A 72,089-nucleotide genomic window follows, 5' to 3' on the forward strand; every position below is an offset into this window, starting at 1 on the left:
GTAGTTCCCCGGGTTTTCCTTCTTCCCTTTTTCCTCCTTTCTTACATCAGAAACTTGCAAAGCAAGGCAGGGGGAAATATAATATGGAGGTCTGAGAAGCTTTTGTGAAATACACAAAGGATACTATGAAGGAGAAAAGAATCTTTCTTTTTTTTAAATGGCCTTATGTATGTTGCTAATTATAACAACTTAGAAATCTTTTAAGAATTTCAAAGTCTAACTGACTTTTTGCCATTCCTGCTGTTTTTACTGACTTTAATTTGCAGTTCACACATACTGAATGGGAAGGCTTGACCTGCCAGCTTCATTCTGTCTCCTGTAACTTGGGCAATGCTATTGCATTTGGGCTTCCAACAGAACAAGGGAACATTCACATTTAAAAAACCAAACCCCCTAATTATTTTCACTTCATGCAAATGGTTTGGTTCAAATTAGATTTTGAGAGTTAGTGAAACTTCTTAAAATTACAAGCCCTACATTTTGAACCTAAATATCTTTACAGTATATCTAAGTAGCAAGTATAAGATCTCAGTCAATCATCAGGTATGTGTAGAATTTAAAATGAAAGATACTTGTAATTTTAAAAATAATTGTAAAATAATAAACTCAGTCCCTTACTTGTCTAACTGTGGACTCAGCATTTGGTATTAGGAGAAATGCCTGATAACCAGAACTTACATGGAAGTTGATGGAACTTTGGCCATTAACGGCAATAGGAATAAGGGTGGGCCCCAATAGCTGGGCTGGGAGTGTGTAAATACTCTGCTTTAGAGGCCCAAACCAGCCATAAACTGAGCTCCTCATAGGAGTTGGTGAGTGCCCTGAACTTCTGTTCACTTCAGTGCTCAGCTGAATGAAGCTGAAGAATGAAGCTGACATTCTTGCAATGACATCAGGTCTCTGGGCAGGCTCAGAACCTTACACAGGAAAGACTCCCGTTAATTTTAATTGGCTTTGGATCAGGCCCTAAAAAAGGATTCTAATCTAGTAAGGATGACTTTTTTTCAAATGCAATTTTAAGACATCTCGTTATTATTTAACCAATTTGAATCTTAAAAAGGGTTCTATATAAAAAAAACATGTTCCCATGATCCGTTTTTCTGAACTACCTTTTGCTGTAATTTAAAGTGTAATTTTTATGGTGGCTCCGTAACAATGATATTTTGTGTTTCATGGTCTGTGTTGCTGATTCAGTTTCCAGTCAAAAAGTTCTTCTAACTGGCAACTCTACAAACTACACATGGGTTTTGAAAATCCAGCTGTGTTTTTTCTATGTCTTTCCTATTCATCATTCATAAAGCTTCCACAATCATAATTCTGCTAAGTGCTCTGTTGGTGATGAGTGAAGCAGTCTCACTCTTCCACAGCTTTATTGACTCTGCAGAAGCAGAAACTTGTTTGGGTCAGGAAAGCCAGCAGAAATGATTCAGATCAAGGGCCAAATACATTGGGTAAGTTTATACTAAAACTTTTTATATCAAAACTGCACATTTGTACTGTATTCTCTTCTACCTCTGTAAACATGGATTAACACTTACACTGATGTAATTCGGCCCCAAGACTCTGAAATGTGGTACTGATTAGAACAGATGATCATTATTGCTATAATACTCAGTTTGTTTTCCTCCAATGTTGTTGTCATTTCAGAACAGACCTTCCTCTTTCCCCCACTCTGCCAACTGTTGACCTCAAACAATCTTTAATTGCTACTGAAGCAACTTCAGGGTTTTAAGATCTTGTCTTGTATCTGGAAAATTGGTAGGTCAGAAAATGTCTCTGAGATAAGATGGATGAACTAATTTGATCTGATTTTGTTGATTAAGTAAATTTTGTTCAAAATAAAAATGTAGAGATTAAGCATGCATTGGCTTTGTGTGTGTTTTTGTTTGTTTGTTTGAATAAGAGTAATAATTTATCACAGTTCTTGTGGTTGTCCCCTCATCAGCCACTGTGAGTACTAGACTTTACTTGAGTCTTTTGTGTGTCTCCAGTTATTTTTATGATCCTATCCCACCCTCTTCCCCCATCAAAAAACTGATTACAATGCATTTTAGAAAATCCTTGCTTCAAACTGTAACTGTAAAGGATTCAAATAATCATCACCAGAAGATAACATCAAGGTCCCTTATTTGCTTGATTTTGGAATAACTGAATGGGACTGGACCATATTTTCCTCTCTGTTTGTGTGTGTATATGTATGTGCAGCATGTGGCGTGATGGGACATAAGAACATAAGAACGGCCACACTGGGTCAGACCAAGGGTCCATCTAGCCCGGTGTCCTGTCTTCCGACCGTGGCCAGTGCCAGGTGCCCCAGAGGGAATGAACAGAACAGGGAATCACCAAGTGATCCATCCTGTTTCCCCATTCCCAGCTCCTGGCAAGCCATCACTAGGAACACCGTTATCCTGATTTGAGTTTGGGGGCACTCTCACAAATTTAGGTATTGAGCTTTGTAGAAAGAGTCATTCATCTGCAAAACTGGATACAGACAACAGTGTTTTTCTTTCCCAATATTGGACTTTATTTTTTTAAAAAAAGATGAACCTATGGATTTGATTGTCAATTTTTCGTTTTCACAGTACCTTCCCTCCTGTTCAGCTGTTACTTAGAAGAGTAAGCATATTGATCCTGGGGGAACACTTGCAAGGTCAGGTCCTAATCATGCAAACCTTTGTGGAGCTCAGCCCCCGTTCCTGTTGAAGTGCATTCAGTAGGCCTCAGCCCTAAGTGAGCCAGATCCAGCTCTCATTATGAGTAAAATTCCTATTGATTTAAATGGAAGCAGAATTGGGTCCTTGTACTGATACTTGCTTGTTCGTTTGTTTCCACTATTTATTTAGGTTTATGTACAACAATAACAAAGTGCCAGCATGATACTGTAGGCACTTTGAGAAAATCCTCCAGAATACAATCAATACAGCTAAGAAGTGCAACAGCACTTCACCCATATTCCATGAAGCAATAAAAAGATGTATTTCTAACTTCTGATTTTTGAAACCTTTTTTTCCAAACATTAATTGAGTTTAAGAAACCCCAAACACTCCAATAATGCCCCCGAACACTCCACCTTCAATAATGTTAGTGCAGTGTTTGGGGCCATTGCTGCCTTTTTGTTTTGTTTTTGAAGGGTGGCATTTTATAATTGAGCACCCATATTGCCACAAGGTACTTTTCGATACCAAAGACAAATTCCCTGTCAAAAAGAGCTTACAATCCCAGTTCAGACAAGACACAAGCAAGAACTGTAGACAAAAGGCACATTAAGAGAGAGTAGGACAATCACTAGTTATCTGACCTTGCTTCTGCTTTATGACTTGTTGATCAATGCAAGGAGGGTGTGTTCCACGGTTAGTTGTTTCAGTGACTGTGCATCATTCTGTCTCCCTGGCTGAAGAACTAATTTAAATTTGCCTGCAGGGTCACCTCCTTCTTTGTGTATTGAAGCCTGTTGTTGGCTGGTATTTTCTCTGCTGTGAAGGAGATGAATGTCTGCAAGGAGTGCAAAGCAGGGTGAGGTGATAGTGCAATGTTCTTCATGCCTGCAACTCCAGGGCTAATGATTTTATAAACTCTGCAGAGCTGTCCTCAGTTGAGCTGAGGATTTTCGATTTAAAATAGTAAGAAATGAAATATTTACACAGTCTAAGCCTTGTTCTTAGGGAAACCAACACCCCAGCACAAAAACCAGCTGGCTATCTTCCTCAGCGCAGAGGCCAAGGACCAAATGGCTGCTGGAGGATGAAAGTTCCTCTCATCTCTAGAGAAGGGGTCTCCATAACTGCTTACGCTCCCAACTTTTGCAAACCTGACCTGGTTAATTTCAATTTAGATTGCCAAGAAACACCCGCCATTTCCGTCCATCCACCCTACACAAACACAGTTATAGCTCAGTTAAAAATACTTATTGATGTAAAATTTGACAGGGATTATTTCTAATGATGCATTTTTTCACTATGCTCTCGGGCAGCTGGCTCCACTACCTGAGGCCTAGTTCCTGAGAATTGGTCTGTAAACTTTGGCTTAGAAGCATCTTCCATCCTTATGCATACCAAGGACAGAGGGAGTTTGTAAGCGGCTTCAGTGGCTCATTCAACTCCCAGATCATAACTGCTCTGGTCTCCAGGCTGGAATCCCAGCTTGCCAGCCTCCATGTCTGGCTGTCCCGCTTCTTGGCTGTAAGAGGGGCTCCAAACCCATCTCCCTGACCCCTGAATGCCTGGTTCCAAAGAACAGTGCAGAGAACGTGCACTCAAACCCAATTAATGTCCCCTCGTAGGGAAAACTGGAGAACAAGAGGCAGCTGTAGGCAGAGACAGAAAACGAAGGGTCAGGGCCTGGCTGAAGAAAAATGGAAGGGAAGCTGAATTTCTATGATATTGTAAAAAAGGTGGCAAATTCCCTGACTGTTTAATTGCAAAGTCCATGGAGCGCTGACTGAGATGAATCGGGCAGTTTACATTTCTTGGTGCTATTGTTTCAGGCCCCCTGCAAACTCAGGAGACCATCGCTGTATCAGTTACGCTCTCCTCACATTTCCAAGGTTCACGCTGCAACCATAAAGGCGAATACACAATTTTTTATATAAAATTAAGATTCTGTAATATGGTTCTGCAGCAAGTGGTGAACTTCATGACAAATCCCATGGACACAGAATAAACTGGGCCCTGCCTCTAAGGAAATAACAGCAAAGGGGATGCTATTCTCCATGTCTGTTGTATTCTAAAAAGAAAAGGAGTACTTGTGGCACCTTAGAGACTAACCAATTTATTTGAGCATGAGCTTTCGTGAGCTACAGCTCACTTCATCGGATGCATGCCATGGAAACTGCAGCAGACTTTATTTATACAAAGAGAATATGAAAAAATACCTCCTCCCACCCCACTGTCCTGCTGGTAATAGCTTATCTAAAGTGATCATCAGGTGGGCCATTTCCAGCACAAATCCAGGTTTTCTCACCCTCCACCCCCCCACACACAAATTCACTCTCCTGCTGGTGATAGCCCATCCAAAGTGACAACTCTTTACACAATGTGCATGATAATAAAGTTGGGCCATTTCCTGCACAAATCCAGGTTCTCTCACCCCCTCACCCCCCTCCCAAAAACCACACACACAAACTCACTATCCTGCTGGTAATAGCTCATCCAAAGTGACCATTCTCCCTACAATGTGCATAATTAAGGTGGGCCATTTCCAGCACAAATCCAGGTTTTCTCACATCCCCCCCACCCCCATACACACACAAACTCACTCTCCTGCTGGTAATAGCTCATCCAAACTGACCACTCTCCAAGTTTAAATCCAAGTTAAACCAGAACATCTGGGGGGTGGGGGGGGGGTAGGAAAAAACAAGAGGAAATAGGCTACCTTGCATAATGACTTAGCCACTCCCAGTCTCTATTTAAGCCTAAATTAATAGTATCCAATTTGCAAATGAATTCCAATTCAGCAGTTTCTCGCTGGAGTCTGGATTTGAAGTTTTTTTGTTTTAAGATAGCGACCTTCATGTCTGTGATTGCGTGACCAGAGAGATTGAAGTGTTCTCCGACTGGTTTATGAATGTTATAATTCTTGACATCTGATTTGTGTCCATTTATTCTTTTACGTAGAGACTGTCCAGTTTGACCAATGTACATGGTGAATTGTAAGCAATTTTCTCTATCTTTTCAACTCACCCATCTAAGAAAATAAGCTAAAACTCACCAGCATATGCAACCCCCGAGCAGGGAGCTGGTATCAGCCTTCCCCTCTCTGCCCCACAGAGCTTTGTGCTTCTTTCTACTTTACATCCCTCAGCAACCCTCTGTGCTCCCTCTCTGTTTCCCTCTGCCCGGTTTCCTCCCCCAACCCTGCCACTTCAGAGCTTAAGAACACTTAGTTCATACTTCTGCCTTTACATGTTCAAAGACAGTAACTAATTAACCCTCCCAGCCCCCTCGTGCTGAGTAGGTGTTATCCTGCTTTTCAGCTGGGGGAACAAGGCACAGAGCAATCAAATGACTTGTCCAAGGCACACAGCAAAATAGTGCAGTGCCAGGATCTGAAGTCAGTAGCGTCTGATTCCCAACCCCCATGATTGCCTTGGACTCCCCTGACTTGTGGTGTAGGAGACCTCTGAAATAGTTTGACTGTCTGGCTCAGATAATGTGATTATAGAGCACTTAGACCCAACAGGTTCTCTAGTTCAAGTTCAGTTCATGTTGGCGGTAACTGAAAAATGTTATCACCTGAGGGATGACTGCTGGACTGTGTGAAGTCATTTTGGGTCTCTGTCATGTTCCGAGTGGGCATCACAAAAGACATCACTAAGCAGCCTGTTGTTGGCAGGCTCAGTGGAAGGTCCAAAGACTGCATGGGCCTTGGAGACTGAACCCAAGAGGGGAGTGAGAGGCTGCTGCTTGTGCTGCTCCTGTTCTGTGGATACAGAGATTTGTTCTCAGTTCACCTTTTTTTACAAGGCACTGGATTTGTTTGGAAGACGTGATAAATAAACAGCCCAGCCTGAACTGGTTTAAACTGTCATTAAAGGGATTGAGACTCCATTTCTTCCAAGGTTACTGAGTCTGAGCCCCACCTTGGTTTGGCACCTTGCTCCAAAAGGGCACTGAGTGTGAAGTATGTCTGACTCAGCCTTTCCCACTGCTTTGTGGTGCTGCCAGAACACATAAAGACTGGCAAATTGCTCTCATGCCCTCATCATACCATGTGGGGTGATGCGGGGTCAGCCTCCCCCAGCCATCCCATCTGCACTGCCTGGCCCATGCAGCCCAGGGCTCCGGCCACTGCTGGGAGACCCAGGCCCTTTTAAATTGCCAGCCCCAGGGCAGATGCCCCTTTTGCCCCCCACCTTCCCATTGGCAGCCTGGGGGGGGGGCAAAAGGGGCAAGGATGTTATAGCACTGCCATGGCAGTGCTTTACCCTCGACCGCGTACGGGCTGGTGCCGGCTTCTTTCTGGTACACCGTAGTGGCCCACTTTCACCCCTGATGCAGAGTCTACATTCCCACATGCTTCCTAGAGGATCCCCAGGAATCCACAGGATCCAGCTAGGAGGATGCTTCTTCTCATCCCCACACCTCTCCCAAGTGTGAAGCAGTGGCTATATTTCTTCACCAGCAACTTCCTTACTACAATATTCAGTGAAACAGGTAAGGGATCACTTTACTCATTGCTAGTGTTTCCAACCCCAGGCACATGAAAAGAATGAGATTTTTAAAAAATATTCAATTTGGGGTCCTTTACCTTCTGATTGCTCAACCATTTGGGTGCACTTACTTCACTCTTTCAAACTTTTCTCCACAACCATAAAGGATAGCAGCCTGCTCTTTTTACAGAATGAAAGCTGAGATTCTCAAGCATTCTCTTGAATTCAGATGTTTGGGCTACTCTGAAACTAAATATCATGAGAGCTGGCAACAGTTTTTGATATGCTGCCTTCTCTGCAGTGGAATACAGAAACTCTTTAAGTGTGTGCAGCCATGTCATAAATATAAAGGGAAGGGTAACCACCTTTCTGCATACAGTGCTATAAAATCCCTCCTGGCCAGAGGCAAAACCCCTTCACCTGTAATGGGTTAAGAAGCTAAGATAACCTCGCTGGCACCTGACCAAAATGACCAATGAGGAGACAAGATACTTTCAAAGCTGGAGGTGGGGGGGGGAAACAAAGGGTCTGTCTGTCGGTCGCTTTTGCTGGGAACAGAAAGGAATGGAGTTTTAGAGCTTAGTAAGTAATCTAGCTAAATATGCGTTAGATTCTGTTTTGTTTAAATGGCTGGTAAATAAGCTGTGCTAGAGGGCATGTATATTCCTGGTTTTGTGTCTTTTTGTAACTTAAGGTTTTGCCTAGAGGGAATCTCTATGTTTTGACTCTAATTACCCTGTAAGGTATTCACCATTCTGATTACAGAGGTGATTCTTTTACCTTTTCTTTAATTAAAATTCTTCTGTTAAGAACCTGATTGCTTTTTCATTGTTCTTAAGATCCAAGGGTTTGGGTCTGTGTTCACCTACACAAATTGGTGAGGATTTTTATCAAGCCTTCCCCAGGAAAGGGGGTGTAGGGCTTGGGGGGATATTTTGGGGGGAGAGACGTTTCCAAATGGGCTCTTTCCCTGTTCTTTGTGTAACACTTTAGTGGTGGTAGCATAAGCTCCAAGGACGAAAAGGTAAAAGTTTGTACCTTGGGGAAGTTTTAACCTAAGCTGGTAAAAATAAGCTTAGGGGGTCTTTCATGTAGGTCCCCACATCTGTACCCTGGCGTTCAGAGTGGGGAAGGAACCTTGACAAGCCACATTATAGAACATCTTAGGCCAGCATACAAAAATCAATAACAAGTGAAACTGCAGACTGGAATTTGACCACAACCTCAGAGTTACTTTGTGTTACAACACCCTTTTGCTTTTATGGGATCACATCAGCAGATATTTAATGGCCACATAGGGCCAAGAATTTTATATCCTGGTGGAGAGATAGTTTTATTAGAAATTGTACATCAATAAAGTTTTCACAATAGTAAATTAAAGACTTGCAGGTACAAGGGATTAAGTGCTGTTGAAACTCATATATTTGAAGGTGTCTGTCCATATGAACATCTCTCTCTTTATCAGCTAATCTATGAAGCAGCTACTGCTAGCAGCTAGTAGAATTACTCCTTTAGTTCAAGACAAAGAGGTCAGTGCTCTTGGTGCTGAAAGTTTCAGGTTCTAAACCAGCTGCGAGGGGAGTCCTTAGAAGTGCATGTGAATCTGCCTTTCTCTGTATGTTAAAGAAACCTGAGGCAGGAGCAGCTTAACAGGAGGGAATGTGTGGGTTTTTTTATATCTATTTTCTCTCCACATCACCCTTCACTTTGTGCCCTGCTCACACAGCTTTCTTTGAATTGTAGAAAAGGCCACACAGCCCTCCCTGCCTTTCAAGAGCAGCTACATTCACCCCTCCGGTGCTGCAGTGGGTCAGCAATTGGAAAATCCACACCTGTAGACCCCTCCCCTGTGTATAAAAACATAACTCAAGAAATGCGCTGGCTGTATGTAGTGGCTTTACAAACTTCTTTGTAAAGCCCTCAGAGCTGTGCAACTTATCAGAGTACAGCAGCTGCCAGTCATTTCCTAATCCTGCAGCTTTGCATGTAGAAGTGTGTGCAGGTAACTGTAACACAGAATGAGACAGTAAGAATGAATGTTCATCATTCCTCCCACTCCCATTGCAGTCCAGGGAAACTGCCAGAATGAGCTAAATCCCTTACTCTGATTTGGCAATGGACTATCCCTCCCTCCCTCAGTCCTACAACCCTAACCCAATATGTCTTGAGGATGGGAGGGAAGGGAATTCCATCTCCAACCCACTTCTGGGTGAGCAAAGATCCCTACTTGAGTCTATAGAATTCCCTTTCCACCTAAAGATGATTATTACATATAAGCTGTGTATAAAGCATTGGAAATGTGTGATACAATGCTTTACAGAATATGTAGTCTTGTTCCCTGCCCCCAGATAATCTAAAGAAGGGAAGACACAAGACAGGAACTCAAAGGTGGGGTGTCTGTGGGATATTAATAATGAGAAGAACAGAGGAATTTCATTTTGAGGTACCTTTGAAGAAACAGAGAATCATAGAATCATAGAATATCAGGGTTGGAAGGGACCCCAGAAGGTCATCTAGTCCAACCCCCTGCTCAAAGCAGGACCAATTCCCAGTTAAATCATCCCAGCCAGGGCTTTGTCAAGCCTGACCTTAAAAACCTCTAAGGAAGGAGATTCTACCACCTCCCTAGGTAACGCATTCCAGTGTTTCACCACCCTCTTAGTGAAAAAGTTTTTCCTAATATCCAATCTAAACCTTCCCCACTGCAACTTGAGACCATTACTCCTCGTTCTGTCATCTGCTACCATTGAGAACAGTCTGGAGCCATCCTCTTTGGAACCCCCTTTCAGGTAGTTGAAAGCAGCTATCAAATCCCCCCTCATTCTCCTCTTCTGCAGGCTAAACAATCCCAGCTCCCTCAGCCTCTCCTCATAACTCATGTGTTCCAGTCCCCTAATCATTTTTGTTGCCCTGTTGTTGCCCTGTTGTTGAGAAGTCATTTGGCAAATGAGGACACTGTTAAGTTTCCATACATAAAGAGCAAAACAAATATTTTCAGTATAAGTCCCGGTCACCAAGAGAAAATGGTACCGATTTCACTTAATTGGTTTAGAAACTGATTTAATTAAATTGGTATAATCCTCAATGTGGACAGTAATTTCACTTTGATAGTGCCTTATATCAATTGAGTTTAAAAATGAGTGTCCACTAAAGGAGATTGCACTGATTAAAGTAAATCAGTTTCACCCATTTAGTGAAATTGATACCATTTTCTCAAGTAGACAAGGCCTGGATGGATTTTATTTTCAGTTAAGGAAAATAATAAGAAAGAACAAAAGTAAAGTCTCCACACGATAGAGCACAGTAAGTGTGTTTCCTTTGCACAGGATGCTCCACCTCTGAGAACAATATGGCTGCTGAACTCTGCAGATAGTTAGAGGTTTTAGACACATAAATGTGCAGTACACAGAATACAAAGGCATCAACTTTTCACAAACATCACCTCTGATATCTCCTCTCTCTCTCTCTTTCTCCTCAGCCTCTTTGTCTTTTAGTTCCATGGCTCACTTGTGCGCTGCCTCTTCAGTCTCCCTGGCTTGCTTTTGGGCTTCAGCCTCCAGAGCAGCAGCTGCCTCTTTATCTTTTGGCTCCATTTCTTTTGTTTTCAGTCCCATTTTGGCTTTTCTATGGGCTACTGCTTCTGCTTTCAGTCTCATTTCTGCTTGCCATTTCTGATGCTGGCGTTCGTCTTTCTTTTCTGCTGCTTTCAATTTGGCCTGCTCTACCTTTGCTTCATCATCTCTCATTTTTACATTTTACTGTTTCTATTTCCTTCACCTGAAATAAGCAAACAGAAAACAACAAAACTGCAACTTTTCCTTGACTGTTTCCAGCCATCATACTAAAGCAAATAACAGAAATATGCAAAACACAAGACCTGGTAGCAAGTGGGGATTTTAACTATGCAGACATCTGTTGGAAAAGTAATGTGGCATAACAAAAGTCTCCAATAAATTCTTGGAATGTGCTGGGGACAATTTCTTGTTTCAGAAGCTAGAAGAACTAACTGGAGGAAAGCCATTTTAGATTTGATTCTAAGTAAGAGAGAGGAATTGGTTGCAAATCTTAAGGATGAAAGCAATTTGGGTGCAGGTGATCATTAAATTATAAATTATAAGGAAATGAAGAAATGAGAGGAGCAGAATAAGGAAAATGGACTTTAAAAAAGAAGACTACAACAGACTCAGGTAAGGTCCAATGGGAAGAAAATTTAAGGAAAAGGAATTCAGGAGAGTTAGCAATTTCTCAAAGAGACAATATTAAAGGTTTCAGAGTAACAGCCGTGTTAGTCTGTCTTTGCAAAAAGAAAAGGAGTACTTGTGGCACCTTAGAGACTAACCAATTTATTTGAGCATGAGCTTTCGTGAGCTACAGCTCACTTCATCGGATGCATACCGTGGAAACTGCAGAAGACATTATATACACACAGAGACCATGAAACAATACCCCCTCCCACCCCACTATCCTGCTGGTAATAGCTTATCTAAAGTGATCATCAAGTTGGGCCATTTCCAGCACAAATCCAGGTTTTCTCACCCTCCTCCCCCCCTCCCCTCCCCACACACAAACTCACTCTCCTGCTGGTAATAGCCCATTACCATTAGCAGCTATTACCAGCAGGACAGTGGGGTGGGAGGGGGTATTGTTTCATGGTCTCTGTGTGTATATAATGTCTTCTGCAGTTTCCAAGGTATGCATCCGATGAAGTGAGCTGTAGCTCACAAAAGCTCATGCTCAAATAAATTGGTTAGTCTCTAAGGTGCCACAAGTACTCCTTTTCTTTTTACAATATTAAAGGTACAACAGCAAAGTATTCTGATGAAAAGAAAAGATAGGAAGCATAGTAAGAACCCTAAGGTTGACTGGCTGAGGGTGTGAAGGAGACTCCCAAACCTGAGCCATTCTTTTTAGGTGATTAATCCGGGGAACTGGCCCAGATTGAGGTGTCATTAGAGGAGGCTTTGGACTAAATTGATAAAATAAACAGTAATAAGTCACCAGGACCAGATTATATTTACCCAAGAGTTCTGAAGGAACCCAAATATGAAATTGTAGAACTACCAACTGTGGTTTTGTAACCTATCATTTAAACCAGCTTCGGTACCAAATGACCAGAGGATAGATAATGTGATGCCAATTTTTAAAAAGGACACCAGAGATGCAATTATAGGCTGATAAGCCTGACTTCAGTACCAGGCAAACTGGTTGATACCATAGTAAAGAATGAAATTGTCAGACACACAGATGAACATAATTTGTTGGGGGAAGATTTCCAAAAAGCCTTTGCAAGGTCCCTCATCAAAGGCTCTTAAGGCAAAGTAAGCTGTCATGGGATAAGAGGGAAAGTCCTCTCATGGACTGGTAACTGGTTTAAAGATAGGAAACAAAGAGTAAAAAAAAAAAAAGGTCAGTTTTCAGAATGGAGAGAGGTAAATAGTGGTGTCCCCCAGGGGTCTGTTCTGGGACCAGTCCTATTCAACGTATTCATAAATGATCTGGAAAAAGGGGCAAACAGTGAGGTGGCAAAATTTGTGGATGATACAAAAATACTCAAGATAGTTAAGTCCCAGGCAGACTGTGAAGAGCTACAAAAGGATCTCACAAAACTGGGTGAACTGGTCAACAAAATAGCAGATGAAATTCAGTGTTGATAAATGCAAAGTAATGCACATTGGAAAACATAATCCCAACTATGCATATAAAATGATGGGCTCTAAATTAGCTGTTACCACTCACGAAAGAGATCTTGGAGTCATTGTGGATAGTTCTCTGAAAACATCCACTCAATGTGCAGCAGCAGTCAAAAAAGCAAACAGAATGTTGGGAATCATTAGGAAAGGGATAGATAATAAGACAGAAAATATTATATGGCCTCTATATAAATCCATAGTACCCCCACATCTTGAATACGGTATGCAGATGTGGTCGCCCCATCTCAAAAAGGATATATTGGAATTGGAAAAGGTTCAGAAAAGGGCAACAAAAATAATTAGGGGTATGGAATGGCTTCCGTATGAGGAGAGATTAATAAGACTGGAACTTTTCAGCTTGGAAAAGAGACAACTAAGGGGGATATGTTAGAGATCTATAAAATCATGACTGGTGTGAAGAAAGTAAATAAGAAAGTGTGATTTACTCCTCATAATACAAGAACTAGAACCAAATGAAATTAATAGGCAGCAGGTTTAAAACAAACAAAAGGAAGTATTTTTTCACACAATGCACAGTCAACCTGTGGAACTTCTTGCCAGATAATGTTGTGAGGATGTTGTGAAGGCCAAGACCATAACAGGGTTAAAAAAAAAAAAAAAACTAGATAAATTCATGGAGGATAGGTCTATCAATGGCTATTAGCCAGGATGGGCAGGGATGGTGTCCCTAGCCTCTGTTTGCCAGAAGCTGGGAATGAGCAATAGGGGATGGATCACTTGATGATTACCTGTTCTGCTCATTCCCTCTGGGGCACCTGGCACTGGCCACTGTCGGAAGACAGGATACTGGGCTAGATGGACCCTTGGTCTGACATAGTAGGGCTATTCTTATGTTCTTAAGCACTGGAGATCTTTATCTTATGTTTATGGCAGGCCGACCATGCAGGCTTTGAGCCTGCTTCAGACGAGGTCAAGGACCATGAAGGCCAGCAGCCGATGGTGAGGGCTGCCACTCCGTGGCAGACTGCCTGGACCAAGGAGCTACAAGCGACAGCTTCCTTTGACGACTTCGACCTCCTCGTAGACAGGCTCACCCTAGAACTGTCTGTGGAAACCTCTCCCAGGAGAAGTTCCAACCAGGAGAACGCCAGGCCCGCCCACAGAACGCCTGCTCCAAACCTCAACACCACCACCAGGGGAGCCAGAAGCAGAAACGCCAGCCGCCGCTACAATCCAGCAGCGGCTTCAAGGATCCAAAAGCTGTACCGGGCAAACCGCTCGAAAGCCATGAGGGAGATACTCGACAGGCCCTCGCCCTAGTGCACGATCCCATCTGAGCGTCTCTACAGCTACTTCAAGGATGTATTCGACCGCATAGCCCGGAATGACGCCCAGCGCCCAGAACACCTCCGCCCCCTGCCCCGTGTCGACGACGCAGGTGTCCTGGAAACTGACTTTACGTCCAAGGAAGTGTTGGCCAGACTCTCAAAAACAAAAAACACAGCTCCTGGGAAAGACGGCATCCCCTACAGCCTCCTGAAAAAGCGAGATCCCGGCTGCCTGGTCCTCGCCACGCTCTTCAATCAGTGCAAGCGACTCTGCCGGACTCCCAGCTCCTGGAAGAAGGCCATGACGGTACTGGTGTACAAGAAGGGTGAGCGGGATGACCCCAGCAACTGGAGGCCCATCTTCCTCTGCTCCACGATGTACAAGCTCTATGCCAGCTGCCTGGCGTCTAGGATATCGTAGTGGTCGGTGAGCGGGGGAGCCATCAGCTCCACCCAGAAAGGCTTCATGTCCTGCGAGGGCTGCTATGAACACAACTTTGTCCTCCAAACCATCATCGAAATGGCCAGAAGGGGGCGGAGGCAGTGCGTGGTAGAGTGGCTCGACCTGGCCAATGCCTTTGGGTCCATGCCCCACCACCACATCTTTGCCACGCTCCAGGAGTTTGGGGTGCCAGAGAACTTCCTCCGTGTGATCTGAGAGGTGTACAAGGGATGCAGCACCACCATTCGCTCAGTCGAAGGGAAGACTGCCAAGATCCCAATCTGGAGCAGAGTTAAGCAGGGCTGTCCCCTCAGCCCCATCATCTTTAACCTCATTGTGGAGCCGTTGCTGCGAGTGATCTCCAATGATGCAGATGGCTTCAACCTCCATGGTGAGAGGGTGAGCGTCCTCGCTTACGTGGATGACCTGGTCCTGACCGCGGATGACCCAGAGAACCTCCAACGTATGCTAGATGCCACCAGTCGAACTGCCGATTGGATGGGGCTCCGCTTCAATGCAAAGAAGTGTGCATCTCTCCACATCGACAGCAGCAAAAGGGACTCTGTGCACTCGACAGAGTTCCAGATCCAGGGCGAGCCTGTCATCCCCCTGGCAGAGGGGCAGGCCTACCAGCACCTCGGCACGCCAACGGGTTTCCGTGTCCGGCAGACACCTGAGGATACCATCCAAAAGATCTTGCAGGATGCCGCCAAGATCGACGCCTCCCTGCTAGCACCGTGGCAGAAGATAAATGCCCTGAACACCTTCCTGATCCCCCGCATGTCGTTTGTCCTAAGGGGATCCGCCGTGGCGAAGGTACCCCTCAACAAGGCAGACAAGATCATCCGGCAGCTGGTGAAGAAGTGGCTGTTCCTTCCCCAGAGAGCCAGCAATGACCTGGTCTATATCGCCCACAGGCATGGCGGTGCCAATGTCCCCGCATGGGTGACCTGTGTGACATGGCAGCGATCACCCACGCCTTCTGCCTGCTGACGTGTCCCGACGCCATGGAAAGGAACATCGCAGCAAACGCCCTCCATGACACAACAAAGAAGCGGATCGGCAGAGCCCCCTCCAACCAAGATACCGCCAGCTTCCTGAGCGGTTTCCTGGATGGCGAATTCAGACGGGACGGGCGCAACATCGCTTCACTGTGATCCCGCGCTCGCAAAGCCACGCGTCGCCTGGGGAAGCGCATCAGCTGCCGCTGGGAGTGGTGCGAGGAGCGCCAGGAGCTGGGAGTCCTGGTGCCACAGATCAGGTCTGAGGGCAACACCATCGACACCCCAAGTGCCAGGGGCATGCTGGAGAGGACCCTGAAGGCAGCCATCCACTCACTGTACATGGAAACCCTGAAGCGTAAACCGGACCAGGGTAAAGCCTTCGAACTGACCAGCAAGTGGGACACCAGCAACCACTTCCTCGCTGGGGGCGGCTTCACCCGTTTCGCCGACTGGCGGTTCATCCACCGTGCCCGGCTCAACTGCATCCTGCTCAACGGAGCCGTCCACCACGGGAACCGAGACAAGCGTTGCAGGAAGTGTGGCTACTCCAACGAGACCCTGCCCCACGTCCTGTGCAGCTGCAAGCCCCACTCCAGAGCCTGGCAGCTGCGCCACAATGCCATCCAGAACCGCCTAGTGAAAGCCATCGCACCGCGCCTGGGGGCGATCGCCGTGAATGGCGCCATCCCCGGTACTGACAGCCAGTTGTGACCCGACGTGGTAGTCACCGACGAGGCCCAGAAAAAGATCATTCTCCTCGACATCACGGTCTCCTTCGAGAACAGGACCCCGGCCTTCCGAGAAGCCTGGGCTCGTAAGCTGGAAAAATACGCCCCTCTGGCCGAAACCCTGAGAGCGAAGGGCTACGAGGTGCAGATGGATGCCCTGATCGTTGGAGCCTTGGGCGCTTGGGACCCCTGCAACGAGTGTGTGCTGCGGACCTGTGGGATCGGTCGACGCTACGCACGGCTCATGCGGCGCCTCATGGTCTCGGACACCATCCGATGGTCCAGGGACATCTACATCGAACACATCACCGGCCACCGACAGTACCAGACAGTGTGAGCTGGTACGACATCGTGCATCCACTATGGGAAAGGGACTGAGAGGCTTTTTCCACTGGACCATATGAACTGGAACCATAAACTCACTGAACATTAAATCCCACCAAATGAGGGTAGATCCATCTCTATCATCGTATCCGCTTATACTCCACACCTGAACAAAGCCATTATATGAACAACATACCCCCATATCTCAATGTCTGTATTTTGACCGGTTAAACTTTTACCCCCAATCGGGGAGATTGCAGATCATGTATTCCTTACGCCACCAGCTCCTAAACTGAATTTCGCACCCCTTGATAATCTGTACCTTATTCCCTGATAACCAGAAACTTCTATGCCTAAACTCTGTACCGTTTTCTTTTTATTTCAACATTATCTTAATAAAATTATTAAATCCTTGCCTCTCAGAGGCCAAGAAGCAGAAACATACAGTTTCTCCTTGTCAAGGATTTTTATTCCCATTCCGCCCCTTCTCTGGGCTGCCAGCTCAGCTGATGGGAGGAATTCACTTCTCTTCATGAGGCAGGGGAGAGAAAGCAATCAGCAAAGTCTTTTGTCCTCTTTGATGTTCCACAAGCTGGTGTTGATGGGCCTTATCTGTGGGGTAGAACATAACCCCTTTTACTGTAGGCTAGCATTCCACACTAATTACTGTCTTTTTTCCCTCTGGTGATTTATATAGTTAGAGCCTTACAATGCAAATGCTCAAATATTACCTTACAATATGGGTGTGATGTTCTGTACCTTGTAGGAACACACTACACCCCCATGTTAATGCTTATAATATGACTGTGTGGTATCTAAAAGAAAGTGTGTCATGTCAGATGTATTCAGAAGGCTCATGATGTACTTAGCATTATTGTTGTAGTAATCGTTCTTATAGTAATGTTATAGGTTGTAATTTCATGTATATAGTTATGAGGCTGAAAATGAGTCCTCGTGGCTTAAAGTAAGCCTGGTTGAAAACTCCCCAAGAGCAGAGGGGCAGTTCACACCTCGTCAGGGCTTGTATGGGACAAACCCAGCCCAGCCTCACAGGAACAAAGGACACTGGCCTAGGCATCAACAAAGGATATATTGGACTCTCCAGTGAGTCACCCCATTTCGTTTGATCAGTTCGGGAATGGGATGAGGTAATGCTTACCTGACTCTGAGCAGTGGCGGATTAATGATTTTGCCGCCCCTAGGCCCTGAAATAATTGCCGCCCCCCCAGCAGCTCCCTGCCCCCCCGCACCAGCTCACCTCTGCTCTGACTCGACCTCCACCGCTTCTCCTGAGTGCACTGCCAGGCTCTGCTTCTCCCTGCTCTCTGCCAGTGCTTGTGCACGAAACAGGTTCGCAAAGGAGGCGGGAAGTGGGGGGAATGCAGTGCGCTCAGGAGTGGAGGCCAGACCAGGGCGGGGATTTGGGGAAGGGGACCAATAGGGGCAAGGAAGGGCACGAGTTGGGGCGGGGCCAGGCCGGGAGCAGAGGGCGCGAACTGACGCCAGGGGAAGCAGCCTCTGGCTGCTATTATAAATTTGCCGCCCCTGCAATTTTGCCACCCTAGGCCTTGGCCTTGTCAGCCTAGGCGTTAATACCCCACTGACTCTGGGGGGGCAAAGCCAAGAAGGAAGAAAGAACATGATAAAAGGGGGAGACATTTGCCAGGCTCTTCCAATCTCTTCCACATCCATCTACAGACATCACCACCAAGTGACTGAAGAGTTGATCAAGGGGAGAGCCTGGCTGAAGGGCAACCAGCCAGCCTGTGGTGAGAAGCATCTAAGTTTGTAAGGGCACTGAAAGTGTTCAGATCAGCTTAGAATGAGTTTTGCTTTTATTTCATTTGACCAAATTTGGCTTGTTATGTTTTGACTTATAATCACTTAAAATCTATCTTTGTAGTTAATAAATCTGTTTGTTTATTCTACCTGAAGCAGTGCCTTTGGTTTGAAGCATGTCAGAGACTCCCCTGGGGATAACAAGCCTGGTTCATATCAATTTCTTTGTTAAATTGACAAACTCATATAAGCTTGCAGCATCCAGCGGGCATAACTGGACACTGCAAGACGGAGGTTCGTAGGGTTGTGTCTGGAACCAGAGCTATTGGCTAGTGTCTTTCAGTTGCACAATCCAAGGAGCAACTTACATGCTAGAGGCTGTGCGTGAACAGCCCAGGAGTGGGGGTTCTCACAGCAGAGCAGGGCAGGGTAAGGCTGGCTCCCAGAGTTAAGGATTGGAGTGACCTAGAAGATCACTGGTCCAGATAACACCAGAAGGGAATGTCACACCCAGCTCACAACACGGCCACACCCCTCCCCCCCACCAATGCAGCACTCATCATAGATCCTCCAGATTTTTGGGGTTTTTTGTTTGTCTGGAGCAAATTTCTAGACCTCATGGTTGCAAATAAAAACTTGAAAACATGAGCCCAAAACTAAAAAAAAGAATAACACACACACAAAATCACCATAACACCAGAGGGAATGTCACAATGGGATACAAATGTTATAAATGAGATTAATGCATGCAGCAATTTACAAGCATTCAATAAAGTCTAAACACTAAGCACATTTTTATAACTCTAAGAACCATTTTAATAATACTAACAGGTGAACCAGACAAGGTATGTGTTGGCACTGCTGGACCCTAGGCATAACTAGCAGTATGAACCAAATGCTGTGAACCAGAGGAGGCCTGGCCTTGGCAGAACAGTAACATGCTTGGTGTCAGCTAACCAAGTAAGCACATTGCTAACCAGAGAGGATGGTACAAAAACACACACATATCTCAGGTCACTACATAAACACATTCCTAAGAGATGGTACAAGAACACACTGACACCTTGTAAAGATAAGGATGGAATGACAGGATAGTGGATAATGAGGATGTTTTGTTTGAACTAGCAGGTGGCAACTAACAGCATCTGGAGTATAATATGTAACTTGGTTGTATCAACGTATAAAATGAAAAATCATAGGAGGGGCAACTTTGTACTAGTTTGGGGATGGCTGATTGAAGTGGTACCTTGTCGCAGGCATGCATGTGTTAGTGTACCTGTAGCTTCCAGGACTGTGCTTTGTCAACAAAAAACCTGGTCAAGTGCCTTCACCACTGAACTGTGGTATTTCTTATGAATAACATCAAGATCTGTCTGCTAGTGCAGCAGACATTAGCGTTCCAAGAACAGCAGCACTCTCCGCATTAACAACCCTGAAGCATCAATAAAATGGCACAGCACTAACCCTATGTAACTGTCAATATCCAAGTGTGACATGGGGACCTAGACATAAGCTGGCACCTGGTTTGCCAATGTCACACAGAGCACAGAGGGAATTATGGGAAGATATAGTTCTCCAAGGAGCCCTGCTCATAGGAGAGAATTGGGGCCTGAACTACAATTCCCATCAGGCAATGCAAAGATATGGAAATACAATTTCAAGTTTGGTTGAACTGATTGAAAATGCAATGTTTCAAGTCATTTCAAAAAATAAAATATTCTGATTGAGTCTAAATAAGTTGAAATGAAACGTTTCATTTGTCTACTTTCACAATGGGAAAATAACAGTTTTCAGCAAAAATGAAAATTTTCCTGAGAAAAATTTTCTTTTTCAGAAATTCATTTTCCATCAGAAAATCATTCCAATGGAAAATTCATGACCTTGCATGCACTCAAACAAAGTGTGCCCCTTCCTTCAACATGCCAAAAGTAAAATTAATTAAATGATTTATATTACATTATCACGCCCCCCCCCACCGCAATAAACTCCCAATAAATAAGCACAAAATGGAAGAACAGAATATCTTTGGCCTGTGATGCACATCTGCTGTGCTCAGTATTTAGAGTCTAAGGTCTGGCAGCAGAGGTCTTCCACTGCTGAAAGGTAGAAGCCAGTAGTTGTAGTAATCCCAAAAGTGAAGCATTCCAGTCCTCACCGAATACCTCACCTTTGCTTTTATAAATATTCCGAAGGTGCAGCAGATGCCTATGAGCTCTTCAACATTGTTCACCAGTCATTGTAAGTGAGTAACTTTCCTCTGCCTAGCACTGCCACATGCTTCTCTTTGGTCTTGCTGTTGTTTTGGTTGGTTTTGTGGGTTTTTCCCCCTCTAATTTCCGAATTTTAGTGCCTGTGGGCACATGCGTGTTTGTGGGAGTATGTAAGACAGTGTGGTCTCCTCTCATAATTTTATAATGAGGCTCAGAATATTTAATGATTATCTTGAAGCCCCAGCTCCTGGAGTCACGTGATTACATGAGAATCTCAGGTTTGATTTTTGGGGGTGTTTGTTTGTCTGGAGTAAATTTCTAGCCCTCATGATTGCAAATAAAAACTTGAAAACATGAGCCCAAAACTAAAAAAAAGTATTCTTTTTAAATCTGAAAACTTTTAACCCAATCTCATGCTATTGGGGATTTGACTCATGACTTTTCAATGCTTGAAGTTGGTTTAATGCATGAACACTCATTAACTTTTTTCAACCTCTAATTTTCTGCCTATAAACATTTAATTTAATTTTTTGTCATTCCTTTATGCCTCGGTGTATGTACAAGTCAAAATATTAGCCAACATTACAAAGTAGACAATTAAAAATCATAACCCATGGACTCTCCTCACCCATCAGCCTATCAAAATTATTAATACTATTACCAGTATTTCCAATCCAAAATGCTCAAAAACCAATGACATTTTAATAATAATCCATTTTAGTGTTCTTTTCTTTGCCTTCTGGCTTTAGAATATTTAGGTTTCTCAGTTTCAAGCTTATTTTTTGCAACTCTGAGAGCTAGAAACTTTTTATTTTAAATGAAAGCTGAACTTCTGGTAGATTCACAAGGCTTCAAGCACTGACGATTTAAGAAAAAGCTCAGATTTTGCTAAACCCACACTAAAGCCCTGAAAAATAGCAATCTGCATTTCCTTTACCCAACATACACACATTATAAATCCTACATCCCTCCTGGAAAGTATGGTGGACTTGATAGGCCTGGTAGAGAGTTGAAGTTTGTGTCACACTGTTGGACAAAAGGGAAAGAAAACTCAGGACACATGGATCCTTCACCACAAATGTACAACTAGTAACTCTGAGAAACTCCTGGGGAAGATGTTGTTCCAGAAGATGTGATGGTGCCTGGCTAGAAAAATGTCTCTTTGACTGTAGTGCCATTCTGCTTTGACTAGTCTGAGAAGAAATTAGATCCTGGGTACTTCTCTGCTAGAACACGGCCTTTGTCCTTTTTACAGAGAGAAAAAAATACTGAGGGATAGGTTGTTGTTGTTGTTTGTTGTTTGTTTGGGGTTTTTTTTTCTTTCCATTTGTTGATCCAGCAAGGCTCAGCTATGTTCTGAAGGATGCAAATCAGGGCTGGATTCTATTACTGACTTTCATTACCATGGACACACACTAAGAGCCATGCAACTGACTAAAAACAAATTAATGCTTCATCTAATAATTGCAATTGTAGAAGTAAACCTGACTAAACTGCTCACAGTGGATAATTTACTCAGCACATTTAGCCTCTCCTACTCTTTGCAAATAATCTATATATAGAGTTCCATCTTGCTGAATCTGTTCATTCACATTAAGACTATGTCTAATATTTTGAATGTAACCTAGTCACGATTTTGTGACCAAGGGATTGTTTGCAAATAATTCAGTGTAGCTACTGTTTTGACTATTAGTTGCTAATAATTTACTACTCAATCTGTTTCAGAGTAGCAGCCGTGTTAGTCTGTATCTGCAAAAAGAAAAGGAGTACTTGTGGCACCTTAGAGACTAACAAATGTATTTGAGCATAAGCTTTTGTGAGCTACAGCTCACTTCATCGGATGCATGCAGTGGAAAATACAGGGGGGAGATTTTATATAAACACAGAACATGAAATAATGGGTGTTACCATACACACTGTAACAAGAGTGATCAGGTAAGTTGAGCTATAACCAGCAGAAGAGGAAAAAAAACCCACCTTTTGTAGTGATAATCAAGGTGGGCTATTTCCAGCAGTTGACAAGAACATGTGAGGAACAGTGGTGGTGGGGGTCAATAAACATGGGGAAATAGTTTTACTTTGTGTAATGACACATCCACTCCCAGTCTTTATTCAAGCCTAATGTAATGGTGTCCTGTTTGCAAATTAATTCCAATTCAGCAGTCTCTTGTTGGAGTCTGTTTTTGAAATTTTTTTGTTGAAGAATTGTGACTTTTAGGTCTGTAATCGAGTGACCAGAGAGATTGAAGTGTTCTCCGACTGGTTTTTGAATGTTATAATTCTTGACGTCTGATTTGTGTCCATTTATTCTTTTATGTAGAGACTGTCTGGTTTGGCCAACGTACATGGCAGGGGGCATTGCTGGCACATGATGGCATAGATCACATTGGTAGATGTGCAGGTGAACGAGCCTCTGATAGTGTGGCGGATGTGATTAGGCCCTATGATGGTGTCCCCTGAATAGATATGTGGACAATCCATTGGTGATCTTCCAGAAAACACAGTCCTGGCCTCTATGGATGTAGAAGCCCTCTACACCAACATTCCACACAAAGATGGACTACAAGCTGTCAGGAACAGTATCCCCGATAATGTCACAGCAAACCTGGTGGCTGACCTTTGTGACTTTGTCCTCACCCATAACTATTTCACATTTGGGGACAATGTATACCTTCAAATCAGCGGCACTGCTATGGGTACCCGCGTGGCCCCACAGTATGCCAACATTTTTATGGCTGACTTAGAACAACGCTTCCTTAGCTCTTATCCCCTAACACCCCTAGTCTATTTGTGCTACATTGATGACATCTGCATCATCTGGACCATTGGAAAAGAAGCCCTTGAGGAATTCCAGCAGGATTTCAACAATTTCCATCCCACCATCATAGAATCATAGAACCATAGACTATCAGGGTTAGAAGGGACCTCAGGAGGTCATCTAGTCCAACCCCCTGCTCAAAGCAGGACCAATCCCCAATTAAATCATCCCAGCCAGGGCTTTGTCAAGCCTGACCTTAAAAATTTCTAAGGAAGGAGATTCCACCACCTCCCTAGGTAATGCATTCCAGTGTTTCACCACCCTCCTAGTGAAAAAGGTTTTCCTAATATCCAACCTAAATCTCTCCCACTGCAACTTGAGACCATTACTCCTTGTCCTGTCATCCGCTACCACTGAGAATAGTCTAGATCCATCCTCTTTGGAACCCTCTTTCAGGTAGTTGAAAGCAGCTATCAAATCTCCCCTCATTCTTCTCTCCTGTAGACTAAACAATCCCAGTTCCCTCAGCCTCTCCTCATAAGTCATGTGTTCCAGTCCCCTAATCATTTTTGTTGCCCTCCGCTGGACTCTTCCCAATTTTTCCACATCCATCTTGTTGTGTGGGACCCAAAACTGGACACAGTACTCCAGATGAGGCTTCACCAATGTCGAATAGAGGGGAACGATCACGTCCCTCGATCTGCTGGCAATGCCCCTACTTATACATCCCAAAATGCCATTGGCTTTCTTGGCTTCAAGGGCACACTGTTGACTCATATCCAGCTTCTCATCCACTGTAACCCGTAGGTCCTTTTCTGCAGAGCTGCTGCCGAGCCATTCGGTCCCTAGTCTGTAGCAGTGCATTGGATTCTTCAGTCCTAAGTGCAGGACTCTGCACTTGTCCTTGTTGAACCTCATCAGATTTCTTTTGGCCCAATCCTCCAATTTGTCTAGGTCCCTCTGTATCCTATCCCTCCCCTCCAGCGTATCTACCACTCCTCCCAGTTTAGTGTCGTCTGCAAACTTGCTGAGGGTGCAATCCACACCATCCTCCAGATGGTATCCTTTAAGATCATTAATAAAGATATTGAACAAAACCGGCCCCAGGACTGACCCTTGGGGCACTCCGCTTGATACTGGCTGCCAAGTAGACATGGAGCCATTGATCACTACCCATTGAGCCTGACAATCTAGCCAATTTTCTACCCACCTTATAGTGCATTCATCCAGCCCATACTTCTTTAACTTGCTGACAAGAATACTGTGGGAGACAGTGTCAAAAGCTTTGCTAAAGTCAAGGAACACCACGTCCACCTGCTTTCCCTTCATCCACAGAACCAGTTATCTCATCATAAAAGGCAATTAGATTAGTCAGGCATGACTTGCCCTTGGTGAATCCATGCTGACTGTTCCTGATCACTTTCCTCTCCTCTAGTGCTTCAGAATTGATTCCTTGAGGACCTGCTCCATCATTTTTCCAGGGACTGAGGTGAGGCTGACTGGCCTGTAGTTCCCAGGATCCTCCTTCTTCCCTTTTTTAAAGATGAGCACTAAATTAGTGTTATACCAATAAAATAAAAACCAGCAGGATCTTATTAAAGGGAAAAAGGAAAATACCACATTTATTGTGAATACAGAAAGAATCAGAGTAAGCAGTTAGTTATAGCTATAACATTCCATTCAATCTCATATTTATTCACACACATTCGTTCATACACACACACACACACACACACACAGGTTCTGCAAGGTTGTTATCATAGTTACCAGCCTTAGAGTTGCTCATGCCAAGCCACTGGCCAGGTGGCCTGGACATGAGGAGGGAACAGGGCCTTGTCAGATGCTCATCTGATGCTCCTGGAAGTTGGTTTGCAGAATCAGACCCCAAAGTTCTCACTTTCTAGAGTCCATTTTTATAGGAATTTCTTCCTATGCCAGTCTATGGCAATTGCTACATCATGTTGTTGCTGAATCAATCAGCAGATGGCACATTCCTGACGGCTCCGTGCTGCCAGATGTTATCTTGTTCTTTGGTTCTCCCATTCTTGAGGCTGTTGGGTGGATTCCAGTCTGCCCTCAGGGAGTCCTCTGGTTATTTCCACTTGACGCCTTCTTCAGCCGATGGACACTGGATTCTTAGGCTGGCACCTACCTGATCATTCAGTTATTATCCACAGCAAGCATCCATCCACATACATCCTCTATCTCTATTTTAATCACAATTGTTAACAAAGCGAGATGAATACAACAAAAGGGCGGGGAGTCTCTGGGTGCTGTTTCTGTTGTTACAGAGTATTACTTTGAGTCTCTCTCTGTGTGAGTAGTTGTTATTACAAAGAAATGCTTTGAGAACAGACTCTGTCTTAGAATGTATTAACACAATTAGCAGCTTGCAAGTTTCACACATAGAGGGAGAGAAACAGTGCCAAAAACCAAGAGACCTCTTAATTAGTAATACCCTGGAATTTAAACTATGGAGAATCAAACTCATTTGTGATTTTAAGACAGAACTTCTTTAATATGATCCAACATTAGCCTTTTTCCAGTCGTCCAGGACTTCCCCCGATCGCAATGAGTTTTCAAAGATAATGGCCAATGGCTCTGCAATCACATCTGCCAACTCCTTTAGCACTCTCGGATGCAGCGCATCCGGCCCCATGGACTTGTGCTCATCCAGCTTTTCTAAATAGTCCTGAACCACTTCTTTCTCCACAGAGGGCTGGTCACCTCCTCCCCATGCTGTGCTGCCCAGTGCAGTAGTCTGGGAGCTGACCTTGTTCGTGAAGACAGAGACAAAAAAGGCATTGAGTACATTAGCTTTTTCCATATCCTCTGTCACTAGGTTGCCTCCCTCATTCAGTAAGGGGCCCACACTTTCCTTGACTTTCTTCTTGTTGCCAACATACCTGAAGAAACCCTTCTTGTTACTCTTAACAAGAACCTCAGCCTAGACCAGTCCACACAAGTGGTCCATTTCCTGGACACTACTGTGATAATAATAGATGGTCACATAAACACCACCCTATACCAGAACCTACTGACCGCTATACTTACCTACATGCCTCTAGCTTCCATCCAGGACATACCACACGATCCATTGTCTACAGCCAAGCTCTAAGATACAACCGCATTTGCTCCAACCCCTCAGACAGACACAAACACCTAGAAGATCTCTATCAAGCATTCTTACAACTACAATACCCACCTGCTGAAATGAAAACTTAGATTGACAGATCCAGAAGAGTACCCAGAAGTCACCTACTAAAGGACAGGCCCAACAAAGAAAATAACAGAACGCCACTAGCCGTCACCTTCAGCCCCAAACTAAAACCTCTCCAGCGCATCATCAAAGATTTACAACCTATCTTGAAAAATTATCCCTCACTCTCACAGATCTTGGGAGACAGACCAGCCCTCACTTACAGACAGCCCCCCCCAACCTGAAGCAGATACTCACCAGCAACCACACACCACACAACAAGAACACTAACCCAGGAACCTATCCTTGCAACAAAGCCTGATGCCAACTCTGTCCACATATTTATTCAAGTGACACCATCATAGGACCTAATCACATTAGCCGCGCCATCAGGGGCTCGTTCACATGCACATCTACCAATGTGACCTCCTGAGGTCCCTTCCAACCCTGATATTCTATGATCATGTGCCAGCAATGCCCCTCTGCCATGTACATTGGCCAAACCGGACGGTCTCTATGCAAAAGAATAAATGGACATAAATATGACATCAGGAATCATAACATTCAAAAACCGGTAGGAGAACACTTCAACCTCTCTGGCCACTCAGTAAAAGATTTAAGGGTGGCAATTTTGCAACAGAAAAGCTTCAAAAACAGACTCCAAGGAGGAACTGCTGAGCTTGAATTAATATGCAAACTAGATACCATTAACTTGGGTTTGAATAGAGACTGGGAGTGGCTGGGTCATTACCGATGAAGTGAGCTGTAGCTCACGAAAGCTTAGGCTCAAAGAAATTTGTTAGTCTCTAAGGTGCCACAAGTACCCCTTTTCTTTTTACATATTGAATCTATTTCCTTAAGTTAAGTATCCTCACACCTTCTTGTCAACTGTTTAAATGGGCCATCTTGATTATCACTACAAAAGTTTTTTTCTCCTGCTGCTAACAGCTTATAGATCCATAGATATTTAGGTCAGAAGGGACCATTGTGATCATCTAGTCTGACCTCCTGCACAACGCAGGCCCCAGAATTTCACTCACCACTCCTGCAAAAAACCTCACACCTATATCTGTGCTATTGAAGTCCTCAAATCGTAGTTTAAAGACTTCAAGGAGCGGAGAATACTCCAGCAAGTGACTCGTGCCCCATGCTACAGTGGAAGACGAAAAACCTCCAGGGCCTCTTCCAATCTGCCCTGGAAGAAAATTCCTTCCCGACTCCAAATATGGCGATCAGCTAAACCCTGAGCATATGGGCAAGATTTATCAGCCAGATACTACAGAAAATTCTTTCCTGGGTAACTCAGATCCCACCCCATCTAACATCCCATCACAGGCCATTGGGCCTATTTACCATGTATATTTAATTACCAAAACCATGTTATCCCATCATACCATCTCCTTCATAAACTTATCAAGTTTAATCTTAAAGCCAGATAGATCTTTTGCCCCTACTGCTTCCCTTGGAAGGCTATTCCAAAACTTCACTCCTCTGATGGTTAGAAACCTTTGTCTAATTTCTAGTCTAAATTTCCTGGTGGCCAGTTTATATCCATTTGTTCTTGTGTCCACATTGGTACTGAGCTTAAATAATTCCTCTTCCTCTCCGCTATTTATCCCTTTGATATATTTATAGAGAGCAATCATATCTCCCCTCAACCTTCTTTTAGTTAGGTTAAACAAGCCAAGCTCCTTGAGTCTCCTTTCATAAGACAAGTTTTCCATTCCTTGGATCATCCTAGTAGCCCTTCTCTGTACCTGTTCCAGTTTGAATTCATCCTTCTTAAACATGGGAGACCAGAACTGCACACAGTATTCCAGGTGAGGTCTCACCAGTGCCTTGTATAACGGTACTAAAACCTCCTTATCCCTACTGGAAATACCTCTCCTGATGCATTCCAAGACCGCATTAGCTTTTTTCACGGCCATATCATATTGGCGGCTCATAGTCATCCTATGATCAACCAATACTCCAAGGTCCTTTTCCTCCTCCGTTACTTCTAATTGATGTAACTTAACTAATTAATCTTAACTAATCATCTTAACTAATTAGCCTCTCACAGTTTGTATGGTAACTTCCAACTTATCTGTATTTATATATATCTGTCTCTTACTATATGCATCCGATGAAGTGGGCTGTAGCCCACAAAAGCTTATGCTCTAATAAATTTGTTAGTCTCTAAGGTGCCACAAGTACTTCTGTTCTAGTTGTCTAAAAAACACCGTTTGTGTAAAAGAAGTGTTATCTCCCCCTCCCTTCTTTCCCAGCTCACAAGTGAGCCCTGAGTCATGGCCCCTTCCTCCCTCCCCTGAGAGCTGCTCATGGCCCCTTCTTCCCTCTCCTGGGAACTGCTGATTAAGGAAATTTGTAGTAACAAATTATTGCATAGAAATGTATTTTCAAGGTAAAAATGCCTGTAAAACATGTGTAATGTTGTAAACAATAGAGAGGGGTGGATATACTAATTGTTTGGTTGTTTCTATTACTTAATAATGGGTTTTGGGGTGTTGTACCGGATGTAGGTGTTTGCATACTAACTTCAATAAAAAGAGTGTTCTGTAACTAATCCAGTGCTTACTTGACAATTGGGTCAAGGGGAACAAGTATTGCAATAAAGAAGCCTGTACTCAAATCCGCCTCTGGGTCAACCTGCTCTTTCTTCTAATAAGATCATTCTGAATTTTAGTCCTATCTTCCAAAGCACTTGAAACCCCTTCCAGCTTGGTATCATCCGCAAACTTTATAAGTGTACTCTGTATGCCATTATCGAAATCATTGATGAAGATATTGAACAGAACTGGAGCCAGAACTGATCCCTGCAGGACCCCACTTGTTATGCCCTTCCAGCATGACTGTGAACCACTCATAACTACTCTCTGGGAATGATTTTCCAACCAGTTGTTTTTCTGTTGTTTTTCTTCAGGGTGTCAGAGATGATTATCAGGAGTTCTTACATGTTAATTAAAGGCTCAAGTGTTTTGAACCTAGAACAATGTCATCTTTCCTTCCCAATGCTCATTAAACGTTGGAGTTAAACAGATGTTAACAAAAACAAATTAAAATTTGAAAGAGTCTAAGTATCCCTTCCTCTTTCAGATGCTCATCTTTTTGGGTAGTGTTTCCTGTGATTCTTCACTAGTTCTTCACTAACAACAGCGTGTTTAAGGGTAGAGAAAACACAATGAAAAAAATCAAGTAGGAAAAAAATCTTATTTTTTAAAACAACAAACAAAAAAAACCTGTCTAGGCCTTATTGACACACCATACTGATGTAAAAAAAAGGGCACAAGACAAATTTTGTATTTCCTCTGCGAGACACCTTTAGCACAACCAATTTGCAAGGAGGCCACATCGTATCGGGATTTGCCATGATGTTGATGATGATTATTTAAGGTAATAATACATAATAATAACAAAAAGAGTATAATTTTGAATCTAATTGAGAGTTAATTCAAGTCTCTAAAAATAATGTGAGGGGTCATGTTTTATAATCCCAGGAAAGGAGAGAAATTGGCTTCTAGGTGGGATTGGGGTCTAGTATTAGGCACAAGGATTGATGTAATTAGCAAGATTTTCAACCTGGCCTTCAATTCTGTGTCTGCAGATTCCAGCTGCAAATATTTAACTGGTTTATTTCTTCTTCCTTCTCCCTAAATGCATTCACAGTAGCAACCAACTTTTCAAATTAAACAAATCACAAATCCCAATTTGTTGTCTTTACTCCTCCATCATCCTACCAGCATTAAATATCATCCCTCTTAAATTATTACACTTTGCTTAACTCTGCCATTACTGGACTCCCTGTGGCCTTGTTTAGATCAGAATTTAAAGGTGTGATGTTGAAAACAACTCCCAAACCCAAGCAGGCCTATAGCCACTCAAATAGAAGTGAGGTTTGGGGAGTTATGGGAGGCAAGGAAACATTCAAGGGAAGATAGTGCTTCTTTCTCAGAGCATTTTGAAATGCTTGCCCTTTACATCCAAAACGTCATGACCAAAATCAGTATGTGCTGCATTTACTTCTTTGTGGCTCATGATTGGTCTCTAGGGCAGCAACAGGCCCTCAGGATTGTCACTCTCCCAATCCTGTGGCCCTCACCTCCCCTTGGGAGAGGCAGTGTCACTCTGTGTCAAAAATGGCATTATCTGTTTCCAAGTCACTGATAACTCAGAAGAAAATGATTTTGAATGCTTCTGGATCAATATCCTAACAGATAAAGCACAAGGTATAGACCACAAAATCACACTAGGGAACAGGATGACTGGCTCCTTACATACCTATTTATGATGTGTAGCTGCATGATCATCGGGGACTTCAATTTGAGTGACATATACTGGAGATCTCTTGCAGCCACTGCAAAAACGTCCTTGGAAGTCCTAGATATGATACATGACAATGTTCTAATCCAAAAGCATTGCATCCAACATGAGAAAATTCTATATTAGACCTTGTCTTGGTAGATAAAGAGGAATGGATCACAGAACTAAAAATTAATAGATTAGATACATTTATAATGTGCGAACAGAATAAAGTCCAGAACAGTAAAATGAGGGTTTTTTTTAGGTATATTAGGAACAAAAAGAATCCTAACAATGGTATTTGTCCATTACTAGATGGAAATATTAGAATTATCACTAACAATGCAGAAGTGTTCAATAAATATTTCTGTTCTCTATATGGGGGAAAAACAGATGATGTAGGTATATCATATGACAACACTCCACTAGTATGTTAAGAAGTATGTTAAACAGCAGCTACTAAAGTTAGACTGGTCCAGATACTTGCTTCCCAGAGTTTTAAAAGGGCTGATGAGGCACTCACCGAACCATTAATGTTGATTTTCAATAAGTCTTGGATCACTTCCAAAAGACTAGAAGAAAGCTAATGTTGTGCCAATATTTAAAAAGGGTAAATGGGATCACCCGGGTAATTATAGGCATGTCAGTATGACATCAATCCCAGGCTGCTACAGGACTTGATTAATAAAGAATTAAAGGAGAGTAATATAATTAATGAAAATCAACAAGGGTTTATGGAAAATAGATCATGTCAAACTAACATGATATCTTTTTTTGATGAAATTATAAATTTGGTTGATAAAGGTAATAGTGCTAACTTAAAATACTTAGATGTCTGTAAGGCATTTGACCTGGTACTGCATGATATTTTTTATTAAACAGCTAGAACAATATAAAGTTAACATAGCATACATTAAATGGATTGGTTCCTGGCCCTATGCTATTTAACATTTTTTATCAGTGACGAGGAAGAAAACATAAAATCATCATTGCTAAAGTTTGCAAGATGACATAGAAATTGGGGGAAAGATAAATAATGGAGGGGATGGGTTACTGATACAGAGTGATCTGGGTCGCCTGGTAAGCTGACCGCAAGCAAACAATATGCATTTTAATATGGCTAAATATAAATGTACACATCTAGGAACAACTAATGTAGGCCATACTTACATGATGGGGGACTCTATCCTGGAAAACAGTGACTCTGAAAAAGATTTGTGGGAGGGAGTGGATAATCTGCTGAACATGAACTTCCAGAATGGCACTGGGACCAAAAGGGCTAATGCAATCATTGCAGGCATAAACAGGGGAATTTTGAGTAGGAGTAGAGAGATTATTTTATCTTTATATTTGGCACTCGTGCAACCACTGATGGAATGCTGTGTCCAGTTCAGGTGCTCACAATTCAAGAAGGATGTTGATAAATTGGAGAAGGTTCAGAGAAGAGCCTTATAGTGATAGACTCAAAGAGCCCAATATACCTATCTTACGAGAGAGAATGTTGTGGCGTAACTTGATTACAGTCCGTGATTATCTACATGGGGAACAAATGTTTAATAACAGGCTCTTCAGTCTAGCAGAGAAAGGTACGCTACTACTCAGTGGCTGGAAGTTGAAGCTAGACAAATTCATACTGGAAATAAGATGTAACAGTTTAATAGTAAAGGTATTTAACAATTGGAAACAGGGCTGTCGATTAATCACAGATAACTCACACGATTAACTCAAAAAAATTAATTGCGATTAAAAATTTTGATCCCAATTAATTGCACTGTTAAACGATAGTATACCAATTGAAATTTATTATATATATTTTGGATGTTTTGCTACATATTCAATATTGATTTCAATTACAATAAAGAATACAAAGTGCACAGTGCTCACTTTATATTATTATTTTTTATTACAAATAGATGCACAGTAAAAATGATAAACAAAAGAAATAGTATTTTTCAATTCACCTTATACAAGTACTGTAGTACAATCACTAGCCGGCGTTGCAAGGTATTTACGTGCCAGATATGCTAAACATTCGTATGCCCCTTCATGCTTCGGCCACCATTCCAGAGGACATGCTTCCATTCAGATGATGCTCGTTAAAAAAATAATGAATTAATTAAATTTGTGACTGAACTCCTTGAGGGAGAGTTGTATGTCCCCTGCTCTGTTTTACCTGCATTCTGCCATATATTTTATGTTATAGCATGATGATGACTCAGCACACATTCATTTTAAGTTTCAGAGTAACAGCCGTGTTAGTCTGTATTCGCAAAAAGAAAAGGAAAGAATACTTTCACAGCAGATTTGACAAAACACAAAGAAGGTACCAATGTGAGATTTCTAAAAATAGCTACGGCACTTGACCCAAGGTTTAAGAATCTGAAGTGCCGTCCAAAATCTGAGAGGGAGGAGATGTGGAGCATGCTTTCAGAAGTCTTAAAAGAGCAACACTCTGATGTGGAAACTACAGAACCTGAACCACCAAAAAAGAAAATCAACCTTCTGCTGGTGGCATCTGACTCAGATGATGAAAATGAACATGCGTCGGTCCGCTCTGCTTTGGAACATTATCGAGCAGAACCTGTCATCAGCATGGACGCATGTCCTTTGGAATGCTGATTGAAGCATGAAGGGACATATGAATCTTTAGCATGTAAATATCTTGCGACGCCGGCTACAACAGTGCGATGCTAACTTTCTCACTTTCAGGTGACATTGTAAAGAAGAAACGGGCAGCATTATCTCCTGCAAATTGTAACCAAACCTGTTTTGTCTGAGCGATTGGCTGAACAAGAAGTAGGACAGAGTGAACTTGTAGGCTCTAAAGTTTTACATTCTTTTATTTTTGAATTCAGGTTTTTTTTGTACATAATTCTACATTTGTAAGTTCAACTTTCATGATAAAGAGATTGTACTACCATACTTGTATTAGGTCAATCAAAAAATACTATTTCTTTTGTTTTTTACAGTGCAAATATTTGTAATAAAAATAACTACAAAGTGAGCACTGTACACTTTGTATTCTGTGTTGTAATTGAAATCAATATATTTGAAAATGTAGAAAACATCCAAAAATATTTAAATACATGGTGTTCTATTATTAACTGTGCGATTAATTGCACAATTAATCATGATTAATTTTTTTAATTGTGCGATTACTTGCGATTAATTTATTTAATCGCTTGACAGCCATAGTTCAATTAAATCTACAATTTCTACCCTTCAAAGCACCATGTGCCCAGATGCATGGGTGAAGCCGAACACAGAATTTTGGAAGTATAAGATAATTTAAAGAGAACAATGATGATACTTGCGGATGATACTAAACTGGGAGGAGTGGTAGATACGCTGGAGGGGAGGGATGGGATACAGAAGGACCTAGACCAATTGGAAGATTGGGCCAAAAGGAATCTGATGAGGTTCAATAAGGATAAGTGCAGGGTCCTGCACTTAGGACGGAAGAACCCAATGCACCGCTACAGACTAGGGACCGAATGGCTAGGCAGCAGTTCTGCGGAAAAGGACCTAGGGGTGACAGTGGACGAGAAGCTGGATATGAGTCAGCAGTGTGCCCTTGTTGCCAAGAAGGCCAATGGCATTTTGGGATGTATAAGTAGGGGCATAGCGAGCAGATCGAGGGACGTGATCGTTCCCCTCTATTCGACATTGGTGAGGCCTCATCTGGAGTACTGTGTCCAGTTTTGGGCCCCACACTTCAAGAAGGATGTGGATAAATTGGAGAGAGTCCAGTGAAGGGCAACAAAAATGATTAGGGGACTGGAACACATGACTTATGAGGAGAGGCTGAGGGAGCTGGGATTGTTTAGCCTGCAGAAGAGAAGAATGAGGGGGGATTTGATAGCTGCTTTCAACTACCTGAAAGGGGGTTCCAAAGATGATGGCTCTAGACTGTTCTCAATGGTAGCAGATGACAGAACGAGGAGTAATGGTCTCAAGTTGCAGTGGGGGAGGTTTAGATTGGATATTAGGAAAAACTTTTTCACTAAGAGGGTGGTGAAACACTGGAATGAGTTACCTAGGGAGGTGGTAGAATCTCCTTCCTTAGAGGTTTTTAAGGTCAGGCTTGACAAAGCCCTGGCTGGGATGATTTAACTGGGAATTGGTCCTGCTTTGAGCAGGGGGTTGGACTAGATGACCTTCTGGGGTCCCTTCCAACCCTGATATTCTATGATTCTATGATTCTAACAAATGGCAGGTTATGAAGAACTGTAATGATGTCAAGACTATTAAGACCAAGCTAATTGCTCTAGAAAGCCCCTCATAACAATGTAACATCAGGATTGTGGGTGTCCCTGACAGTATAGAGAAACGTAAAAGCTTTGAATTTGTCCCTAACTTGAGAACTAAGTTGTTTGATCTGCCAGTAGATTTTTGTTTTGCCCCCTAGCTAGCTGCAGGAGATCAGCCTAGAGGACTGATTGTGAAGTTCCTGAAGTTTACTCAGGAGCTTATATTGCAGAAATCCGGGGGGGGGGGGGGGGGAAGAGAACTGTTATGGGGAGAACCAGCAATTAACACAGTGCTCTTTCAAGATTATATCTGTGATGTGGTTGCAATAAGGGCAGCTTTTCCCCAAGAAAAACAATTGGCTAGGAAGATGATTACTAGAAGTATTCTATTAAATACCAGGGAGTATTCCATATTAAGAATGGTAAGAAGTATCATTCAGTTCCCCTCAGGAGGCAGAGAAATACCTCAACAATCTCCAAACTTCTCCCTCACAAGAGGAGACATCTATGGAATGATTCTTGCCCTCTGAGATCTAATATGGTGGCTCTAAATAAGTTGATAGGCACTAGTTGATATTGATATGTTAGCTGATTTTCTTTTTTCTCTCTCTTGTTGGGGTTAAAGGGTTTAAAGGAATATTATCAATTTATTTCCTGTAGCCTTAACTCATTGGAAAGGACCAACAGTAAAATCTGTAATTTGATTATTAAGTGTATGTATATAAAATCATTGCTTTATTAGATGGTTCTTCTTTATGGACTAATGTATCAAGGTTCTATTGATAATAGGTGATTATTATAGTTGTAATGTTTGGGGCCCTAGTGGCTGTGAGGATCTCCAAGTTTTACTTGATCCAGCTGTCCCCTCTGGGTGTCATGTGTTTATTTTTGGACCATTTAAACAGATTCTTCATTTGGATTGTATGGTACTAATGTGTATTTCTATCTTCACTATCTCTTCTGTTTTGTTTTCTCACTTATTAATTCCTTTTCCTGTCTCTTTCCTGTTACCCTTGTAGCCTACAGGACTAACCTGCTTGCTTGCTTGCATATATCTATATCTATATCTATATCTATATCTATATCTTTTCTTATAGTTTTAGTATTTGATGTATTGTAATAGGTTTATAAATTTATATTAAAGTAAGTTTGGCTGTAATGCAAGAGACCTACAGGCCATATCCTGTATGTTAAGCTAAGGCAAAGTTAGAATATCTATATTAAGACCTTTTACTCAGAAAGCAAAGCTGACCTATATCTTGTTACCTAAATAGATAAGTACCCACACCTATGTCTATGGCCTTTTATGCAGACCAATAGACAATGGAGAATGGCATCGGGTTTTTTTTCAGTGTTGTATCCACAGGCTTAACAAGTACACCACAAGAGACTGATGTGCGTACATACCTGTTATCAATACGCACATACATATTAGCCTATGGGGTAAACGTACCCTAACATTTTGTGGGTGAGGAATGAAATTTGGGCATAGGAGGAAAGATTTCGGCACTTTGCCCTATAAAAGAGGTGACCCACCAACTTTACTCTATCTTACTTTCATTCACTCTTTCTATTTTATTTTATTTTATTTTATTTTATCTATCTAGCATGACTACCACTATTAGTAGGCTATACTTGTTCTTAAACTTTAAGTTTCAAGGGAACTAGGCTAAACTTGGTTTCCCTAAGTTTTTATTTTTAGTTTGTTTATTAGGTTTTGATTTTAAGTTTAAGTTAGTCAAGTAAATCTAAGTTAGTTTTGATAGCTCTTAGAATGAGCTTTTTCTAAGCACTGCATCCTCACTCAAGAATTGAGAAACCTGAACTGCAAGGTCCTGTGTCTCTTACCACCAGGTTATCAAGGAAGGGTGTGAGTATATTAACCAAAGCTTTGTTGCATATAATTCTATATTGTCATATGTATCTTTTGAATAGCAGTAATGCAATTGTAACTTTGTAACGCTGGGTATTTTACCATTTACTTACTATTATTGATTTTAATAAAAAGTCTTTAAGGCTATATCTGTCTCAGTGTGAGCTTCCTGCCATACCCCCAAGGTTCCTTTGTAAATTCTGGGGAGCCTGATTTGGGACAAGAACTTTTATCTTCTGATCAAACAGATTGGTGAGCCTATAGCCCATACTAATTAATATTATTAATAATAATAGTTATTAATTAAAATGAATTAAAATAGAAATTAAATTGATAAATTAAATTAATATTATCAGTACACCCTAAATCAGGCTACACCCTTCCATACTGGGAATTTCCTTCCCACTCTTGTAGAATATGTACTGGAAAGTGACACTCTATTCCTGGATTATATAACTTTTGCTTCTCAGATATGCAAGAACTGTATGCTGCTCAGGAGAATAGGAAATTTGTCATTTATTCACAAAGCAACTGTATATTTTAGCCAATATTTTTGACCCGTGCTGGCTCCAATAATTAAATGCGCCTCCTGGAATCTCAAGGGTTTTAATAATCCTATTAAAAGAAAAAAATATACTCACTGTTCACAAAAGAAAATGCTCACATGACCATGCTCCAGGAGACACATCTGACGGAACTCAAAGCTTATAAACAGAAGAGAGATGGGCTAGGCCTCTCAGCTTCTCGTTGCTTTAATTGTAAAGTGCGGGGCATTGCTCTACCAATACATAAAAAGGTGACTGTTAATATTCTGAGTACAAGGTATGACAGGGAGGGCAGATTTACTGTCATACCTGACAGGTTTCAGAGTAACAGCCGTGTTAGTCTGTATTCGAAAAAAGAAAAGGAGTACTTGTGGCACCTTAGAGACTAACCAATTTATTTGAGCTATTACCAGCAGGACAGTGGGGTGGGAGGAGGTATTGTTTCATATTCTCTGTGTATATATAAAGTCTGCTGCAGTTTCCACGGTATGCATCCGATGAAGTGAGCTGTAGCTCACGAAAGCTCATGCTCAAATAAATTGGTTAGTCTCTAAGGTGCCACAAGTACTCCTTTTCTTTTGTCATACCTGAAACTGACAATTCTGTAATCATCTTTGCCAATTCCTGTGGGCCAGACTAGGAGGATTCCGAATTTTCTCATGATTTTTTTTTAGTATAAATGACGTGGGCCATCATCCTATTATTACACCTGAAGACTTTAACAACACTCTAGCACTAATCCTTGAGAAATCGTCTCCATCTCCAAATAAAACACTAGTACTAATACTTGGTACATACATGGATGACTTTGGTTTACAAGAGGTGTGAAGACTAGGTGATCCTGCAGCCAGAGACTATAGGGTTTTTTTCTGCAGCTCATTCAACATATGCAAGATTGGACTATTTCTTAGTGTCATAAGACTTGATCAATTCTGTCACTGATTGTGGCATTGGTACTATTGACTCCATACATAGTCTTTTAGGCCTCGAGGATATGCATCCCCAACTAAAATCTGGAGATTAAATACCTCACTGTTGTGTGATACGCCATTTGTTAACTCTATCCAGCAGGATTTAGAACTTTAAAAAAAAGCAAATGCCCTCACCTCTTCATCAGCTGCCACACTTTTGGAAGCTTCATCAGAGGCTGTGTCAATTCGTATGCCACCTTTCAAAAAAATTGAAAGAGCATAGAATTGATACACTTGCAGAGGAAATTAAGACCTTGCATGTAGAGTATGCTTCTGCCCCCTGCCCAGAGAAACACAGAACCTTCATAGAATCATAGAATCATAGAATATCAGGGTTGGAAGGGACCCCTGAAGGTCATCTAGTCCAACCCCCTGCTCAAAGCAGGACCAATTCCCAGTTAAATCATCCCAGCCAGGGCTTTGTCAAGCCTGACCTTAAAAACCTCTAAGGAAGGAGATTCTACCACCTCCCTAGGTAACGCATTCCAGTGTTTCACCACCCTCTTAGTGAAAAAGTTTTTCCTAATATCCAATCTAAACCTCCTCCACTGCAACTTGAGACCATTACTCCTCGTTCTGTCAACTGCTACCATTGAGAACAGTCTAGAGCCATCCTCTTTGGAACCCCCTTTCAGGTAGTTGAAAGCAGCTATCAAATCCCCCCTCATTCTTCTCTTCTGCAGGCTAAACAATCCCAGCTCCCTCAGCCTCTCCTCATAAATCATGTGTTCTAGACCCCTAATCATTTTTGTTGCCCTTCGCTGGACCCTCTCCAGTTTATCCACATCCTTCTTGTAGTGTGGGGCCCAAAACTGGACACAGTACTCCAGATGAGGCCTCACCAATGTCGAATAGAGGGGAACGATCACGTCCCTCGATCTGCTCGCTATGCCCCTACTTATACATCCCAAAATGCCATTGGCCTTCTTGGCAACAAGGGCACACTGCTGACTCATATCCAGCTTCTCATCCACTGTCACCCCTAGGTCCTTTTCCGCAGAACTGCTGCCTAGCCATTCGGTCCCTAGTCTGTAGCGGTGCATTGGATTCTTCCATCCTAAGTGCAGGACCCTGCACTTATCCTTATTGAGCCTCATCAGATTTCTTTTGGCCCAATCCTCCAATTTGTCTAGGTCCTTCTGTATCCTATCCCTCCCCTCCAGCGTATCTACCACTCCTCCCAGTTTAGTATCATCCGCAAATTTGCTGAGAGTGCAATCCACACCATCCTCCAGATCATTTATGAAGATATTGAACAAAACCGGCCCCAGGACCGACCCTTGGGGCACTCCACTTGATACCAGCTGCCAACTAGACATGGAGCCATTGATCACTACCCGTTGAGCCCGACAATCTAGCCAGCTTTCTACCCACCTTATTGTGCATTCTTCATCAATCTATGATATGAAATCAACAAATGACTGTCCCAAAAGGCTGAATTTGCTTTATTCTGTTTGAAGCAAAACACCTTGGAATCTGGAGAAAATGCTTGCAAGCTGTTGGCACGTAGATTTAAGCAAAAGGCTAAGAGAAATAAGATTATTATTTGTTATAGTAGCAATAAACTATATTACAACACAGACAGATATTAGATAGAGGTAGTTAGGGACTATTTAGAAAAGCTGGACGTGCACAAGTCCATGGGGCCGGACGATTTGCATCCGAGAGTGCTGAAGGAATTGGTGGCTGTGATTGCAGAGCTATTGGCCATTATCTTTGAAAACTCGTGGCGAACGGGGGAAGTCCCGGATGACTGGAAAAAGGCTAATGTAGTGCCAATCTTTAAAAAAGGGAAGAAGGAGGATCCTGTGAACTACAGGCCAGTCAGCCTCACCTCAGTCCCTGGAAAAATCATGGAGCAGGTCCTCAAAGAATCAATCCTGAAGCACTTGCATGAGAGGAAAGTGATCAGGAACAGCCAGCATGGATTCACCAAGGGAAGGTCATGCCTGACTAATCTAATCGCCTTTTATGATGAGATTACTGGTTCTGTGTAGTCTCTAAGGTGCCACAAGTACGCCTTTTCTTTTTGCTGTCTGTATGTATGTATCATTTTTGTATTTGAAGTTATGAATATTGGCGATGTACTTGTATCGCAATGTGTTTGATTCTAAGTAACCTCAGTGAAGCATTTGGTCAGCTTCTTGAGAAAGGACTATTCTCAATAAGTGCCCAGTTGAGAAACACTTAACTAAGAATGGACTTTGGGAGACACCAATCGACATCTGAGCTTTCCTGGGAACATTAAAACGAACATGTAAACAATGGCATCGGACTGCAAAAAGCTGAATCGTTCATGGACATGTGACTTGCCCAGGTGGCTACAAACTCCATTTTGTTGCTGTGACTTTGTACAGAAGAAAAAAGGAGTTTCCGCCCCCAAAAGAGAATATAAAAGGTTCTGGAAGCCTCTCCATTTGGTCTTCAGCTGGCTTAAGAGATGGCCTCTCCACAGCAAAGAGATGCCTGAAAGAAACTGGAACAAACGACAGTAACTATGGGGGTGTGAGTGATTGCTGGACCCAGATTAGGGAGGAGTCTAGTCTGTGAAAGAAGCCTATTGGAACATCTCTGGGGGTGAGATTTCATCTGTAATCAGTTTCTTAATGTATTAGGCTTAGACTTGTGAGTTTTGTTCTATTTGGCTTGCTAACTTACTTTGTTCTGTCTGTTATTACTTAGAACCACTTAAATCCTACTTTTTATTACTTAATAAAATCACTTTTGTTTATTATTTAACCCAGAGTAGGTCATTAATACCTAGGGGAGCAAACAGCTGTGCATATCTCTGTGATGCACTGAAACTAAGTTTTCAGGGTAAAAATTCCCTGTGTATATGTTTCAGCCTTTGGGTATATGCACTGCCCCCACCCACCCACCCAATTGTCTTCACTCCTGAGCCCCACAGTGATTCACAGACCATGGGAAAATAGGTGTTTGGCCTGGTAAGTTGAATGTGTGGGCCCAGGCCATGGAGAGATTTGAAGATAAGGACCAAGACCTTGAACCTGATTCCAAATTCTATGGGAAGCCAGTGTAGAGAGTGGAGGGCAGGTGTAATGTGTTTGGAGTAGCCTATGTTGCCAAGGAGACGAACTGAAGCATTTTGTACTAATTGGAGTTTTCTAAGTAGCTGAGTTGACCAATTGTAGATTGTCAACTTGTGAACTTTCATCCAAAGGAGACTGCACTGTGGCTACAAACAGTTCAAACTATTCTCCTCTGCCCACCACTGCTCACCTCAGTCTTCTGTTCAGCTTCCGAAGTGCTTAAGCAGAGAACTAGAAAATGGCCTCCTAGCTGAAACACCTCACATTATAAAAGTTCTTCCTACAACATATCCTGTTTTTTTCTGGTAATTGGAGGATCAAGAACTCTGAGTTCACCTCATCTCCACTCTCATCACTGTGCCATCTCCCAAGTTTCTTGTACTCAAGGCATAGTGCTAGGGTGACCATTTGTCCCATTTTGGCTGGGATAGTCCCTTTTTTAGCCAGGTGGCAGGGGCAGGGGGGCGCACGTGGGGGAACGGGGCCATTGGCAGGCAGTGGGGAACCTTGGGCTGGCCCTGGGCAGTAGGCAGGGCGGGCTCAGAGCCAGTGTTAGACTCTCTGGGGCCCAGGGCAGAAAGCTGAAGTCCCACCATATGGGGCTGAAGCCCTTCCACCTGGGACTGAAGCCGAAGCCTGAGCAACTTAGCTTCCTGGGAGCCCTTGTGGCATGGGTTCCCAGGCAATTGCCCTGCTGACTACCCCCTAATGCCAGCCCTGGCTTTTATATGCAGAAAACTAGTGGTTGTGGCACAGGTGGGCCATAGAGTTTTTACAGCATGTTGTGCGGGGCTGCGGGGGCCTCAGAAAGAAAAAGGTTGAGAACCCCTGCCCTAGGTAGCACACATCTCAGAGCTCCAGCAGCCAGTGCCAGATTCTTCAAAGGAAAAAATTCTGTAGGGAACAGCTGGGGATAGCCGGTCCACACGGGAAATTGTATCTAACTTCTTGCCAGTTAGTGTTTGGCTTGTTGCCTGTGTGGTGATTTGGGAACCCTGTGTATGAATAACACGTGAATCCCAGTTTGATTTTATGAATTGTCTGTATTCTTATGTCTGTCCTTTTACTGTATTCTTTCCTCACACTCCTTGTGCTAAGGAGTAGGGGATGGCACTGCAGCATCTGTCTATGAATAGGCCAGTCATTAAAGACTATCAACATTTGAATATATCTTGCCCAAGCAGAACAAAGGAATAATTGAATCCTAGATACATCCAAATTTTCCTGCCACTCACACAGCTCCCTGCCAATGACCACTGACTGTGCACAGAACCTTGAAAAGCAAAATCTACCAACATGACAAGCATTCCTTCCAAGACTGAAAACTTGCTTGCATACTAACAAAAAGAACGTACAAGACTATGTGTAACAGTGCCACCCGGTGACAGCAGCACATGGAGCAGAAGTTTTCACTGAACCACCACAAAGATGTCCAGGTCTTTAAATTTAAAATTAAAAAGACTCACAACTACAATAAAAGGGAGTATGCATTTTATGAAACTGGTACCCTTCTCTGCTGATTGAAGGCACATATCTTTTGCCCTTATTGTCACACAACACCAGTCAGGTGTGAACCAGTATTCTGTTCATGCACACCCAGTTGGGCTTAATGCTATAAAATCCTTGCTAGATGTGTAAGTAAGTTTCTGTGAAACCAGTCTGACCTTATCTTCTATGCTCAGAGAACTTTCCAGGTCATGCAGTTTGAATTTATCTCTCCTAATGAACCAGTTGGTAATTTTCTAATTTGCAACTAGGCTGCTTGCTTTTCCTCTGAACCCAGCACTTGGTCTCTATATATAGTATGCAAAGATACCTCTCATCCACTTCAGAATGACCATGTGGGACTCTACTTGTAAGAAATAAAAATCTAATAAACACAAAGCTGCAGAGTAGCCAGTTAGCAAAACCAGTGGACAAATGAGATTTTGTTTGCTTTTACCCTTTGGTGACTGGATATTTATCTGGGAGCTATAGCTTTAAGAAATTTCAGTGTCAGACATTCCAGTGTAACAAATTTCTGCATACTCACAGCAGGCTGAATCAAGAGAACATGTAGGAGTTCTGCTGCCCTCAAGTGTGCAGTTTTGTAAGAGCAGGAGCAAATAAAGAGAAAATCCCCAGTATGATATTCAGTCCAGTTCTCTGACCCATGTGACTGAAGTCTGATCTCCATGAAGAAATTCTCCCAGCTTTTTCTCCCAAACAGTACTCTCTAGCACTTCCTCTGAACACCTCCCCAAACCAGAGGAGAGAGAAGCTGCGGTAGAATCACCAGAGTTCAGATAGTGACCCTCTACCCTGCCACAGTGATTCTGAAAACAGAGAGCATAGCAGTACGATATAGGGTAGCCAGGTGTCTGGCTTTCAACCAGAAAGTCTGGTTGAAAAGGGACCTGGCAGTGTTGAGTCAGCATTGCTGACCAGACACTGAAAGTCTGGTTGCCGGAATAAGAATGTGAGAGGGCCTGAAGAGCCACAGCTGCTGTTGCTGATAGAGAACTGGCTGGCTCCCAGACCTGGCTCCAGCCTCTCTGGCAGAGAGGTAGGTACTAGCGCCTCTGCCACTGCCCGGGGCGGGGAGATTGGGGCACAGTGGGGTGGGAGGAGGTGACAGTATCCCCTCCTCCCACCCCACTGTGCCCCAATCTCCCCACCCCGGCCCCTCACTCATGGGACCAACACCCCCCCACACCCGTACTACACAAAGCACACATCCTCCCCCCCACTGCCCATTACTGACTCTCTGCCTACATACAACACACCCCCCGCTACCCTTTATTGCCTCCCCCCACACAGCGTGCACCCCCTCACTGCCCCTTACCACTTCTCACCACACACACTCCACCCGTCCCTGCTGCACATTAGTGGTCCCCCAACTCCAGTGCTCCCTCTCTGCCAGTTAATGCCCCCACCCACAGCATTCACCATCAATTCCAGTTAGTCCTTCCCCCACACCCAATCAATGCCAGCTACTGCTCCCTCCACACCCCCAACACTTCCTCAATGACACTTATTGCTCTCTCCAAAATCCTAGTACCCCCCCCAGCATTCCCCCTCAATGCCTGTTAATGCTCCCCCATTTCTTTGGGAAGTAGGGCCCGGCTACTTTTTTTTGGTCAGTTATCATGAGTGTGAATTAATACTAGGGCTGTCAATTAATCACAGTTAACTCATTCAATTACCTCAAAAAAATTAATCGCGATTAATCGCACTTATAACAATAGAATACCAATTGAAATTTATTAAATATTTTTGGATGTTTTTATACATTTTCAATATTGATTTCAATTACAATAAAGAATACAAAGTGCACAGTGCTCACTTTATATTATTATTTTTTATTAGAAATAGATGCACAGTAAAAATGATAAACAAAAGAAATAGTGTACTTGTGGCACCTTAGAGACTAACCAATTTATTAGAGCATAAGTTTTCGTGAGCTACAGCTCACTTCCTCAGAAAGCTTATGCTCTAATAAATTGGTTAGTCTCTAAGGTGCCACAAGTACTCCTTTTCTTTTTGCAAATACAGACTAACACGGCTGTTACTCTAAAAGAAATAGTATTTTTTCAATTCACCTTGTACAAGTACTGAAGTGTAATCCCTTTATCATGAAAGTGTAGCTTACAAATGCAGATTTTTTTTGGTTACATAACTGCACTCAAAAACAAAACAGAGTAAAACTTTAGATCTTACAAGTCCACTCAGTCCTACTTCTTATTCTGCCAATCACTAAGACAAACAAGTTTTACATTGATGGGAGATACTGCTGCCCGCTTCTTATTTACAATGTCACCTGAAAGTGAGAACAGGAATTTGTATGGCACTTTTGTAGCCAGTATTGCAAGGTATTTACATGCCAGATATGCTAAACATTTATAAACCCCTTCCATGCTTCCATGCAGATGATGCTTGTTAAAAAAATAATTAAATTTGTGACTGTACTCCTTGGGGGAGAATTGTATGTCCCCTGCTCTGTTTTACCTGCATTCTGCCATATAGTTCATGCTATAGCAGTCTTGGATGATGACCCAGCACGCGTTTGTTTTAAGAACAATTTCACAGCAGATTTGACAAAACCCAAAGAAGGTTTCTAAGTGAGATTTCTAAAAATAGATACAGCACTTGACCCAAGGTTTAAGAATCTGAAATGCCGTCCAAAATCTGAGAGGGACGAGGTGTGGAGCATGCTTTTAGAAGTCTTAAAAGATGATGTGGAAACTACAGAACCCAAACCACCAAAAAAGAAAATAACCTTCTGCTGGTGACATCTGACTCAGATGATGAAAATGAACATGCGTCAGTCCACACTGCTTTGGATTGTTATCAAGCAGGACCCACAATCAGCATGGACCCATATCCTCTGGAATGGTGACTGAAGCATGAAGGGACATATGAATCTTTAGCGCATTTGGAACGTAAATATCTTGCAACGCCTGCTACAACAGTGCCATGCGAAAGCCTGTTCTCACTTTCAGGTGACGTTGTAAACAAGAAGCAGGCAGCATTATCTCCTGCAAACTGTAACATAGTACATAGTATCTAAGCACCTCACAGTCTTTCATGGATTTGTCCTCACAACACACCTGTGAGGCAGGGAAATGCTATTATTCCCATTTTACAGAAAGAGTAGCTGATTTACCTGAGAGGTTTCAGAGTAGCAGCCGTGTTAGTCTGTATTCTCAAAAAGAAAAGGAGTACTTGTGGCACCTTAGAGACTAACCAATTTATTTGAGCATAAGCTTTCATGAGCTACAGCTCACTTCATCGGATGCAAATAAATTGGTTAGTCTCTAAGGTGCCACAAGTACTCCTTTTGATTTACCTGAGCTCACACAGGAAGTTTATGGTGGCACTGTAGCTCCCAAGTAAATATCCAGTCACACAAAGGTGAAAATGAATGACTGAACCCAAGTGTCCCAAATTCCAATTTAGTATCCTAATCCCCTGGATGATTCTTCCTCCCATCCTTTGTAAAACCCAATTCCTTAGCACCACAAGTCCAGATATGCAGGTCTCAGCAGGAGACAAATTACAACATTTCAAAATCTATAAAAGTTCCCTGCAATACCCTTTCCCATCCATAACTTTATGACTAAAAGGGACAGTATTGTGCAACCTACCAGGGCTCAAAACAAATGCCTTTATGTACTGGAAAAGGAGCTTTCACTTCATGGCTTTCTAGTAGCATAGAGCTTGGCTTTCTAACCCTTATGGTTCACAAACCAGTTTTCAATCCATAGGTTCACTACTGCTGCTCATCACCATAGTATCAGCACACCTTCCATGCAAAATCGATAGCAATACCTGAGTTTGTGGAGTCTCTGGCTTTTGGCATTTTTCTTTCTATCTGTCCTTTCTTTTAATTTTTGAAGGGGGTGTTTGCTTAGCTGGGGGTGTCAGTGTTGGGAGTGCCATTCTTGCTATGGTCATTTGAAGCTACTCAGGAGTCTGGAAGGCTAGAAGGAGCCCCAGCGGGAGAGTGATCAGTGGGCAGAGTGCATCAGAGGTGGTAAAAAAAACAAGAAAAATTGAATTTATTGCATTATTCTGTAATTTATCATCGTAGTCCTATAAGGCTTAATTAAATCATGTTTATGAAGTTCTGTGAACTCTCAGGGAATTCAATCAAGTTACACCAATGCTGATTTGTCCCAGTGGGCATTGTATAATTCTGTAAAACTTGCCCAGAGGACTTGAAAGGATAGGTCTGTTGATCTGTCCAGAATTTTATACCGAACCCATCTCTGTGATATTTGGATGCTATTGGCCAGTAGCCAAAGTCTCTTCAGGGGGCTGTGGAATTAGCAGATCAATATAGCACAAATGGCTACTGGTAAATTGAACCATTCATTTTAACATAGGATCCTCACAATTTCTCCTTTTGTTTCCTTTTCTTTTTTCAATGTAAAGACAAGGAAATTAAATCAAATTCACAACGTTATGGTTGAGGTTCTATATCCACCAAATACAGGAAATTCCAAGTTACAGCATTTGTCAGTCATTTCTGTTACACATTTATTGTAACTCCACTCCACCTGGGTAGCCAGGGATGACAGGGTGCAAGTCCTATACAATACATTGCCCTGCAGTCCACCAAACTGCATAACATTAATTGCTTATATTACAGAAGCATCTGCAAGTTTCCAGTCAGGTTCAGGGCCCCAATGCCTGACTAAAGCAATGGCTGAGCTACCGAGTTTACAGCAGCGAAGCTGCACGGATGCAGCTGTGTCACTATAGTGCAGCTAGTGTAGACTCTCTAAGCCAGCAGAAGAGAGCTCTCACATCGACTTAATTAATCAACCCTGCTGACATAGTGCTGTCCACATCGATGCTTAGGTTGGTGTAACTTATGTCGCTCAAGGCGTGGCTCATTCACATTCCCTATACAAGGGCATAATGCAGGAGTAGTTCCAGTGAAGTCAATGGTGTAACACCAGCATAAGTGAGTGGAGAATCAGGCCCTGAGTCTCTAAGCAAGTCTGTTGGGATGTATCCATGTAGGGATGGGAGGAGCCATGCCATTCAGACCCAGAAAGAGACCCACATCTAAACTTCCACTTACTTATTGAGGGATGGGGTTGTGTTTTCTATTCTGATTCAAACCATTATAGTGACAGGCCTGCTTGAGTTATGCAGTCAGGGTCTTGATTCTCCTCTCACTCTTGATTTACTCTGGCGTAACACCACAGGCTTCAACAAAGTTACTCCTGATTTACACCGGGCTGTGAGAGTGGTGAAACAGGTTTCTGGATTCATATCCAAACTTCAGGGAAGGAAATTCAGCATGTTATTCCCATTCAGGCCCATCTTTAGTGCCCTGAAAAGAAGCTGCAAGCTGTGATGCTCAACCCACAAACGTTCTCACCCAGTCCAGAGGCATTGCCTATATAAATGGGGAAATTGAGCAACCTCCACATTTTACAACCGGGGAGGAGATATCTACCCTAAATACCAGGGTGGGTGCAGATTCGCTTGATAAGAATCCACACATTACAGAGACAATAAAGGAAGGATGTCATATCAGGCTCAGCCTCTGTCTACACTTGTGATGCTGTGCTGATCAGGTGTGAGTAATATGGGGTAATGAAGCACATCGAAAAATGGGAACTTTAAAGAAAATGTGTCTGATCAGACAATGCATTTGGTGCACACTATGCTGGCACTGGTGAAAGGGGCAAGGAAGTTGGAGGGTAAGGCTTTAGAGTGGTGTGTGGAAAACTGTATTGAAATTGTAAGCTGTCACTTTAAATGCTCAGAGGTTTCTCCAGGTCTTGCTCACAGTCAGGGGGCTCTGTAGGGAAGTGTGCAATCTGGGCCTACCAGCAGTCAGCTTGGCAGAGAGTCAGCCAGCCTATAGTAAGGTGGATAAAGCTGTGCCTCACTGCTTTAGGGAGCAGCCTGCTTTGTCTTTCTCTGTAAGCAAGAAAATAGTATTACACTGCAGCCCTCCGGCAAGTTTTCATTAATTTTCTCTGTTTGTACACCGTGAATATAACATTTTGTTCTTCTTTGAGTAATGTCCCTATGGGTACTCCACTGTAGATGTGTGTGCATCCCTGCGCTGCTAATTGGAGAATTTCAATAGCAGTGTCTGTTGGGCTCACACATGCGCTGTCTCTCCTCATTCTGTGCCATAGGGCTAGTCAGCGCACACAGGCTAATCCTCGCTGGGCTTCAAGAAGTGCTATACCGGCAATGAGGTGATCCTGGTAGCAGATAAGCACCCCCAGTGCATTCGTTGCCTCAGTGATGGCCACATTCAGCAAAAGTGTACCCTCTGCCAGCAGTTGCGGCCAAATCCCGCAAAGACAGAGAGTTCTGCCAAAAGATCAACTTCATGGAGGCAGCACTCTGACCTCAATCTTCCTGCAGACATGAGTCTTCCACACAACCTTTGACATCTAATGAAAGTGGTTCAAAGAAGCAGGTTGAGGACTCCTCTCATGAGTCCTCTGAAGAGAGAGTGGGAAGTCCTCTAAGTGAGCTCAGAGATAGCCGCAAGTGATCACCATCTTGCTTGGTATCCTTGGCACGGTCAACACCAAGACCACCCAAATCCGGTTCCCATGCCGCACGATGACCGTGGGCTATCAGTACCGTCAACAGGCCCATGGACACTATGGGCACAAACCCCCAAGTCCTCGGTACCAAGGAACAAGAGTAAACACTCTAAGGAGATGCTCCTGGGACATGTGTCAACCTCGGTACCACCAGCGACAATTCACCCAGCACTGGAGATCCTGGTGCAGACAAGGTCTTTGTCCCCTCCCTAACCCACCCCACCCCCCGGCACCGACACCAGGACATTTGGTACCAGTGGAATTCTGCAGAACCAAAGACCTCAGCCTATGGGATGCACCTGAGTCCCTGCCGCTTAGTGCCAACATCATGACACCAAGATTTTACCGGGCACAGAGGATATTCCCACAGCCAAGCCATGCCCCTCCACTGACTAGTGAGGGCTGAGGTAGTGAGCCAGAGGAGGTGGTCTCACAGTACTCCTCGCAGGCTCCATATCAGACCCACTACCAACAAGGCCCAAGAATGTACGCACAGATGGCTCCACCACAACCATCTTGGTATGGCCACCCATGGGCACCTCCATCAGGCTGTATGCCACCACAATGGCTGTATTGGGACCCTTGGGTTGTGCACTGACAGCCTGCTGCCTGAACTTCAGGCCTTGCCCAAGATCCCTCCAGGCACACCTCCTCAGCTGCAGCATCCAGGGCTTCAGAGGTGCCTCAGGAGATGGAGGAACAGGAAGCTGGCACCAAGGAAGACACAACACCAAAGACCATATCTTCCTCTTCTCCAGACAAAACCATCATCTCTCACCCAACCATCTCTGGCAGACGACTTCCACCTTTTCCAGGAGCTGTCAAAGACAGTGGTGAACACCCTCTACATACCACTAGAAGAGGTCAAGGACAACCACCATCAGCTCCTTGATATTCGCCACTCTTCATCCTCCTCAAAGATTACCCTCCCAATTAATGAAGCCATTTTAGACCCCACAAAAACAGTGTGGCAAACCCCAGCAACAATGGCACCAACTTGCAAATGTACAGACAAAAAATATTATGTCCCCATCAAGGAATCGGAATTCGTCTTTTCCCACTCACCACCCAATTCCATCGTGGCGGACACTGTCAATTCCCATGGCCAGCAACACCAGTCCAGAGCTACCCCCTATGACAGGGATTGGAAGTGCCTTGATCTTTTCAGCAGAAAGGCTTATTCCTCAGCCACCTTACAGTTCCATATTACCAACTATCAGGCACTCATGGCCAAATACAATTATACAAACTGCAGTAAACTTAACAACTTTATTGATAAACTGCCAGAGATATAGCAGTAAACCTTCACGGCCATCATAAAGGAAGGGCAACTGGTGGCAAAAACATTGCTACAATCAGCCCTTGATGCCACCAACACAGCAGCGAAATTCATCTCAACGGCAGTGGTGATGCGATGGGCATCATGGCTCCACTTGTCAGGATTCCTGAAAGAGGTGCAGTCCACGTTGGAAGATCTTCCCTTTGAGAGCACGAAGCCCTTAGCTGAAAAGACCAATGCCTCTCTTCATACCTGAAGGATTCCAGGGCCACCCTCAGGTTTCTGGGAATCTATACACCAGGGCAAAAGAGACTATTTAGTCCGCAATCCCAGCATAGACCATATGTAGCTCAATACCAACCGCAGCCACATTACGAGCTGCAAAGAAAGAAAGGGAAATTCCCAAAACATAAGTCGTCTGGCCCACACCCTTTATCCCAACCACATGCATCTAAGCATCACTTTTGACTGGCAGGTTGAGGCACTGCAAAACCACTCCCCCTGACTGACACAACTGACTATTGTTGTACACCCATTTGGCCAGAGACTGGCAGAATTCTGTAGTGCCTGGGAATGCATAGTGTCAAACCAATGGGTCTTGGAGATCATCCGATCAGGGTACTCCATCCATTTCACCTTCCTACCCACTCCACAACACTCCTCATCCCTCTTCAGGGGCCCTTCTCATGAGAGTTTACTACAACAGGAGACAAATTGCCTCCTCCAGTCAGGAGCCATAGAACCACTGCCTCACCATCTCCAAGGCAAGCAGTTCTACTCTCATCACTTCCTAATACCCAAAAGGAAGGGAGTTGGAGCTCCTTACTGTACCTCAGAGTTCTCAACAAGTTTGTCAAGGCTCAGAAGTTCAAGATGGTCATGTTATTGATGATCATTCCAGCACTGGAACAAGGAGACTGGTTTTGGGCCCTCAACCTCCAGGATGTCTATTTTCACATCTCAATCCTATCAGCTCACAGACAATTTCTTCAGTTCACTCTGGGACATGACCATTGACAATACAGCGTCCTCCCCTTCAGGATCTCATCAGCCACTGTGAGCAAAGGGATCCCCTTCTTGCATCACTGTTGTTAATCCTCACCACCGACACATCACTCACAGGGTTGGGTGCACATCTAAACGGTCTTATGACTCAAGGCAAATGGTCGCTCATGGATATATCCCTTCACATCAAACTTGAGCTATGAGTGGTCAGGAACACCTGCACCTATTTCCTCCTGCTGATCACAGGATCACACACAAAGTTCCTAACAGATAACATAGCTGTATGTACTACGTCAGTCAGCAAGGGGGAACCAGGTCTCCCTACCTGTGCACAGAATCATAGAACCATAGAATATCAGGGTTGGAAGGGACCTCAGGAGGTCATCTAGTCCAACCCCCTGCTCAAAGCAGGACAAATCCCCAATTAAATCATCCCAGCCAGGGCTTTGTCAAGCCTGACCTTAAAAACTTCTAAGGAAGGAGATTCTACCACCTCCCTAGGTAATGCATTCCAGTGTTTCACCACCCTCTTAGTGAAAAAGTTTTTCCTACTATTCAACCTAAACCTCCCCCACTGCAACTTCAGACCATTACTCCTTGTCCTGTCCTCTTCTACCACTGAGAATAGACTAGAACCATCCTCTCTGGAACCACCTCTCAGGTAGTTGAAAGCAGATATCAAATCCCCCCCCCATTTTTCTCTTCTGCAGACTAAACAATCCCAGTTCCCTCAGCCTCTCCTCATAAGTCATGTGTTCCAGACCCCTAATCATTTTTGTTGCCCTTCGCTGGACTCTCTCCAATTTCTCCACATCCTTCTTGTAGTGTGGGGCCCAAAACTGGACACAGTATTCCAGATGAGGCCTCACCAATGTCGAATAGAGGGGGACGATCACGTCCCTCGATCTGCTCGCTATGCCCCTACTTATACATCCCAAAATGCCATTGGCCTTCTTGGCAACAAGGGCACACTGCTGACTCATATCCAGCTTCTCATCCACTGTCACCCCTAGGTCCTTTTCCGCAGAACTGCTGCCTAGCCATTCGGTCCCTAGTCTGTAGCTGTGCATTGGGTTCTTCCGTCCTAAGTGCAGGACCCTGCACTTATCCTTATTGAACCTTATCAGATTTCTTTTGGCCCAATCCTCCAATTTGTCTAGGTCCCTCTGTATCCTATCCCTCCCCTCCAGCGTATCTACCACTCCTCCCAGTTTAGTATCATCCGCAAATTTGCTGAGAGTGCAATCCACACCATCCTCCAGATCATTTATGAAGATATTGAACAAAACCGGCCCCAGGACTGACCCCTGGGGAACTCCACTTGACACCGGCTGCCAGCTAGACATGGAGCCATTGATCACTACCCGTTGAGCCCAACAATCTAGCCAACTTTCTACCCACCTTATAGTGCATTCATCCAGCCCATACTTCTTTAACTTGCTGACAAGAATACTGTGGGAGACTGTGTCAAAAGCTTTGCTAAAGTCAAGAAATAATACATCCACTGCTTTCCCTTCATCCACAGAACCAGTAATCTCATCATAGAAGGCGATTAGATTAGTCAGGCATGACCTTCCCTTGGTGAATCCATGCTGACTTTTCCTGATCACTTTCCTCTCATGTAAGTGCTTCAGGATTGATTCTTTGAGTACCTGCTCCATGATTTTTCCAGGGACTGAGGTGAGGCTGACTGGCCTGTAGTCAGCAAAGAGGCTTTGGAATTGGTGCATCTAACACAACATTACACTGTCTGCAGCTTATTTCCTGCACACACAGAACTTGATAGTGGACAATCTCAGTCACAGATCCCCACATGATCACGAGCGGGAGATACACCAGTCTGTGCTCCATGACCTATTCACATGATAGGGAACAACATCCACAGACCTATTCGCCACTTACCAGAACAAGAAATGTCTGTGCTACTGCTCCAGGGCAGGATGGGACAGCAATGTCTGGACGATACCCTTCTCCCATGGGACAGGGACCTTCTTTATGCCTTTCCTCCATTTCCTCTACTCCTACTAAAAATAAAAAGGGATGGCGCTCATTTCATTTTGATCACTCCTACCTGGCCGAGACAGACCTGGTTCCCTTACCTGGCACAATTCGCGACGTGCACACTGTTCTCCTTCCCGAACATTCTGCACCTCCTCTCAGAGGATAAAGGGCATACTCTGCATCCCAACTCGGAGATTCTCCACCTCAAAGCATGTCTCCTGCTTGGTTCCAACACTTAGAGAGCTCCTGCTCCAGAGAAGTACAAGAGGTTCTATTGCAGCCTAGGAAATCCTCCACATGATCCTGCAGAAATGGTCCATGTTTCAGATTTGGTGCAACAAATCTGAACAAATCCCAACAAATCTCACCAACATCCATGTCTCTTCCACACATCTTAGACTATGGTCTGACCCTTAAAAAGTCATGCCTATCCCTAAGCTCTCTTAGGGTCCATCTAACAGTTATAACAGCCTTTCACCGACCTGTAAAGGGGTATTCAGTGCTGTCACACCCAAGCACAAAACAGTTCCTCAAGGGCATAATAAACCTCTTCCTTCAGCCTCAACTTCCTACCCCTATGTGGGACCTAAACCTTGCATTGAAAGGGCTGACTAGGCCATCTTTTGAACCCATAGCCAGCTGTTTGCTGACGTAACTATTGATGAAAACAGCTTTATTGATCGTGATTACCTCAGCCAGAAGAATAGGAGAGAGAGCATCCCCGAGGGCACATCCCCCTACACAGTATTCTTTCCGGATAAGGCTATGCTCAGGCCACATCAAAAATTCATCCCTAAGGTAACCTCTCCATTTCATGTGAATCAATTGATTCACCTTCCAATCTTCTATCCCAAGCCTCACCAAGACAACAGGGATGCTATACTTCACACCCTAGATGTCAGAAGAGCCCTGGCCTTCTACCTTGGCAGGATAGGACCTTCAGGAAGTCCCCTAGACTTTTCCTCTCCATTTCAGAAATATCCAAGGACTAAGCAATATCAGCCCAAAGGTTCTGTAAGTGGGTCTCAAAGTGCTTCAGACAGTGCTACCAAATTTGCAGCATGACCCTTCCAGACTCAATTCATACACACGCCACATGGTCAATCTCCTCATCCATCACCTTCTTCAAGAATATCCCTATCTCAGAGATCTGTAGAGCGGTGACATAGATGTCAGTCCACACATTCACAGAACACTATGCGATCACTGGGGACTCTGCCTCTGATGCCATCTTCAGCTCCACACTGCTGTCATCTGTAACTGACCCGACTCCAAAGTCCCAGCCCCCCATATAAGTACTGCTTGGGAGTCACCTACAATTAAGCACCCATATGGAGAGTACTGTGGCAGAGCTCCAACCTTGTCCCCGTGGGTCCCACACTTCCAGGTGGCTTATGCTAGCTTCAGAGACTCAGTGCAACCCTCCACATAGCCCTTCTCTCTCTAGGGCCTGGGATACAGTCTACTGAGCTCTTTTCATCATAAGCCAGCAAGGAGGTTGGTGAGAGAACTCCCACAGTCTCTGTTGCTCCTACTGCCTCTTACCAAAACAGTTTAGCATCCTGTCCTGACAAGGGCCTGTTTTCCCCTCCCAGGAGGTGTTTCTGTAGTGGTGGGTTGGGGGGAACCCGGGCCCACCCTCTACTCTGGGTTCTGGCCCAGGGACCCTAGTGATAGCAGCTATTGGCAGCCAACCTTTCACTACCAGAGTTGCTACATTTCCCCGGGACATTTTCCCACAGTTCTCCTGCTTTTCCCTTCTTCACCCTTACCTTAGGGTTCCCTTACCAATGACTTGAGGGTGTCTTCATTAACCAGCCCTTCAGCCACACTTCCTCTCCCTGGCTCTCCTCTGCCTGACTGGAGTGAGCCCTTTTATAGTATCAGAGGGGCCTTAATTAGAGTCAGGTGATCACATTAGCTTAATGGCCTCACCTGACTCTTTGCAGGTTAATTGGAGTCAGGTGTTCTCATTAGCCTGGAGCAGCCCCTGCTCTGGTCAGTCAGGGAACAGAAAACTGTTAATCCAGTGGCCAGTAGATCTGCCTTCTGCTACTCTGCTGTATGAAGAGGTTGGCCGATGGAATCTGCTGCGACTGTGGGGCCTATTTCCACTCCTCTGTCCGTTCACACCTCCGGGCAGAGTTCCTCTGGGCGGCATCCACTGACTCCCTTGACACCTTTGAGGAGCAGTGGGCGCTGTCCGGGGTTCTCTGCTCAGTGTCCCCGTCTGGTTCCCTTCGTTTGACCCTTTGACAGCACTTCCGTCCCTGTTGTTCATTAGTTGTCCCCCGTAATTACTTGGTTTTCCAGGTCCTGTGGACCCCCCCCCCCCCTTAGGCTGCGGGGGGATCCTTTAGCAGTGGGGGGGTTTGCCTCTGACTTCCTGGATCCCAATAAGGGGGGGGGGGGCTACTCTGCTGTACCCAACGGCCTGGATCTATCACACTACTCAAAGAAGAAGTTACTCACCTTGTGCAGTAGTGATGACTCTTAGATGTGTGTCCCTATTGGTGCTCCACAACTCACCCTCTTCCCCTCTACTTCAGAGTTCTTGTCAATGACTCTGTGGTGGAGGAGGAATTGAGGGGGCGTTGCCTGCATGCGCTGACTAGCCTCGTGGTGCAGCACGAGGAGAGACCGCACTTGTGTGGGCTCAGCAGACACTGCTACTAAAGTTCTGCAATCAGCGGTGCAGGGATGCAAGCATACCTACAGTGGAGCATCCATGAGACACATGTCTTGAAGAACCATCGTTACGGCACAATGTGAGAAACTTCTTCTTCTCTCATCTCTCCTTCAGCAATACAAGGGGAGTGACTTTGTTGCCCAGCTAGTGATTGATACCATGGGATCTAAGAATGTAAGCTCCTTAGGGGAGCTTTTTTTTGTGTTAGTAAAGCACCTGCCGATTGGGGTCTGGCTCCTGATTGGGATCTGGCTCCTGATTGGGACATCTGGATGCTACCACAATATAAATATTTAATAATAATAGCAATGGGCACAATCAAGACCGATAGAAAGAGGACACGTCCCCTTATAAACCACCTTGAGGAAAAATACTGAAGCATTCTTACCAGCGCATAACTCTTTTCTGAGAGCAGAGGCTCATTTGAGTCAGTGACTTCTTGGTTGCTTGGAGGCAGATAGCTGGAGATGGATGAGAATTCTTTTAGACAACACAAAGACCCTGAAAGAATTAAAACTCCTTCCCCCATTATTATCTGATGTGGTTATACTCCTTCCAGATTAATGTAATGGGGGAATTTAGTGGCAATTTTAAATTTGCAATAGTAACATTGGTGATGTGTCTTGACTAGAGCTGAAGCCTACATACTTGGTTCATTCAAAGATTGGGAAAATCTTGTCCCACACAGAAATGCCAACCTTACAGTCTATTTGAATGTCATTTGCATTTAAGAGTCCTGTCGGACCAGTCTTTGGTATCACCTGGAAAGGAAATTAATGACATAAACAAAGCCATCAGAAAAGATGGGAGAGTCATTAAAAGGTAATGATTGCTAGGGACTCAGAGATGTGCAATAAAAACATAGGCAATTATCTTGGTTTAGGATTTAAGTGCTGTGAAGTAGAGCTGTTATTCAAGGCACCTGTTCCCAAAGCTGGTAAAAGGGATGGGGAATTAATTATCCATATGTTTCTGGACACTAATCAAAAAGGTATTTGAGGAGAGATGGTTTCCTAGGCAATGGCTTTCAAAGAGAGGTAGACCAGATAGAAGAACACTTTGCACCTGATTCTCTTCTCATTTACACCAAATTAAATTGGGAATTCTCTCTTATGTCCCCTCCTTATGTTTGGGAATCTCCAGGCATAACCAGCAGAAGGATAATCTGAATCCATAGGCCAGGAATTTCAAAAATTGGTGCTGAGGGTAAGGCCCTTAAATCCATATTTAGGCACCTGAATAACTGGCCTGATTTTCCAAATTGCTGAGCACTAGGGTAGCCATTCATGCATTCCCAGAATACCGGACATTCCGGTACTTCTAGGAATGGCATGGGCCTGCCCCTGCCAGCATCACTTCACCCCCACCAGTGTAACCTCTTACACATGGTGTGTGCAAGGTCACACTGCGGGGGATGGGAGGATGCCATTTTGAAGTGTGTGCCACCACTACCGGGTTTGCCATGGCGCTGGACCCAGAGTCAGAAGGACCCCTGGCCAGCCCGATCCCCCTGTCGGCTGAGCTGGCCAGGAAAGCTGCCTCCGCCCCTGCTCCACCCCCGCCCCACCTCTTCCCACCCCTGCTCTGCCCTAGCCCCCCCACACACACTCCACCCCTTCCCCTGAGCTACATCCCAGGGGACTGCAGCAGGGGTTGGGTGCACCGTGCACTCACCGGGCGATGAGAAGTGGAGCGACCCAGCCCCACCGGCTCCGCTCTGCCAGCTCCCAGCTGCTCCGCCAGCTCGTGCTGGGGGGTGGTTTTCCCCCTGCCCCTCAAGCCTGGGGAGGAGATGGAGTGGTGGGAAAGGGGCATGGGATGGGGAAGAGAAGGGGATGGGTGAAGCGGGGGCAGGGGGGAAGCTGGAGCCCAGCACGCAGCATCCCCTTGGCAGAAGCTGGGACTCCCCTGTTAAGGAGGCCCATCGAACCCTCACCTGACAAGCCCCACCTCCCCTGCATCTGTGCCACCCCAATGAGCCCCCCCAGAACCCTCCCCACTGAGCCCCAACCACCTGCACCTGGACCCCACCCAAATGAACCCCACCTGCTACAAAGGACCGTGACTCTGGGAAATGTGTGTGAAATAGTGGATGGCTTTGCAGAAATGGGTTTCCCTAACTGTGGAGGGGCAATAGATGGCACACATATTCCAATTTTGGCACCAAACCACCTTGAGAAGGAGTACACCAATAGGAAGGGGTACTTCTCTGTGGTGTTGCAGACACCTGTGGATCACCATGGGCATTTCACTGACATCAACATGGGGTGGTCTGGGAAGGTGGATGAGGCACGTATCTTCAGGAACACCGGCCTGTATAGAAAGCTGCAAGTGGGGATATCCTTTCCAGACCAGAAGATTACATTGGGGGATGTTGAAATGCCCATAGTGATCCTGGGAGACCTGGAGTACCCCTTACAGCCATGGCTCATAAAACCTTACATGGGAAACCTGGATAAGCAGTAAGAAGCAGTTCAATGACAGGCTGAGCAGGTGCCGGATGACCATGGACTATGCCTTTGGCATATTAAAGGCACACTGGTGATGCCTCAATGAGGGTAATATACCCATAGTCATAGCCGAGTGTTATATGTTGCATAATATTTGTGAAGCTAATATAGGGGAACTATGCAAAAATGAGGAGGTTAGTTAAACAGAAATTAAAAGGTACAGTGACTAGAGTGAAATCCCTGCAAGCTGCATAAATGCTTTTCAAAGACACCATAATAGAGGCTCAACTTAAATGTATACCCCAAATTAAAAAACACAGTAAAAGAACTAAAAAAGAGCCATTGTGGCTTAACAACCATGCAAAAGAAGCAGTGAGCGATAAAAAGGCATCTTTTAAAAAGTGGAAGTCAAATCCTAGTGAAGTAAATTGAAAGCAGCATAAACACTGCCAAATTAAATGTAAAAATCATACAATCATAGAATCACAGAATATCAGGGTTGGAAGGGACCTCAGGAGGTCATCTAGTCCAACCCCCTGCTCAAAAGCAGGACCAATCCCCAATTAAATCATCCCAGCCAGGGCTTTGTCAAGCCTGACCTTAAAAACTTCTAACGAAGGAGATTCCACCACCTCCCTAGGCAACGCATTCCAGTGTTTCACCACTCTCCTAGTGAAAAAGTTTTTCCTAATATCCAACCTAAACCTCCCCCACTGCAACTTCAGACCATTACTCCTTGTCCTGTCCTCTTCTACCACTGAGAATAGTCTAGAACCATCCTCTCTGGAACCATCTCTCAGGTAGTTGAAAGCAGCTATCAAATCCCCCCTCATTCTTCTCTTCTGCAGACTAAACAATCCCAGTTCCCTCAGCCTCTCCTCATAAGTCATGTGTTCCAGACCCCTAATCATTTTTGTTGCCCTTCGCTGGACTCTTTCCAATTTCTCCACATCCTTCTTGTAGTGTGGGGCCCAAAACTGGACACAGTACTCCAGATGAGGCCTCACCAATGTCGAATAGAGGGGGACGATCACGTCCCTCGATCTGCTCGCTATGCCCCTACTTATACATCCCAAAATGCCATTGGCCTTCTTGGCAACAAGGGCACACTGCTGACTCATATCCAGCTTCTCATCCACTGTCACCCCTAGGTCCTTTTCCGCAGAACTGCTGCCTAGCCATTCGGTCCCTAGTCTGTAGCGGTGCATTGGGTTCTTCCGTCCTAAGTGCAGGACCCTGCACTTATCCTTATTGAACCTCATCAGATTTCTTTTGGCCCAATCCTCCAATTTGTCTAGGTCCCTCTGTATCCTATCCCTGCCCTCCAGCGTATCTACCACTCCTCCCAGTTTAGTATCATCCGCAAATTTGCTGAGAGTGCAATCCACACAATCCTCCAGATCATTTATGAAGATATTGAACAAATGTAACAAGAAAAGCCAAAAAAGGAGTTTGAAGAACAGCTAGCCAAAAACTCAAAAGGTAATAACAAAATCTTTTTTAAGTACATCAGAAGCAGGAAGCCTGCTAAACAACCAGTGGGGTCCCTGGATAATCGAGATAGAAAAGGAGCACTTAAAGACGATAAAGTAATCGCAGAGAAACTAAATGAATTCTTTGCTTCAGTCTTCACGTCTGAGGATGTTAGGGAGATTCCCAAACCTGAGCCATCTTTTGTAGGTGACAAATATGAGGAATTGTCACATATTGAAGTGTCACTAGAGGAGGTTTTGGAATTAATTGAGAAACTTAACAGTAACAAGTCACCAGGACCAGATGGCATTCACCCAAGAGTTTTGAAAGAACTCAAATGTGAAATTGTGTAACTATTAACTATGGTTTGTAACCTGTCCTTTAAATCAGTTACTGTACCCAATGACTGGAGACCAAAGCAGACTGTGAAGAACTTCAAAAAGATCCCACAAAACTAAGTGATTGGGCAACAAAATGGCAATTGAAATTTAATGTGGATAAATGTAAAGTAATGCACATTGGAAAAAATAACCCCAACTATAATACAATATGATGGGGGCTAATTTAGCTACAACTAATCAGGAGAAAGATCTCAGAGTCATCGTGGATAGTTCTCTGAAGACGTCCATGCAGTGTGCAGTGGTACTCAAAAAAGGAAATGGGATGTTCGGAATCATTAAAAAAGGGATAGAGAATAAGATGGAGAATATCTCACTGCGTACAGATGTGGTCCCCTCATCTCAAAAAAGATATACTCGCATTAGAAAAGGTTCAGAAAAGGGCAACTAAAATTATTAGGGGTTGGAACGGGTCCCATATGAAGAGAGATTAAAGAGGCTAGGACTTTTCAGCTTGGAAAATAGGAGACTAAGGGGGGATATGATAGAAGCATATAAAATCATGAGTGGTGTGGAGAAAGTGAATAAGGAAAAGTTATTGACTTTTTCCCATAGTATAAGAACTAGGGGCCACCAAATGAAATTAATGGGTAGCAGGTTTAAAACAAATAAAAGGAAGTTCTTCTCACTCAGCGCACAGTCAACCTGTGGAACTCCTTGCCTGAGGAGGTTGTGAAGGCTAGGACTATAACAGGTTTAAAAGAGAACTGGATAAATTCATGGAGGTTAAGTCCATTAATGGCTATTAGCCAGGATGGGTAAGGAATGGTGTCCCTAGCCTTTGTTTGGATGGCAGGAGAGAGATCACTTGATCATTACCTGTTAGGTTTACTCCCTCTGGGGCACCTGGCATTGGTCACTGTCAGTAGACAGGATACTGGGCTGGATGGACCTTTGGTCTGACCCAGTATGGCCATTCTTATGTTCTTATGTAAGCTAAAGGTGAAAGGTTTGCTCATGGGTGGAGTGCTGAGGCAGACCACCTGGCTGCTGATTTTGAGCAGCCAGATACCAGGGCTATCAGAGGGGCCCAAAGGGGGGCAATTCAAATCAGGTTTTGAGTCAACATTTTGAAAATGAGAACCAGTAATGTATATATCTATGATTGGTACTGCAACATTATGTTACATCTAGTTTTCATAGGAAGCAATTGTGAAATCTGGGGCCTTAAATTCCAGTAAGCAAATGATTAAACTGCCTCTGTACGTCTTGGTAGTGCCTGGTATCTCAATTTGTCGGACACAAGTAAAGATTAGTTATTGTTCAAAAACTTTGATTCTATTGCACAAAAAAACAACACACATGCACACACACACACAGGGTGGGAAAGGCGGTACCAAGGAAGAGAAGACTTTCAGAAGTGTGTGTAGGTCCAGCTATCATTTTGAAAGTTGTCCGAGGGGGTGGCATGAATGGGAAACCAAGAACACCCAGAAAGCGGAAAGGACCGTGTGGGCAGAGTTTGGGGTCGGGGAATAGAAAAGAGTTCTGAATGTGTTGCAGGGATAGCGGGCATGCATCTGCTCAGTCTGCAGCATTATTAAGGAATTTAGCATCTGCATTTGCTCTTAAATGACTTTAATCATCCACACAGTAGTGTCCTTAATGAACTCCTGATTTTCTTTTCTCTCCTGCCTGTTGGCTTCCCTCCACTCCCTGCCAGGGATTTCCCTACATCCTCCTCGACCCCGGAATTTCTTCAGCACCCCCACTAATTGTCAACTAGTTACACGCAGTGTTGCCAAGTTAGTCATTGGTTGGAAATTTGAATTGAAATGGAAACATTAATACACACTTTAGCATATGCAGTCTATGATAAAATACTTGTACCTGAAAAAACATAATAGGTTTGAAATGTATGAACAAAGACTAGCTTCCTCACACAGCTGTTGTTTTTACGACAATGTCAGTGCATTCCTTTTAGTGGTGTTGGCCAACCTAATAATTTCAAATTAGGATTTGTAAGCAAGGTTTAATGAGCTCTCCCTGACAGCTAGTGATGAGCTGGGGGGCTACGGGGAAAGGCTTCAGTACCAGATTTTATTTACATGAACACACCTAATCTGCCTAAGTATCCAGCAGACAGAGCTGTGTTGCCCAAGTGGTCAATTTTGGCTGGTTTTGGGTTACAAATCACCTGAATGCAGTGTTAATGAAATGTTGTTACCCTTATTGTATGAGTGAAGGGAAGCAGAACTGTGCTTAGCCTGTCCTGGTTGAGGGTGCTTCACCCTAAACTGAAATGCACTTGCTAAGCAGGGGGTTCGGATGCCAGTGGAGCGAGAAAGTGGGACAGGTGTTTTGCTTGATGGTCTGCCTAAGAGTAACAAGTACTATTTGACCTGCTCCTCTCCACTGTTTTGAGATAGAGCTGATTAGGCTTGATAGAGAGTCTTTTGTTTTGTTAAGTGACCACTACAGCTGAAATCACCGATAATCAGGTCTAAGTGCTTAGACCTGCTGTGGGACAGTGGTTCTGTGGAAGAGACAGCCCAGCCTGCACTAGCAGTTAGTATCCCCCACTGAGAGCTGGGTGGAACCTCAAGAGATCAACTCGCAGAGGTCGCAATGGCAGGTGGCAGGAGAAGGCGACAGCGCAGGGTCATCTGCAACAGAGCAGTGGAGTGAACAGTGGCACAATGAACAACAGTGGCCAGAGCGAGCGGTGAGCAGCTAGAGGACAAGCAAGGTGCCTTCTCCCCTCCTCACCACCCCCTGCCCTGGGAGGTAAACTCACGTGAAAGCATCTCTGAACACTGAGTCTCCACTGACCAAGGACAACAATGGTGAATGGGGTGTGGTGGAGGGAAAAGTGAGGAGCACGTTAAAGGAACATTTTTTGTTGGACTATGTTTTAGTGACTTATATAGCATCTTTATGATATTTTCTGTCTTGTTGTCTACCCCTTTCCTAATGGTTCTTAACATTCCATTAGCTTTTTTGACTGCCGCTGCACACTGAGTGGATATTTTCAGAGAACTATCTTCAATGACTCCAAGATCTGCTTTTTGAGTGGTAACAGCTCATTTAGACCCCATCATTTTGTATGTTTAGTTGAGATTGTTTTCCAATGAGCATTACTTTGCATTTATCAATATTGAATTTCATCTGCCATTTTGTTGTCCAGTCACCCAGTTTTGTGAGATCCCTTTGTAACTCTTCACAGTCTGGTTTGGAATTAACTATCTTGAGTAATTTTGTATCATCTGCAAATTTTGCCACCTCACTGTTTGCCCATTTTCCAGCTCTTTTATGGATATGTTGAACCGCATTGGTTCCCAGTACAGTCCCCGGAGGGACACTATGATTTACCTCTCTCCATTTTGAAAACTGACCATCTATTCCTACGCTTTGTTTCTCATTACTGATCCATGAGAGGATTTCCCTCTTATCCAAAGACTGCTTACTTTTCAAAAGTCAATTTAAATTAAATATATTTTTTTAAATATTTGTTTTAGAAATCTAGACCTGTTATGTGTTTTGGTGTAATTTGCATTGTCCTTATGTTAAATTTGCATTATCCTAACAAAATATTTAATTTCTTCATATCTCTTTTATATGTTGCAGGTCAAAATGAAAAGACAAAAACCAATGCAACTATTTTTTCCACTCAAAGGCCTCAAAAACTAACCAAGGTGAAGAACACACCAAGAATACATCAACATGTCAACTGAAGGTTCAAGTGGTGCATCTACCTCTGACCAGCCCGAAGCACAAATACAGCTACCTACTGAAGAAACAGTGTCTCTAAAACCTAAACACAGTTTGCAATGTTTGTTGGTAAAGTTTTCTCATTTATTGAAGTTACAAAAGATGGCTACTAGTGCACCTCTTGCAAAAAAGCTAATGAAGAAGGAAAGCTTCCCAATGCTATAATTGGTAAAAGTGGAGGAGATTGGTTTGCCAGACAGATCAGCAAAGTCAATGCTGACAAACTACGTGAAAAGACTGCAAAACATCAAGTCTCTGAACTTCAACAACATGCAGAAAGCCTTATAAGCCAGTCACTTTTCAAAGCCAATTTCAGAAGTAGTTAATGAGGCTGTGTCATGGGTCTGGCCCGCAGTTGTGCCTGCGCACCGCCAGCCGGGGCTGTGTGGCATAGTGGCCAGAGTCAATCCCTGCCCCCCAGGCTCAGGGCTGTGCGGCCTAGCGGCCAGATGAAGTGGGAGTGGGGGCTTGGGGGAAGGGGTGGGGTGGGAGTAGGGCAGGGGAGGAACAGGGGTGGGAAGAGGCAGGGTGGGGGCAGGACCTGGGATGGTGTGGGAGTAGAGCGCCGCCCCCCCCCCCCCCCGGGGTAGAGGGGAAGTCGGTGCCTAAGGCACAGCCTCCTCTCCCCAAATACTGAGCAGATCCTGCAGTTCCACAGAGGTCCAAACGGGAGAGCATTTGCTGCATGAAGGTGCCATGGTCACCTTGTAAGATGCAATGAGACCTTTCCAAACCGAGCAAATGGGAAATGGAATTTCAAAAATTCCTGGGGCTTTAAACAGAAAGGGACAGATGGTTGTTTACCTGACTGCAGGGCAACAGAGTTCAAACTGCTGACCAAAGCAGTCAGGATGGGCTTTGTGGGACACCTCCTAGAGGCCAATTAAAGCAATAAAATCAAGCGTGGTGTCTACACTGGCACTTTGTCGACAAAACTTTTGTGCAAAAAGCCTTATGTCTCTCATTGGGGTGGTTTTATTTTGTCACCAAAATAGGGCATTTTTGCCACCAAAAGTCACATTGTAGTGTGTACGCGTCCACTGTTTTGTCGACAAAAGCTGCCTTTTGTCAACAAAACTCTGTACGGTAGATAAGGTATTTAGGTGACTAAGTCCCATTAATTGATTGAAATTAATAGGAGTTAGGCACCTAAATACCTTTGAGGATCTGGACCTAAGGGACTTGGCCAAGGTCACATAGGAAGTCTATGGCAGAGCAGGGAATTGAACTTTGATTTCTTGAATCCCAGGCTAGATATTAGCCCCAAAGTTGGTAGGTTATGCCTTGGGCTGAGGTGCAAGAGGAATGGATTTAAGGTGCAGGAGAGCAAATTCAGATTCAGTATTCTCTCTGCACTGGCTTGTTAGAATAATTGGACTCTCCTCTCTATCTATCTCTGTCTGTCTGTCTCACCCCTTTTCAAATTTTCAATTATCATGTCTTCTCGCAGAAGGAGGGGAGATGGAGCAGGGGGAAGAGAGAGAAAAGACCAAAAGAGAGAGAGAGAATAGAAGGAAATATAGAAACATGGGAAAGAAATAGAATGAAGGAAGAAGTGTAAATTGAATTCCAAAACAGCAATCTCAGATGTTAAGAGTCTTATTTCTAAGGCACAGTAAGGATAATCTTATCTAGTAGCATCACAGAAAATGAATTCTAGCCCAGTAGCACAGATTGAGCCATGTCATGTGATAATGGATCTACAGGGAGTTTCACAAAAGAAAAGGAGTACTTGTGGCACCTTAGAGACTAACAAATTTATTTGAGCATAAGCTTTCGTCAGCTACAGCTCACTTCATCGGATGCATTCAGTTTCAGAGTTTGCTGTTGCATGTTGAAGGGCTTTCTATATAGATGACATTTTCTGCTAGCAGTACAGCTGCTGAGCCCTGGTCTACACTAGGACTTTAGGTCGAATTTAGCAGCGTTAAATCGATGTAAACCTGCACCCGTCCACACAATGAAGCCCTTTATTTTGACTTAAAGGGATCTTAAAATCGATTTCCTTACTCCACCCCTGACAAGTGGATTAGCGCTTAAATCGACCTTGCCGGCTCGAATTTGGGGTACTGTGGACACAATTCGATGGTATTGGCCTCCGGGAGCTATCCCAGAGTGCTCCATTCTGACAGCTCTGGACAGCACTCTCAACTCAGATGCACTGGCCAGGTAGACAGGAAAAGAACCGCGAACTTTTGAATCTCATTTCCTGTTTGGCCAGCGTGGCAAGCTGCAGGTGACCATGCAGAGCTCATCAGCACAGGTGACCATGATGGAGTCCCAGAATCGCAAAAGAGCGATTGGACCGAACGGGACCGAACGGGAGGTACGGGATCTGATCGCTGTTTGGGGAGAGGAATCCGTGCTATCAGAACTCCGTTCCAGTTTTCGAAATGCCAAAACCTTTGTCAAAATCTCCCAGGGCATGAAGGACAGAGGCCATAACAGGGACCTGAAGCAGTGCCGCGTGAAACTGAAGGAGCTGAGGCAAGCCTACCAGAAAACCAGAGAGGCGAACGGCCGCTCCGGGTCAGAGCCCCAAACTTGCCGCTTCTATGATGAGCTGCATGCCATTTTAGGGGGTTCAGCCACCACTACCCCAGCCATGTTGTTTGACTCCTTCAATGGAGATGGAGGCAATACGGAAGCAGGTTTTGGGGACGAAGAAGATGATGATGATGATGATGATGAGGTTGTAGATAGCTCACAGCAAGCAAGCGGAGAAACCAGTTTTCCCGACAGCCAGGAACTGTTTCTCACCCTGGACCTGGAGCCAGTACCCCCCGAACCCACCCAAGGCTGCCTCCTGGACCCAGCAGGCGGAGAAGGGACCTCTGGTGAGTGTACCTTTTAAAATACTATACATGGTTTAAAAGCAAGCATGTGAAAGGATTACTTTGCCCTGGCATTCGCGGTTCTCCTAGATGTAGTCCTAAAGCCTTTGCGAAAGGTTTCTGGGGAGGGCAGCCTTATTGCGTCCTTCATGGTAGGACACTTTATCACTCCAGGCCAGTAACACGTACTCAGGAATCATTGTAGAACAAAGCATTGCAGTGTATGTTTGCTGGCATTCAAACAACATCCGTTCTTTATCTCTCTGTGTTATCCTCAGGAGAGTGAGATATAATTCATGGTCACCTGGTTGAAATAGAGTGCTTTTCTTCAGGGGACACTCAGAGGAGCCCATTCCTGCTGGGCTGTTTGCCTGTGGCTAAACAGAAATGTTCCTCGCTGTTAGCCACAGGGAGGGGGGAAGGTTGAGGGGGTAGTCACGCGGTGGGGGGAGGCAAAATGCGACCTTGTAACGAAAGCACATGTGCTATGTATGTAATGTTAACAGCAAGGTTTACCCTGAAAGAGTGTAGCCACTGTTTTATAAAATGTGTCTTTTTAAATACTGCTGTCCCTTTTTTTTTCTCCATCAGCTGCATGTGTTTCAATGATCACAGGATCTTCTCCTTCCCAGAGGCTAGTGAAGCTTAGAAAGAAAAAAAAAACGCACTCGCGATGAAATGTTCTCCGAGCTCATGCTGTCCTCCCACACTGACAGAGCACAGATGAATGCGTGGAGGCAAATAATGTCAGAGTGCAGGAAAGCACAAAATGACCGGGAGGAGAGGTGGCGGGCTGAAGAGAGTCAGTGGCGGGCTGAAGAGAGTAAGTGGAGGGCTGAAGACAGGGCTGAAGCTCAAATGTGGCGGCAGCGTGATGAGAGGAGGCAGGATTCAATGCTGAGGCTGCTGCAGGACCAAACCAGTATGCTCCAGTGTATGGTTGAGCTGCAGCAAAGGCAGCTGGAGCACAGACTGCCACTGCAGCCCCTCTGTAACCAACCGCCCTCCTCCCCAAGTTCCATAGCCTCCACACCCAGACGCCCAAGAACGCGGTGGGGGGGTCTCCGGCCAACCAGACACTCCACCACAGAGGATTGCCCAAAAAAAAGAAGGCTGGCATTCAATAAATTTTAAAGTTGTAAACTTTTAAAGTGCTGTGCTTAAAGTGCTGTGTGGCATTTTCCTTCCCTCCTCCACCACCCCTCCTGGGCTACCTTGGTAGTCATCCCCCTATTTGTGTGATGAATTAATAAAGAGTGCATGAATGTGAAGCAACAATGACTTTATTGCCTCTGCAAGCGGTGATTGAAGGGAGGAGGGGCGGGTGGTTAGCTTACAGGGAAGTAGAGTGAACCAAGGGGCGGGGGGTTTCATCAAGGAGAAACAAACAGAACTTTCACACCGTAGCCTGTCCGGTCATGAAACTGGTTTTCAAAGCTTCTCTGATGCGTACCGCGCCCTCCTGTGCTCTTCTAACCGCCCTGGTGTCTGGCTGTGCGTAACCAGAAGCCAGGCGATTTGCCTTAACCTCCCACCCTGCCATAAACGTCTCCCCCTTACTCTCACAGATATTGTGGAGCACACAGCAAGCAGTAATAACAGTGGGAATATTGGTTTCGCTGAGGTCTAAGCGAGTCAGTAAACTGCGCCAGCGCGCCTTTAAACGTCCAAATGCACATTCTACCACCATTCTGCACTTGCTCAGCCTATAGTTGAACAGCTCCTGACTACTGTCCAGGCTGCCTGTGTACGGCTTCATGAACCATGACATTAAGGGGTAGGCTGGGTCCCCAAGGATAACTATAGGCATTTCAACATCCCCAACAGTTATTTTCTGGTCTGGGAATAAAGTCCCTTCCTGCAGCTTTTGAAACAGACCAGAGTTCCTGAAGATGCGAGCGTCATGTACCTTTCCCGGCCATCCCACGTTGATGTTGGTGAAATGTCCCTTGTGATTCACCAGAGCTTGCAGCACTATCGAAAAGTACCCCTTGCGGTTTATGTACTCGGCGGGTTGGTGCTCCGGTGCCAAGATAGGGATATGGGTTCCGTCTATGGCCCCACCACAGTTAGGGAATCCCATTGCAGCAAAGCCATCCACTATGACCTGCACATTTCCCAGGGTCACTACCCTTGATATCAGCAGATCTTTGATTGCGTGGGCTACTTGCATCACAGCAGCCCCCACAGTAGATTTGCCCACTCCAAATTGATTCCCAACTGACCGGTAGCTGTCTGGCGTTGCAAGCTTCCACAGGGCTGTTGCCACTCGCTTCTCAACTGTGAGGGCTGCTCTCATCTTGGTATTCATGCGCCTCAGGGCAGGGGAAAGCAAGTCACAAAGTTCCATGAAAGTGCCCTTACGCATGCGAAAGTTTCACAGCCACTGGGAATCGTCCCAGACCTGCAACACTATGCGGTCCCACCAGTCTGTGCTTGTTTCCCGAGCCCAGAATCGGCGTTCCACAGCGTGAACCTGCCCCATTAGCACCATGATGCATGCATTGGCAGGGCCCATGCTTTCAGAGAAATCTGTGTCCATGTCTTGATCACTCACGTGACCGCGCTGACGTCGCCTCCTCGCCCGGTATCGCTTTGCCAGGTTCCGGTGCTGCATATACTGCTGGATAATGCATGTGGTGTTTAACGTGCTCCTAATTGCCAAAGTGAGCTGAGCGGTCTCCATCCTTGCCTTGGTATGGCATCCGCACAGAAAAAAGGCGCAGAACGATTGTCTGCCGTTGCTCTGACGGAGGGAGGGGCGATTGACGACACGGCTTACAGGGTTGGCTTCAGAGAGCTAAAATCAACAAAGGGGGTGTCTGTACATCAAGGAGTATTTCAGGCAGGACTTCACGGAGGGTTCCAATAAGAAATGGTGCACCTAAGTTATCGTTCTTATTGGAACAAGGAGGTTAGCCTGGCCTCTGATTGATACATGGCTAGATTTACCTCGCTGCACCTTCTCTGTGAGTGACTGCAGTGTGACCTAGAGGAATGAGTCCCCTAGACAGGGGAGGAGGCAAATGAGTACAAAACAAATCTGGTCTATTTCTTGTTTTGATCCACTCCATCTATCTTTTACATCTTTGGCTGGCATCAGACGGTGCAGAAGGACTGCATGCCATCCACATCTCATGACTGCTCGGCAGAAGATGGTACAGTACGACTGCTAGCCATCCTCATCTCTTGCCTGCCTGGCAGAAGATGGTACAGTACGACTTCTAGCAATCCGTATCGCCTGCCTGCTCACCATAAGATGGTTCAATAGGACTGACTGCAGGACTAAAGAGAATGACCTGGTCAAGTCACTCCAAATTTAGTCCCTGCGCCCATGTCTGCCCAGGCGCTCCTGGCCGACGTGGCCAGGAGCACCTCGGACATGACGATGATGGCTACCAGTCGTACTGTACCGTCTGCTGCCACAAGGCAAGGGGTTGCTGCTACTGTGTAGCAATGCCGTACCGCGTCTGCCAGCACCCAGGAGTCATAGGGTGACGGTTACCTGAGCGGACTCCATGCTTGCCATGGTATGGCATCTGCACAGGTAACTCAGGAAAAAAGGCGCGAAATGATTGTCTGCCCTGGCTTTCACGGAGGGAGGGAGGGAAGGGGGGCCTGACAATATGTACCCAGAACTACCCGCGACAATGTTTTAGCCCCATCAGGCATTGGGATCTCAACCCAGAATTCCAATGGGCAGCAGAGACTGCGGGAACTGTGGGATAGCTACCCACAGTGCAACGCTCTGGAAGTCGACTCTAGCCTCGGTACTGTGGAAGCGCTCCGCCGAGTTAATGCACTTAATGCACTTAGAGCATTTTCTGTGGGGACACACACACTCGAATATATAAAACCGATTTCTAAAAAAACGACTTCTATAAATTCGACCTTATTCCGTAGTGTAGAGATACCCTGAGCCAGGAAAGAAATAGAAGTGTTGTTCCAACTTTTACTTTTACTTCCTTCAGACTATAAAGGTGGAATACTCTATCTGAGGACCAAGACAGCAGCAGTATAAGGTCATCTGAGGTTCATGAGAATAGCAACATAAGCCTCTAAGATCCATGGAGATGGAGATGCATGGTTTTGAGCTCGGGTCCTTGGGAATGTGTTCTTGAACTAAGTGCATAGGAATGGGGTACAGGGCTACATAGGGCTCTTGAGGATGTGTGGCTTTCATACATGGGAGTGTAAGCGCACTTCTGATCGTGGGGGGTCACTAGAAATGGGAGGCATTCTCAATCCAGATTCTGTGGGAACAACAGTGCAGGGCCTTGATCCAGGGTCCATAGAATGGCAGTGTAGCCTTAATTTGGGGTCCCTAGGAACAGGTGTGCCATGCCTCCATGCATGTGTTTATAGAGAGCAGTGGTGGGAGGGGAGTCACTGAGTATACTGGCAGGCCCCTGAGTTCATTCCTCCCCAGGCTGAAAATTGCTGACATTTTTCTGGCATGTTTTCTTTATGAATGGGCAGTTCTGCTGAACTCCGTCTTAATTTTTCTTGAGCTTCCTCCAGAGCTGAGCACAAAATTTATCTATTCCTTTGGTAAAGCATGTGTATCGCTGCTGCAATCTTCTTCCAGGCTGTAATTAGTGTTGGGACAAATGAGGTCAGCT

General features: G+C 44.4%; 1 protein-coding gene and 2 long non-coding RNA genes across 5 annotated transcripts in view; 1 reads left to right on the forward strand and 2 right to left on the reverse strand.

The window, feature by feature from the left end:
* The window catches only part of LOC140898599 (transient receptor potential cation channel subfamily V member 6), a 51,338-nt gene extending 49,494 nt beyond the window's left edge, over window positions 1–1,844 (forward strand). For both annotated transcript variants that reach the window (XM_073312630.2, XM_073312669.2), the window contains one exon: window positions 1–1,844. This exon is cut by the window's left edge and continues 4,028 nt beyond it. The gene's annotated coding sequence lies outside the window, so the exon portion shown is untranslated.
* A 15,257-nt stretch (window positions 1,845–17,101) lies between these two features.
* LOC140905693 (uncharacterized) lies at window positions 17,102–37,754 on the reverse strand. The gene is made up of 3 exons (XR_012156937.2): window positions 37,634–37,754; window positions 30,849–30,947; window positions 17,102–17,236 (listed from the first exon to the last, which is right to left on the reverse strand). It is a non-coding gene; the product is annotated as an uncharacterized LOC140905693 (long non-coding RNA).
* A 13,172-nt stretch (window positions 37,755–50,926) lies between these two features.
* On the reverse strand, window positions 50,927–55,755 carry LOC140905677 (uncharacterized). Of its 2 annotated transcripts, none has more exons than XR_012156922.1 (4): window positions 55,701–55,755; window positions 54,011–54,215; window positions 53,814–53,935; window positions 50,927–51,196 (listed from the first exon to the last, which is right to left on the reverse strand). It is a non-coding gene; the product is annotated as an uncharacterized LOC140905677 (long non-coding RNA). The 2 variants fall into 2 exon arrangements; XR_012156926.1 differs by having other exon boundaries at window positions 55,685–55,754.
* Between the last annotated feature and the right edge of the window lie 16,334 nt (window positions 55,756–72,089).

This window comes from Lepidochelys kempii, chromosome 1 (assembly GCF_965140285.1).
Source record: "Lepidochelys kempii isolate rLepKem1 chromosome 1, rLepKem1.hap1, whole genome shotgun sequence".
In the NCBI taxonomy this organism is placed as follows: Eukaryota; Metazoa; Chordata; order Testudines; family Cheloniidae; genus Lepidochelys; species Lepidochelys kempii.